The sequence below is a fragment of the Bos grunniens genome, chromosome 3 (genome assembly GCF_055505025.1).
Source record: "Bos grunniens cultivar Pamir isolate PY7600 chromosome 3, Bosgru_T2T1.0, whole genome shotgun sequence".
Classification (NCBI taxonomy): domain Eukaryota; kingdom Metazoa; phylum Chordata; class Mammalia; order Artiodactyla; family Bovidae; genus Bos; species Bos grunniens.
This window is the reverse complement of record NC_141167.1, coordinates 113,367,299-113,423,807: the sequence shown is the minus strand read 5'-3', so window position 1 is coordinate 113,423,807 and position 56,509 is coordinate 113,367,299. Positions and strand designations below refer to the sequence as shown.

Below are 56,509 nucleotides of genomic sequence, written 5' to 3'. Positions count from 1 at the left end.
TGTCTGTTGAATGAACTCAGGCATGCAGGCATGCCTGCAGTGATGCCAGTAGAACAATACACATGCTGAGGAGGCCACCTTGACTTGAATTATTCCCATTCTTAGGGCCCAGAATGTGGGTGGGAGGAGGGTAGGTAGTGAGGCATGAGGAGAATGGGGATTCAATGAGGGAGAGAGAACAGAACTCAAGAGACCACACACTTGTTTGCAAAGTCTTCTCCAAAAAATATTCCCTTCTGGCCCCAACCCTGGAATTTGCCTGTTGCAAGCTTCATCCCAGAAGAGTGCAGGCAAGGCCTAAGAATGAGGGCGTGTTCCCCAAGAGCATGGCCCATGTGAAATATACAGGACTGAGGACACAGCGGGCAGAGGGACTTGGAGACAGATGCTTGTTGGAGGAGGAGGACACAGATCCCTACCTCCAGCAGAGGCCTGAAGTGACTTCCTGGCCCAGGTGCTCCCTTTCAGGCCCAGTGGTAGCCTTAGTCCTCCTTCCAAGGCCACCTCTGGTGTTTACTAGGACCTCAACATACCCATGAAAAAATATTTGGCACAGCCTGGCCTTGACAGCCCTGGTAAGTCCAGCGGGAGCCCAGTGCTCCATATGACTGGAACTGCAGGTGAGTGATGGAGGGCCCTAGACATCTTGACCGGCCACGCCATGGATGTACTGTGAATGGAAAAGGTGAAAGAGATATAGGGACTGGGTGCCCACCTTGTGATCATACTGCTTTCCCACCACTGTGCCTCAGTTTCTCCTGGGGTTTCCTGGACCAGGGGGGTGAATCCGTGGGAAGGAAAGGAGCTCCTCTGAAATCGTGCGATAGGATCCGAAGTGTGATAATTATAATTATAACACAGGGTGCTCCTCCCTCTTATTCCCCCCGGCTTTACCCCACCCCTGCCACTGTGGATCTCAAAGCTACATCGGGGTGGGGTTGCTCCCCTGGCACAGGTGAGTCCTGAAGAGGGGAAGGGGTTCACTCTGGCAGAGGTGGAGAGAAACAGGAGCTTTGGCATTCAGCCTGGTCCTCGTGGGAAATAGTGCTCTAAGAAGAGGTCACTGCCATGAACATTGTGAGATTTGGGATCTAGAGCCCCTGGAGTCATGGTCCAGAGTTGGGCTCATGGTCCAGAGGCAGGGTTAAAGTCTGGGTCGCTGACCAGGTCCGGGAGAGTCAGGATTTCCACTCCGTACCTGACCACCTTTTCTATCCATAATGTCATGCCTTCAACAAAAGTGCATCCAGTCCCCGTTAAGTGCTGTGGACTGTGCTAGCATGGATGATTGAGCCAAGATTACAAAACAAGCCTGACTTTCCAGGAGTTCACAGACTACAGTTCTCATCCCGTCCCTCATTTAACACATTTGCTGAATCCTTGGCACACAGCAGGCTTCAATCGATGCTTCTTGAATTGAAGCTTACAATTTAGTTAAGGAGATAAGATGTGCACAAATTATGAGTACGCAAGCTATAATAAAGGGACTAGCAGAGGCTGAGGAAGAACAGAAGGGAGAAAGATTAATTTTAGGTGGGAGGAACTGAGAAGGCTTCATGGAAAATGTGGCATCTGAGGTCAGCTTTGAAAGATGAGTAAGATTTTGACAGATGGAATCAGGAGTGTGTATGTATGTGTGTGTGTAAAATATTCTACATGAAATGACCCCCACCCCTGCACCATGCTGTCCTTGACTCCTCCTGCCTGCCCCTCTCCAGACAAAAGGACCCTGCTGCAAGATTTTAACCTGTATACATTTCCTCCTCTCTCCTGTCTACCTGTATATATATATATATATATATATATATTTTAGCTCCAGTACGTCAATGATCTTGCGCCTCCCCTTCCCTTAGTTTTCAGGGAGTTGAGTTTGCCCCATTCTCTGGCTATCCCAGATAGGTCAGTAAGGTTTCGTGTAACTTGGCAGTAACATTACAGGCAACATGGAAACAGATGGTCTGACCAGTAACAGTATACTTATAGGAATACAAGGACAGAGTATTTGAAATCGATTGTCCTTGCAAAGCCCAGAAATGTGGCTTTGTTCAGTAACCATGGGGTAAATGGTTAAAGCGACCCCAGAGGTGGTGGAAAGGAGCCCCTTTCCGCTCAGGTGGTGCTGGTGCAGTGTGGGGACTCCTGACCAGTAGTGAGAAGGTGTTGACGCTGATGGAGAGTCCTGCTAGGGAGGCCAGCAATCTGTGGGGTTAATGCTTTGGTCAATCCCTTGGCTTCTCTTATGTCGGTGGGGAGGCTTTGGGGAGGCGATCACTTAAGTTCCTTTTGAGGGGTCTCTGGGGCTTCCCCGGTGGCTCAGACGGTAAAAACTGCCTGCAAGGCAGAAGACCTGGGTTTCATCCCTGAGTTGGGAAGATCCCCTGAAGAAGGGAATGGCTACCAGTATTCTTGCCTTTTATCTAATTCCCTACCTCAAAGGTAGAGATGTCTCATACTACCTAAGCTGTGTCCTCCAGCAAGCCCCTTCCCCACTCTGGGCCTCTGTTTTCTCATCTAGTGGATGAAGTATTTGGGCAGTACTGTCCTCTATTCTGGTCTTCTCCGATTCTGGCTCGAAAGCTGAGCCCCTCTGGGAAGTTGGGGAACTCAGCAAAACCCAAGGGAAGGCAGCAAGACTGGCCGGGGTGCAGGACTACTGGCTTGCTTTCCACCCACAAGGGCCTTGCCCTGGTTCCTCCTGGCCAGGTGCCTCCCTCTTTGAGCCACCCTGGGCCTTTCCTACCCCTCCCCCCACCTGGCCCCTCCCGTCACAGCCCCTTCCACACACTACCAGGTAAAGCCTGCAGCTGATGATGGGATCCCACACCCCCCCAGGTCTTTCCCTTATTCCCTCCCTCTGTGGCGCCCATTAGCCAGCCCGAGCCGTGGGGGCGGCGGCTGCCTAGTCTCCGTGCCAGGCCCAGCCCCCGGAGACGCACCTGTTCTGACCTGCTGAGCAGGTTCCCAAGTTTCTGCCTTCGTTGTTGGCCACGGCGTGGGAAGCAGCTCTGGGGGAGCTCGGAGCTCCCGATTACGGCTTCTTGGGGGTAGCTACAGCTGAGTGGGTGCAAGGGGGCTGGGACCCCTAGCGGAGACCCCAGGGGGCAGGCAGGTGCGTCCCTGCCGGAGGACTCTGTAACTGCCTACCGTCTGGGTCGGTCCCTATCCAGCTCTCGAGCGGCTCCCAGGGAGACCTCGGTGGAACTTCAGAAACACTGGGCAGCTCTGCCTCCCGACCAATGCCTCTGTCCCTGGGAGCCGAGATGTGGGGTCCTGCGGCCTGGCTGCTGCTGCTGCTGCTCCTGGCGTCATTTACAGGTAGGACTTGCTTCAGGACCCTTGTTCCTGAGCCCAAGCCGACCAGGCACACACACACACACACATCCACACGCATGTACACGCGTGCACACATACACATTCCCTTCCTGTACTCTGAGCTGAGGAATCGGCCTCCCTCTTGCCTCTCCAGCTGCTACCAGGGCCCTCAGGAGAGCCACTGGAGCTCTTCTGTTTCATGTCCCTTTCCAGCCCCAGGCCAGGTCTCTGGGTCTGGGCTCCCTGACCACCTTAGCCAAAAGGCTGGAGCTGCCTCTGAGGGAAGAGATGTGGTAATCCAGTACAGGTGGCCAGGGAGGTGGAACTGGTGGGGACCCTTTTGCCCCAGGGTTTCGTAGAGATTCCCTCACCTACCCCCTGGGCTTCAGAATTGCTGACTGGGGCTGCAGCTGACTCAGGGCTGAGCTGGTTTCCCCAGTCATCAGGGTGTAGGATGCCTGATGTCCAGAGAATGGACAGGGTCTTTCTCTCCCCTCCTCTCTCCATGATGGCCCAGAACACCAGTTCTGTGGCACCTGTTGGGGGACTGTCGGGGAGCTGGAAGCTCTTTTCACTCTGGCCCCCCGTCTCTGAGCACACTATGAGGGGTGCTATTCCAAAGTAAGACGGCTACTTCCATGAGTGGAAGTGGGGCACCTTCTAGAGAGGGCATGGTCCCCTTTTCTTTATCCCTCGTCCTATTTTCTCAACTAGATGTCTTGGATCACTCCCGTCTAGCACTATGTACAGAAGATTAGAAATTATAGGAACTTATAATCTTCAGAGTGGGGGAGAGAGTGTGTGTGTGTGTGTCTGTAAGTGTGTGTATGCACAATGAAACCAGGGTAGGATACCTTAGGCTGTTCCCAAGGTAATGGACAACTGAGAAATCTTCCTGCTTAGAAAGACAGGGCCTCACCTACATACAACAGTTTGATTCCAAGTCCCAGGAGCAGTGGTGACGGAGCTGCAGTTGTCCAGCAGTGATTCTCCCTAACCTCCATCCCCACCTAAAGCTGTCAGGAGAAGAGTCAGACCTAGATGTGTGGATGGGTGGGGGCGGCTCTTGCTCTGATTTTCTAACAGAGGGGTCGTTGGCCCAGCCTCCAGCTGCAGGATACTGAGTTCTAAGCTCTGCCATCTCTCCCTCCCCTCCCCCCGCATCTTAATTCCCATCTTCCAGACAACTCTTCTCACTTGCTTAGGCCAACAGGGTGGGGCCTGGTTGCTGGGGCCAGGGCACTCAGCAGTCACTTTCCTGTAGGATCTACCCACACCTAAAGGATCTACCCACATCTAGAGAGTGGAGCCATGATGTCTCAGGACTCGGAAGGGATCAAAGAGAGCCAACTCCCTCAGGGAAGTTTCCAGGGAGAACTGAAAGAAATAGAAAGGCCAGCGAGATCTCAAGATTCCTCAGTGTTAGAAGCATAATGGGGGTTAGCGTCTTGGTCTTCCAACCCCTAAGTCATCGGAGCATAGCACCTCTGAGTGCTCACTAGGGAGAGCCAGGGCACTGGATGCTGGACACGTAACGCTTAGCAAGACATAGTCCCTGCCTTCTTTTTCCAGGACACAAAGCTGTTCTTTCTCAGAGAAGCCCATGGCAGGGACAGGAGACCCCTTATAGTTAGGGCATCACCCCAACCTTGTCTGGTGCCTGATGGACGGGTGCCGTGGCCAGGGAGGCAGCCTGGCTCCAGGGAAGCTGGCACCCAGGGAGCCACACTCAGCTGCTGTGACCTGCAGAGAGTGCTCTGCGGGCCAGAAGTCAGACCCCGGGTTCCCAGCCTGAGGAACAGGTGGGCCTACCTAACTGCCACCCCCATTCTGGCTCCCCTGTGGGCATCTCCTCAACGGCCCCCAGGAAACTGGAGTGTTCTTGTCTCTGAGAAAGCCTTGGACAGGAACCTTGGGAAGTCAGGAGTTTTGGGTTCTGAGCCCATTTCTGCAGTTAATTTGTTACACGACCTTGGGCCACTAAGAATCTAGACTTCAGGAGACCAAGAGGTAGGACCAGATGATCTATAAGGGCCTTCCAGCTCTGAGAGCCTGTGGCTGCGTGAACGTCCAGGCCCTGACTGAAGGAGGATGCTGGGTGCTGGTAGAGGCAGTCCATCTGGCTATGGTGACAGAAGGGGGAAAGGTCCTGACCCCCTTTCTCAGCGGGGACCGGGGGTAGCTTTACCCTAGATACTGCCTTCTGCCCTGCACTGCTGCAGATCTGTGTCCCACCAAGTCCTGGGTCATTAGTGCTCTGAGCCCCAGGGCCCTGCCCCACCCCTGTTAGGGAGAGGAGCCCAGGCTGGGGAGGCACCCCAACAACCACAGCTCTTTGTCTCTCCTTAATGGGATGAATTTCCGGGTGAGGTCTCCTCCCTTCTCCTTCCCATCTCCTGCCCTGGGGCTGAGGGACCCAAATCTGTAGATACCCTGCCAGTAGGGTCCTAGTTCCTAATCTTTGCGTCCAACTGAGCCCTACAGGACCCCAGAGAACACAGGGTTCTCTGAATTCTGAAGTCTGGCCTCTGAGGGTTAGGATCAGCTTTCTGTCTGAAGTTAGTTTTCTAGAAAGGGAGGGACCCCATCCCTTTCTCTACTCCTATTTACAGAGGTGGGGGCAGGCCCTTTTCTGAAGGACCTACCCAAACCCCAGGGGAAGCCCAGAAAGGGAGGCAAGCATCCCTGCCCAAGGTGGGGAGCGCTAGGAGGATCCCAGGGAAGCCCTGTGGCCCCCAGTGACCTTAGTCCAACGCCAGTGTTTCAGGGAGCTGGGCCAAGGGGACCCCAGCCACAGAGATGGTAGTAAGAGATTCATAGTAGAGTCCACGGTCCCAGCCTCTAGACCTCAGCCTCGGGATCCTGGGGCCCTCCAAGCAGGATGAAGGGAGGTCAGCCACGGTGGGAGCAAGCCTAGTGAAGAGAGAATGCCTGGGCCTTCTGGACTCCCAAACTTGCCCTTCTGCTGACCAAAGTCTAGGCAGACAGAAGGGATGGGGTGGGGTGGGGAGCTGAGTCAGGAGGGAAGGGAGGAGAGAAGCCTAGGGGCTGAATCTGGGAACAGAATCTAAACTGAGAAGGTCAAGTTCAGAACTGGGGTCCAGCCACAGAGCTGGAGGAGGAGGGCTGTGCCTGAGGGGGAGGGGACAAGACCACTTTTTCACTGGACAGGGAGCCTCAGGCTTCAGATGCTTTCCCCACAGTTCTCAGGCCACCCCCCACACACACCCCCTTGCCTTTAAAACTGGTTGGCTGTCCTGAGAGCTGGATTGAGGCTGTGATTTGGGGTGGGGCAGAGCTGGCCACACTTGCAGGGGTGGGGGAGGGGTGGCTGGCTGGCAGGATTGGGGAGGGGGTTAGGATCCCAGGGGTTTGGGAGAAGTTGAATTCTGGGTCTCCCACCCACAGTGTGGCTGTTGTGGTGACTCAGCCAGGCTCAGACTCTGGCTCCGGGGGGTTTAGGGGACTTATCTGTGCTGGGAGCCGTGTCTGGGCCGGAGCCGGGGCTGCCTCAAGGCCCATCCTCCCCCATTGTTCTCACCTCCCTTTGTGATTGGTGTGGCCCCCCTCCCCAGACACTAATCTGTGGTGGGCGCTTTGCCCGGGTTGGGAAGCTCTCACTAAGCTGAGGGGCTTAGGACAATGGAGGGTAAGCAAGGGAGGTGGAGGAAGGCAGAGAGAGAATCTGCTGGTTTTCAAAGTTCCAAGGCCAAGGTTATGGGGCAGAGGGAAGGATGGAAGGAAAAAAAGTTGGGTTGTTTATATGAACGGTCCTGAATAAGGGGCTTCAGGGGTCCCTTCCCAGGTCCTTTCTTACCCCAAACTCACCCACACATTCCAGCTCTTTCTTGGGGAGGCTGCTGTTGTGGGGTGAGGAGAGGCAAGAGTTAACAAAGGAGAATGAGACCCTAGACAGCCCAGCCCGCTCCCCCTAGCCCCAGGTAGGATCCCCCTCCTCCTTCCCAGCAAACCTCCACCAGACAACCCTCACCCCAGGCCTGCAGCGAGAGCTGGTTTTTCTGGTGGCGGCAGCAGCAGAGACCTGACAGAGATTCCCAGGGAGAGGCCTCCTTGAGGGGCCAGAGGTACTGGGGGGGCCTGGGGCGTGACTGGAGGGGCTGAGAAAGGTGGGGGTCCTTCCAGTAGGAACCTGAGGAGCAAGGGTAGAGAGCTTTTGTTTTGTTCTGTGGGGTAGTCCTTGATGACAATTTCCCATCACCCCAGAGGGACAGTGACCTCATCTCTGGGTCCCTCTGCCTGAGATGAATCTGCCTCAAGTCTGGGGTGAGGAGGGGAGGGGTGCCTGGGCGACACTCCAGTGGGTGCAGAGACAAAGGCCCCGAGCCACACACCACTGACCAAAGGCAGCTGAGACAGACAACTATGCGGAAGCTAAGAGAAACCAACATGAAAATATTTACTATGTGTGCGCATTACAGACATGCCTTTTCAAGCCTTGCTCTGATTCTGACAAGCACACATGCACTCCTGAAGAGAAAAAGTGGACACATATATGTGGGAAACACCCCCAAGTTCATGAGAAGAGGCAGCCTCTCCTGCATGTGAACCAGAACTGAGACTCACCAGGCCCTCACCCAAAGACGGACACCAGACACATAGAGCTCACACTGCCTCCCTTCCTCCTCCTCCTAGACCCACCTCCAGGACCCCACTGTGTGCCCCTAGATGCCCCCAGATCTAGATGCCCCTAGATGCAGCGTGGATGCTGACGGAGAAAGCCTCTGCAGAAAGGAAGCCACCTGCCGGAGAGATGCAGGAGAGCTGCCACTGCCAGCCTCAGTCTCCCCTCCGGAGATCAGAGGCCAGGCCTCACGCAGAGAGGAGAGCTGGGGCACAGGGTAGGGAGAAGGCAGCCAGCCCAGGCCGGGAACGGAGGGCCTGTCTGGGAGCAGGTGGGGTACACAGAGGGCAGGGCCCCAAAGAGGCCCGTGGGGGCCTGGCCAGGGGTGGGGGAGGACCAGGGCAGGGATCCCGTCCGGCCAGTCGGGCCTGTTCTCTGCCTTGCGCAAGGTGGTGGCTGGTGGCGGCTGTGGCTAGGCTGGCTGTGCAGCAGCGGCTGAATCACCAAGGCTCCTGACCAGCGTCCTGGTGCTCCCAGGAGGAGGGGAGGGGAGGGTCAGAGGGAGGGGCACTCAGCCAGCAGAGTCCACCAGCCTCAGCAAACAGTCTGCAGCAGAAGGGTCCGTGGGCTTGGCCTGGCCACTACATGCCCGCAGGGTGACCTCACCAGGCAGGCGGTGTGTCTCCTTTGCTCTGGTGACATCATCATGCTGACGCCGGGCGGGCACTGGGTGGGGGAGAGAAGGAGGAGGCAGTGCTGGTCTGCCCTACCCTGGGAGTCTCAGCTTCTGGGTCTGCCTACTGGGCCCAAGTTCTCTTGTCCTTCTCTTGCAGCCTGTGTGTGTGTGTGTGTGTGTGTGTGTAAGTGAAGGAGGGTGTTGCTCAAGCTGAGATGCTCCCAGTAAATAGTGAATTTAGGACAATGGAGAGATGTGGGAGAGACCCAGAAGGGACTTTCCAGTTTTACTGGGTTCCTCATCCTGCAAAGTTTGGGTTTATCACTTGGTATCATGGGGATCATGGAGCCACAGGTAGGGATGTGGAGGATCGGACTCAGACATGTGCTAGGGACTCGATGCATGTTGTACGCTAAGAAGGTATTTTTGGTGGGGAAATGTGATTAGCAGTGCGGAGGGGCTAGTTGCTTGACAAGTATAGGAATGAGGATGCCATCTGACATTGTTCCAGAAGTAGGCTTTGGAAGGGTTTGAGTGTCTCCTAGTGGAGCAGGGCTTGGATTCCCTGTGACCTGCATGGACATTGGGATTAGAAGCAGGGGAAGTACCAGGAAGTCCCAATCTCAAGCCCACCTTCAGCCCTTCCTTGGCAGCCCTGCTCCCTCTGGTGCCAGGAGGAGGTGCCTGGGAGGGGTGACAGGTGGTTAGCTGGACTCCTTGGCTGGGCTGGGTGGGACCAACATCAGCTTGGGCAGGTCAGGGCCCTGGTATCTGGCCCTTCAGGTCTGTCCCGTCCCATTCGGGCCCTCCCAGCTCCCAACAGCACCCTCCCTCCCTCTTCCCGTTTGCAGGGCCGTGGGACCCTTCCTCTGTCCCATGCTCTGCCTCACTGGGACCCTCTGGCCACTCTAGTGGGGCTTCATTTTCTCCCCCCATGTCTGATTCCCTCCACCCTCTACTTTCACCCTAGGTCCAGTCTGGAGGTACTCCCTTTGGCAGAGAACCCAGCTAGCTAGCCTATTGTGTCTCCACCCTAAGGTTGCCATGCTAAACCCCTCCCTGCCCAACCCAACCAAAGACTGCACATTCCTCCTCATTCTACCCTTTCCTTCTTCCGCCTGTCTCTCACATTCATTCATTCATCCACTCATCCACTCATTCAGTCAGTCAATAAATAATAATTGAGTACCAGTTATATGCCAGGAATGCAGACCACTGAGCACTGAATCAGAAGCCATGTTTGCATATGTGATGTGAGATCCAGTTTATACCCTTGAGGTTCTCAGTCTGGTGGAAGAGGCAGACGAGAAAACAGCAAATACAATCTGTGGTATCAACAAATGCAGTCAGTCTGTAATGGGTCAACGCAGGATGCTAGAGAGAGAACGGAGGAAGGGCAATCACCCGGCCTCAGGTGGGGGTGGGGGAAGGGAGGACTCCGGGAGGAAGTGATGTCTAAGCAGAGTCTTTAAGGATGAGTAGGAGTCACCCAGACGGTGATGAGTAGGAGCTACCAGACATAGGGAGGAGGGCGTTCCAGGCAGGATCACAGCATGAGCAAGGTGAAGGCCAGCAGGCTGTGTGAAGTGCTGGCCAGAGGTAGGAGCTTTGAACTTTGGGGAATTACTGGACATGGATCCCCAGGCAAGGCGCTCTCACCATTCCAGAGAGCCTTCATTCTGCCCGCAGCCCTCTGCCCCCAGCCCTGTTTCATGCACTTTATTCCACAACTTCAAATCTCCTTCTTCCCAGCCTCGAGCTTCTCTGGCCCTACCTCCCTCATAAGTTACTCATTCTAGAAACCTAGGAGTTGTCTTTTGAGCCTTTCCTCTTTCTGGTCAGTGAGCAAGCCCTGCTGAGCTTCTCCTGGAACTGTCCCCTCCTCTTGGCAGCACCGTGCAGGATGCCAGCAGGGTCCTAATGTGTCTCCTGCCCTCAGTCTCTCTTTCCAGTCGGGGGGCACACGACCACTGGCTTAATGCTCTAGTGACTCCATATTTCCCCTGGCCAAATCTGAATTCCTTTGCCTGGTGTGGAAGGTCCTGGTTGATTTTGCTGTGACCAGATGTCCCACTCCCACTCAACACACACGCCTTGCCTTAGTGTGTCCTCTCCTCTTGGCTTCCTGAACCAGCCAGACTCTCCACCTCCCTGGGGTTTGCCCACCTTGGGCCCTTACCTGGGATCCCTTTCCAGTTCTCACCCCTCCTGATTCTACCCACCTCATGCATGAGGCCCTCCTACCTGAATCAGGACCACTGTGACTAGCCTATCCCATAACTAACCTGCAACACACCACTAACCACTAAATAAGAAACCATCACACATATTTCCATAGATGTTTCCATACATATCTCTTCCCCAGAAGGACTCAGATTCTTTAAGTGCAGGACATGCATCTTTCTTTGCTGATAAGGCTACATGATAGATCTCCCTGAGGGCTTCATACTGTTCCTTATCAATGCACATAACACTCACCTTTCAACCCTGGTCCCCACCTCCAGTCCTCTGCTTCTGGTTCATGGTCCTAACCCTGTTATGTATCTGTCCTGACCTCTTCCCTCTGGGCCTCTGACCCTGGGCCTTTCTACCTTCAATGACTTGCTCATTCCTGTCTCTGAGTCTTGGTTCATGCCATTCCTCCCACATAGCATACCTTCTTCTCTCTGGGAACCCAGGTCTTTCATCCTCTTATCTTCAAACCATGAAAAGAATGTTCCAAAGTGCCTGTTGGGATGGACCCTTCCTACACCACGTGCCTCATCCCAGACACCAACTCTTCTCGACCCTTGCCTTGGCTCCTGGTCACTTTCTGAAAGCATTCTCTTCCCCTCTCTTGGTAGGTTAAGCCTTCTGTGAAAGTCTGTCCATGGCTTCCAGGTCTTTGTGGCATAAAATGCATTTCCCTGAGCTCCCAGAGGGCAGAGGCTGGGTCTCTTCTCCTGTTGTAGCTGCCCACCTTACAACTGCTCAGGATAGGATCCAGGGCTGAGAGAGGGTGTGACTCTTCCATATACCATCTGTGTGGCCTTAGGCAAGTCACTTCCTCTCTCTGGGTCTCAGTTTCCTCATCTGTTAAAGGGCGATAATAACACCTACCTCTTGGGAATGGTTTGTGGATCTAATGAGGTAATGGACTAAACGCGCTTTGCAAGCATAAAATGCTCCAGGAGTTCTGGGCTGCTTTTGCTGACATTATCATTATGAATAAGTGTTCCCCAGCTCTGGCAGCGCCCCTAATCCTGGCTGCTTCTGTCTGCCCTCTGCAGGTCAGCGCCTTGCTGGTGAGCTGGAGACCTCGGACCTGGTGACTGTGGTGTTGGGCCAGGATGCCAAGCTGCCCTGCTTCTACCGAGGGGATCCGGGCGAGCAGGTGGAGCAGGTGGCATGGGCTCGCGTGGATGCGGGCGAGGGCGGCGGGGAACTGGCACTGCTGAACTCCAAATACGGGCTGCACGTGAGCTCAGCCTACGAGGGCCGCGTGGAACAGCCGCCGCCCCCACGGAACCCCCTGGATGGTGCGGTACTGCTGCGCAATGCGGTGCAGGCTGACGAAGGCGAGTACGAGTGTCGCGTCAGCACCTTCCCTGCTGGAAGCTTCCAGGCGCGGCTGCGGCTCCGCGTTTTGGGTAAGTGAGGCCAGTTGCCAGAGACGCCAGAACCTCAGGCCCTGGGTATTGGAGGGCAGAGCCAGAGGCAGGGGGATGCAGAGATGAATGGGGTGGGGTCGAAACAGGAAGAGGGGGGTCCTGTGGGACTGAGAGAGCTTCATTTAGCCCATCCACCCCCACCCCAATCCAGAGATTGTTTTCAGGTGACCCCAAAAGCTTGATATGGCTTGATCAGCCTTGGGGAAGAATCCATTTATTAGGCTGGTCTTCCTTCTATGGACCTGAAATCTCCCTCTTGGTTACTCTCACCCTCTGCAGTGAGATGATACAGCCTTCTCTCTTCTGCACAACAAACAGCCTCTCCACTAGATGTGGAGCTCTGTCATGCCTCACTCAAATCTCTTCTTCAAGCTAAATTTACTAGTTTCTGCAACAGTTCTACCAGACACACTCATTCAGAGCCTCCCTCATCCTCCTGGGCTCCATTTAAAATACTGGGCCTAGACATGGACACACAGGCCCAGCTCTGCCCACAGTGGCTGTGCATGACCAGTGGGGCTCATGCCTTCCCTGATCCTGACCTTCAGGGATCCACAATTGCCTTGTAAACCACCTCTTGGCACTGTGGACTCTCATCGTCAACGGATGCCCTGGACTTATGGTCAAGTCAAGTCTTTTCCATTCTGGGCTTGAACTGTTAATGTTATGAAGATAAAAATAAAGACCTTCATAGCTTTCCTTTATCCACATGAAATTTAGTAATACCAGCCATAGTAAAAAAACCTGAGTGTGAATCTTGGCTTCACCACCCCATAGCTAATGATCTGGACTGAATCATTTAACCTCCCTGAGCTTCAGTTTCTTCAGCTATGAAATAAGGATAATAATACATACTTCATGTTTGTTGACAGGATTAAAAGAAATAACGTTTGTAAAGTGTTGCGCACAGTACTGGGCACATAGTCAGTGCTTTAAAAATAGTGGCTATTACTATTATTATAATATAGATGTTATCTTGTTAGTTTTTAAATTACCTCATTATTTTTATTAAAAAAATGACCCATACTCATTGTAAATAATTCAAACAGTGGAGAAAGGTACAAAGTCAGTTGAAATTCTACCACTCATTTGACATCTCTGTTGATAATATAAAAGAAGAAAAAACTAGACTGAACTGGGATGGGGTGGGGCCTCCTAACCGGGGTTGTGAAGATGATGATCTCCGCCTCCTCTTATCTGCAGTGCCTCCCTTGCCCTCGCTGAATCCTGGTCCGCCTCTAGAAGAGGGCCAGGGCCTGACACTGGCAGCCTCCTGCACGGCAGAGGGCAGCCCGGCCCCCAGCGTTACCTGGGACACAGAAGTCAAGGGCACAGCATCCCACCGCTCCTTCACACACTCCCGCTCAGCTGCCGTCACTTCAGAATTCCATCTGGTGCCCAGCCGCAGCATGAATGGACAGCCACTTACCTGCGTGGTATCCCACCCTGGCCTGCTCCAGGACCAACGGATCACCCACATCCTCCAAGTGGCCTGTGAGTACTTGGGTAGGGCACCCCCATGGGCTCCAGGAAGATGGGTGAGATCCTGAGAGACCCTGAGGCCCGCCAGTCTGGCCAGCCTGGATCCTACAGGGCATGCTGTGTGGCCAAGAGAGCACCAGTCCAAGGTGTAACACCTGGAGCCCATCCCAGATGACCTTGGCAAATCACTCCCTGACCTTCAGAGTCCTCCTGCTTACAAAGGAGCTTGCCCTGTTTTACAGGTTTCGGGGAGGTCAGATATAAATATGGAATTGAAAGAATTTTGTGAAATAGTTTAGGATTTGAAGACAGATGGACTTGGAATGCACCCTAGTTCTGCTATTTACCAGCTGTTACTCAGTCAAGATTCATTTTCTTCGTTAGCAGAAGGAGAGTAATTATACCAACTTTACAGGGTCCTGATGGGAATTAGAAACCACAAATGCAAAGCCTCTCACACGGCGCTTAGTGTATGGATGGTGCCAGGTCAATGGCAGATGTTGTTTTCCTGGCATTAGACTTCACGCCTCTGTGAGGGATGGTACTGGTTTCTACTCATACTAACATAGCATTTGGCACAAAGTAGGTCCTCAACATATGTTTGTTAAAGAAATGAACGAGCCGGAAATTCCCTGGTGGCCCAGTGGTTAGGACTGCACTATTTCCTTGCCGAGGACCTGGGTTTGATCCTTGATCTGGGAAAGTAAGATCCCACAAGCTGTGCTGCACAGTCAGGGAAAATAAAAAAGAAATGAAGGAACTAGGAGGATGGTTAAACCTTTGAAGAATCAGGGAGGGGTTTTGCTGAGCACCTGTTCTGTGACTGGCACTATGCTAGGGCCCACAGGGGATTCAAAAGGTGTTGCCACGCTGCTATGCAGAGGAACGTATAGGCTCGCTGCACAGGTAAACCAGCGTGGACTCTCTGAACTCAGGGGACAGAGCTGTCAGCAGAGTGGGGCTGGGCTAGGTTGGGCCACAGATGGGAAGGACAGGAAAGGGCAGGGAGAGGCCATTCCAGGCAGGGTGAGGCCCGGGGCCGGGGGTCTTCGAGGAAGAGCATCACTCCCATTCTCTCTCCTCCCACCTTTCATTCCAGTCCTTGCGGAAGCCTCTGTGAGGGGCCTTGAAGACCGAAAGCTGTGGCAGGTTGGCAGAGAAGGGGCTATGCTCAAGTGCTTGAGTGAAGGGCAGCCCCCACCCTCGTACAACTGGACACGGTAAGGGCCAAGCTTGAGACTGGGATCCTTCCCTCGGGAACAACACGTACTCATCACAAACTGGGGCAATATACTCTGAGACCCAAATAAATTGGGTCACATGTTCAGACCAATACAAGAATACGCATGGTCACCAAACATTATTATTGGCTTACACCAGGGAGTGTGGGATACATGGCGATGCGTAGGGAGTTAGCTAATAAGTGCTTGGCTTTTTCCCTTAACTTTAAAATTATGGAATATAATACAGTATTTAAATGTTAACACTTTTTATGTAAGTGCCTCAAGTGGATAAGACAAAAAGATACAGCTGACTGTGACTGTTGTTAAAGCACCACTTTTATAACCGCTGTCACATTGCCAGCACCTTAGAAGCACCCTCCCATCTCTGCTAGTTCCCTGGCTTTTTTCCAGGGTCTGAGATGTCCAGAGAATCAGGGAGAGGGTCAGGGGAACATGTGTGTGAGCCCATGACAGGCATGCTCTCACATATGAGCGGATGAGCCATGTATGTGGCCTTGTGCCTGGGGCTCTGTTCATGTACCCTACCATGCGATGTCAGGGGTATGGGGGCATGCAGTCACATTTTTCCAAGTGCATCTGAGCCCAAATAGGAATGGAAAGTCCTGTCGTACGGACTTTATGCCATGTGGACCTGGTGCTCAGTGCTGAGTGACGTGATGCCCACAGGAGCATGTGAGATGGTGTGCGTGTGGATCTTCCCCGAGTGCGTGTGGGGGTGCCCAGGTCAGGCTGGGCGGCAGGGAGAAGGGGCCTCTGCCTAGACCTGCCTAGAGGAGGGAGGGGCACCGTGGGAACAGCCGGTGGCTCTGGGTGACGTCATGGGGGAGGGAGGTGGAGAGCTGCCTGGGCACGTTGGATGTGGCAGCCTCAGCCCGCCCATCAGCTTCCCTGTCCTCCAGGCTGGACGGGCCTCTGCCCAGTGGGGTACGAGCAGAAGGAGACACCCTGGGCTTCCCCACACTGACCCCTGAGCACAGTGGCACATACGTCTGCCGTGTCAGCAATGCACTCTCCTCAAGGGATTCTCAGGTGGTGGTGGATGTTCTTGGTAAGCACGGGGGCAAAGGCTGGGACCTGGGCCAGGGGCCTGGTGGGGTCAACGGGAAGCAAGACAGAGTGAACTGGGAGAGTGTTTATTTGGAGGGGTCGGGACTGTGTGTATTTCTCAGAGGTCAGGCTGAGGGGGTGGTCTGGGATGTGTCTCGAGCGGACAGGGTGGGGCGGGCCGGAGATCTGGACGTCTGCCTTAGAGCGCGGCCTGCCCCCAGCAGACCCCGAGGACGCCCCCGGGAAGCAGGTGGACCTCGTGTCGGCCTCCGTGGTGGTGGTGGGCGTGATCGCCGCGCTCTTGTTCTGCCTTCTCGTGGTGGTCGTGGTGCTCATGTCCCGATACCATCGGCGCAAGGCCCAGCAGATGACCCAGAAATAGTGAGTACTGGCCCCTCCCGGGCGGGTGAGGTCAGCGGGGAGCAGAGAGGAGACAAGCAGGAGGTGGGCCAGGACTGAGGAGCGAGAGGAGGAGCTTGTGGACCAGAGGTAGGCAGAGTCTCCTGGGAGGTGAGAAAGACCTGGGGGCCTGGACCGCAGCTGGGTGAGGGGAGCCACGCTGCCCGAGTGAGGGCAGATCCACATGCGAGGGTGTCACACGCACGGGCACATACACGGCACCAGGCACACACACTCTGCAGCCACACCGCCACCTGCAGCCACGCGCTCACACTTGCAGGGACGGCCCAGTGCCCACACCCTCCAGCCCCAGCTCATAGAGGCGCCGCCAGCCTAGGTTGGCCTTGGGAGGCTACCACTACCCTCAGCTCCTGACGAGGGGGTGTCTTCCCAGTGAGGAGGAGCTGACCCTGACCAGGGAGAACTCCATCCGGAGGCTGCATTCCCATCACTCGGATCCCAGAAACCAGGTGTGTGCGCCAGGGTCGCGGGTGTTCATGGGGCTGGGGCCCCTCTGCAGGTCAGAAGCGTAGGAGGGTTGCACTGGGGGGAAGTGGCGGGGTGGGCAGCGCTTCTTTGGGTCTGCTGGCTCACTTAGAAAGCCCTCTTCATCACTGGCCTCGAGGTCGCTCTGGGAAGCCATGGTTAGCACTGGTGTCAGGGTGGGCTCAAGGTCAGGGTGGGGGAATGAGGATGTCTGTGGGGCGGGGGAAGGTGACTAGGGAGGCGCCTGAGCCCCGTCCTGACTCCTCCCCGTGTCCGGGCCCTGCAGCCGGAGGAGAGTGTAGGGCTGAGAGCCGAGGGCCACCCCGATAGTCTCAAGGACAACAGTAGCTGCTCTGTGATGGTGAGGCCCCCGGCCCCACCGGTGTCCCCAGCACTCTGCTCAGGCCCCTCTCCCGGCCCCCGATGTGGTGCGTCAGCAGCCCCTCCACCAGCCCCCTTGCTGAGACTCATGCTGCCCGCCTGCCTCCCCCCACACCCCCAGCTATGCCCTTACGCCTTCGTTCTCTAGTTGCCCCTTCCCCACACCTAACATTCACTCCTGTCCATCGCTGAGCCGCTGAGCAACCGTAACCCCTGCTTGTGCCTGACCTCTGGCCCCACTGTGCCCCAGCCAGCCCCCTTACGCGTGGCCGCCCGGCCCAGGCTCCTGACTCGCCCCCTGCCCTTGGTCTCCAGAGTGAAGAGCCGGAGGGCCGCAGTTACTCCACGCTGACCACAGTGAGGGAGATTGAAACGCAGACCGAGCTGCCGTCTCCGGGCCCTGGGCGGGCAGAGGAGGAGGAGGATCGGGATGAAGGCATCAAGCAGGCCATGAACCATTTTGTTCAGGAGAACGGGACCCTGCGGGCCAAGCCCACGGGCAATGGCATCTACATCAACGGGCGGGGGCATCTGGTCTGACCCAGGCTTGCCTCCGTCCCCTAAGCCTGGCTCCCTCTGCTGACAGGGAAGCCTTCAGCTCATCCCCAGGGGGGCCTCCCTACACACTCTTTTCTTGAGGAAGATGCTCCCCATCCCACTGACTGCTTGATCTCCAGTCCTTCCAGTCCTTCCGTTGGAAAATGGAAGGGCTCTGCTGGTTGAGTCCCTCCCACAGTGTGTGCAGGTCGCTGTGTGTGCATGTGTCCTTGTTTGAGTGTGTGCTGCGTGTGTGTGCAGGGGTGACTGTGCCCGTGGTGTGCGTCATGCTGTCACAAGTGAGCTGTGGTACGTGTGTCACCCAGTTCGGTGGCAATATGGGGGGTACGTCACGGGGATGGGCTTGTGTGTCGTGCGGCCGTGGGACCTTTGCCTGTAAAATGCAGGTGTTTTCCTCAGACCCCAGAGCAGTATTAATGATGCAGATGTTCGAGGCGGGAGGTGGAGACTTTGGCCAGATCCAGGTGTGCGGGCATAGCTGGAGCTGGAATCTGGCCTCCTGAGTTGGGGAGCAGGGCTCCCACCACTTGGGACCCGCTGGGGCAAGTGTGAAGCTGTGGCCGGGGTTCGCCGGAAGCTCAAACTGCCCTCTGGTGGTCTCTAGCCCTGTTGCATGTACATATTTTCTGTAAATAAGCCTGCACAGGGGAGCTTCTTTAAGGAATATTGCCCCAAACTCATTAAGAGAAAAGACTTTTTAAAAAACTTTGGACTCATCTGGATGTTTATCGTTACAAGGATTGCTTAAAGAGTCATCAGCCTACATAGGAATCCAGGAAAGCTAGGCCTTGCTCGGCCTGACCCCGGGAGGTTAATTCCTATGGTTCAAGGTGCTCCTTCTGAGTCATCTTAGTCTGGACAGCCTTCTGGGAAGGAGACTAAGATCTGATGGAGTTTGGAGGCGCGTGTGCCCCACAGTTACTGGTAACGGGAGGACAAGTAAGGTCCTTGGCCCTAGCGGTTCCTCGGCTCTTCCTCTAGGCTCATGGTTTCTTAGTTGCGTGCACAGGTGTTTGTGGTCCCGTGGTGAGGGGGTCACTAGGACTTGGTGACAAGGGCTCCTGGTTTAGTCATGGTGTAGGGGACAGAGAATAGTGATAATAGAACCAGGGAGGGTGGGAGTTCAAGTGAGGTGAAGGAGCTACTGGCAGCAAGAATATCCCCTTTTCCCCAGGGGTCTCCGGGTCACTAACTTGGGGCTCTTCCAGCAGTTTCGCTGGGTGGGGGCTGGGATTAGATGAGGTCCTTTTTTGCCTGCCTGATCCAAATACATTCAACCAGGATACCTAGATTTAGTGCCAAACCCTGTTCAGCCTGAACTCTGCTGGATTTCTGACCAAAGGAGGGTCTCTCATCCCCTGCTCTCCAGCCACCCAGGACTTTGCATGTGGAACCTGAAGATAATGGAATTCTAGTATGTACATTTTGTGTAAATATGTGCATAGTTGTACATAAATGATATTCTGTTTTTAAATAAACAGATAAAACCTGTTCTTTCTGGTTCCTGTCTTGCTCCCTGAATGGTGTAAATCCTGAATACTGAATACTCTTCTGTCTCAGCACATCTTCCCTGTGCTTGCAAGTTGGGGAGGAGCTAGGATGCCTGCAACTGGGAGGGACAGGGGGAGAGGAATGGTCTTCACCAGACCTTGAGCCATCTCTGAGAGTCCCCAGGTAGGACAGTGGAAAGGAAGACCCCTTCCAGGACAGGCAGTAATTCACTTGGGCAGTATTTTATATCTTATCTTTTACTGGAATCTTACTACAACAGGCCTGGAAAGTAAAAAGCAGTTTAAAATGTTTATGGTCAAAGAACCCAAAACTCGGATGGGTTCCACAGGATATTAGAGTTGGAAGGATTTAAAGGTCATCTTAGTCTACTCTTCATTTTTTCATATGTGTGGAAACTGAGGCCTAGCTCGAATGACACTGCAGGCCTGTAAGAGTCGGAGGCTGGGCCTCCTGCCTCCTTGGTGTGTCCTGCACAGTCCTGCGTTGCTCTGCTCCCAGGCAGTTTTGGGGTATCAACCTCAGACCCCAGGATTCTTGTCTCTAAGAGTGCCAGTCACCTGCTTGTGCCCCAGGCGCTACCACCCCACCGAAGGGCTCTGACATCACCTCCTCTTGACCAATGAGCAGAGGCCCAGCAATGGGTGAGGATGTGAATGTCAGCTACCTCCCCCACCCCAGCCCTGTGGTTGCAAAGATGCTCTAACAGGAAGCGGGTTTAAGGAGCTGCACGGCTTCCTGCCGCCCCAGGGCTAAGCAGGGCGAGAAGGGCGAGTGCCAGTCCCGGCCACGAGACACAGCTTCTTGCCGGGGTCCTAGCAGCTTCCTCTTCCACAGCTACTTCCGTGTGGCCGGGGCCCCAGAGGCAGGAGCTGCTGCCCGTTGCCCAGGCCACTCTCCACCCCCAGTTCTGAGCCCTGCCCCCCTGGGGCCAGGCCAAACCCAGAGGCTGGCTTGGGATCCCATGGGGGACTAGTAGGGCAAAGGTCTTGGGGGACCGAGGTGGCTGGGCCAGGGCCCTGGGGCTCCGGCCATGAAGTCTCGGCAGAAAGGAAAGAAGAAGGGCAGCTCAAAGGAGCGGGTGTTTGGGTGTGACTTGCAGGAGCACCTGCAGCACTCAGGCCAGGAGGGTAAGGAGGCTAGCCCGGAGCTGCTGTTGGGTGGATGGAGAGGCATGGGGCTTCTCCAGCCTGATCGAATTTGAGGGTACAGAAGCAGTTTTTCTGGGAGCTCGTGGAGAAGGGGCAGAGGCGTGGGGTCACCCCAGGAGGCTGATGCGTAGGCAGGGCAGGAAATGTGGCTTGGTGAAGAAGGCCGAGGAGCTCTTCCGTGGGACCGCCTGGGGTGAAGAGCCTGGGGATGAGAATGAGGACACTTGACAGGAGAGGATGGAAAGACTGGAAACCCGGGAGAGGGAGAAGAAGTAGCAGTGAGAAGATGACAGCTATGGGACAGGAGAGGAAGGCTGAGGGGACAGGGTCAGGAAATGAGTGGCTGAGGAGCATGGACAGTCCTTGGGTCTGAATGAAAGAAGGCGTAGAAGGGCCCCTGGAGAGGGTGAGGTGGTACATGGGAAGGACGGGGATTTCCTGGTTGGAGGAGAAGAGGTTACGGGGCTCTGGTCTCTTTGCAGCCTTCCTGGGCCACAGGTGAAGATGTGGGGTAGGGGTGGTCCCCTCCCCCAGTCTCTGTGATTCTCTGGTTCTCCCTGTGCAAAGGAGAAGCAGGTTCAAGGTGGAGGGTAAGGCGAGAAGCTGCTAAAATGGGGAACACCAGAAGAGTAAGAGGGATGGCCTGAGCCTGGTTTGAAGGTGGGGGTGGAGGGTACAAAGGAAGGTGGGTGTGAGGACTGCCTGTGGACAGCACCTTCCCTGGATTGCCTCGGAGGGGCTTGGGAACCAGCAGGACCAGAACAACACTGGCCCCCGACTATGCTTGGTGTGGAGTAGACACTCAGAAACATTTCTTGATTTGACTTGGAATTGAATGCATATATTCTGACTTGCCCAGCCCAGCTTGTTTTTTGGTACTTTGAGCTCCTCCCAAAGAAGGACACGATTTCTATTGCCTCCCCCCCCAACCCCACCCCAATCTGTCATTTCCTCTTTGTCCTCTTCTCTGCTCTGGGCTGTGGTGCCTGCAGTGGAGGCAGGGTGACGGTGGGTCCCAGCTCATTTCCTGCTCTTAGGCCCGCCCCTGTGTCTCCAGATGCCTCCTTCCCCTTTTCTCCTCCCCCAGAGGCCCCCATCCCCACAGGCCTCGCTTAAGGGAAAACCCGGGCCCCAAGGAAGGGTGTACAACAGCTGAAGTGGTTTCTCTGCACCTTTCTCTTCTCTTGGGGCAGAGCCCAGCAGCCAGCGCAGGGCTGACAAGAGGAATCACAATCTTGAGAAAGATGGCTCTTGGCCGAGGGCCACATGCTGTAGCTGGGGCTGATGTTCTTCTAGTTCTCTGCAAACCCTCGGTTCAGCCTCCTCATCCTGGCACTGTCCTTCCCTGTACCCCCATGTTGAAGCCAACCTCATGTTGAAACGCTGACCCCACAGCCAACCCAGATCCCACTCCTGTAACCTTCCTGGCCTCAGATGGTGCAGGGCATGTTCTCTGGAAGGGACAGACAGGTTGCTGGGTCCAGATCCTAATGAATCCCAAAGAGAGAGAGAGAGAAGCACCTCCTGCCCTTCACCAAAGCCATGTCTGAATCCAAGGGTAGAGGAGAATCTTAGGCAGCAGGGCAGCAGCAGCAGCCTTCTCCCCTTCCCCCAGCTCCTCCTAGCACAGACAGGTGGAAAGTTGAAGGATAGAGAGAAGCCATAACCGCTTCTCTCTTTAAGCTAAGACCCAGCAAAAGTGAAAGTCCAGGCCCATGGAAAGCTGTGTTTCTGGTTAATTTATCCTGATTCTCTTGGGTTCCCAAATCCTTGCTGCTGTGCTCCATTTCAGCAACCTCTCCCAGCTCTTTGCCTCAGGTAGGTCTCTTCCTTCCTAAGCCCTTATGTGTGCTGAGTTCTTCCTTTTCCTAAACTTTAACTCTTTGAGACCTTGCTCAGGTTTCTGATTCTCCGGGTTTCTAAGCTTCAGGCCGTCCTCCCTGACCCACCCTTTGACTCTCTTTGACTCTACCACCCCAACTCTGAGTCTTTTATCTCTGACCCTATTTCTCTTATCTCTGTCTCCTTGACTCCTCCATCACTCTGATCCTATTATCTCTTCCCCCATCTCCTTGACCCATTTCCTCTATGGCTTTGACTCCTTAGGCTCTCGATGTCTTCTTTCAAGGCCTCCTCTGGAGGTTCAAAAATCAACAGAGAAGGATGGGGAAGACCTGACTTCGTTGCAGTTCATGTGAAAAGAGCTTGGGATTTAGGTGACAGCAATTATGAGTTAACAGAGTGATGGCTAAAAGAGCTGGGGTAGCATTAGAGTAGAGCAACAGCTTGAATGAGGAGCATTCAATGCTGGGAACCTGAGGTTGGGAGACCCTGGCAAATGGGCCCAGATCCTGAAGCGATGGATGTCGAACTGTAGGGCCAGGACTAAGATGAGGCAAGAGAAGTGACGAGGGCACAATTTAAGGAAGCTCTCACGCTCAGGGCCAGGCAAGTGCCCTAGGTGCCTCTTTCTTAAGGAGGCATTCACTCTCAAGATCATTTATGTGCACAGCTGGCTCTGGCATGACCCTAAGAGTGAGTGCTTCCTTAAATTTTGCAGCCTTCAAAAAAACTGTGCAGCCTTGGTGCTTTCCTTCTCCTACCCAAGTCCTCATTCTGGGGTGCACGAGGGTAAAGGGTGTGGACACCAGGTCATACAAGAAGGGTTTAAAATAGTGTTTGATGGATTTATTATTTTCTTCAGTGTGTATTTCTAACTTACTTAATTCCACAATGAGCTTGGGATGGATGACTTCCAAAACGCCAAATAAAAAGAATAAATGACTGAAGGAATTAAGGTGAAGGAAAAACAAGTAGGGTGAGCTCAGTGCCCAGAAATGCATTTCAAGTAGTTCCATATGGTTCCAAGATATGGGCTTCCTGACAGTTAAAGAAGTAAACATAATCAGATATAAAATTCATAAAGCCCACCTGAAAAATATAGGTGGCTTAGGAGAAGCACATCTTTTTCTGATGCACACAAGACAGGGTTTTCTCTGCTGCATCTCAGTTAATTGGACCCAGTGTTTTGTCTTAGGCAATATTCTCTATTAAATCTCCAATTCATTGACTAATTCGTTGAGTAATTTAATAAACATCTGTTGAGCACCTGCTCTGTTTCAACACTGTGCTAGATGCTGGGGAGGATGTCACTATTTGTCAGAAGGTATAGACACAAAATATACTAATCATAACAAAGTACAATAAGCACTATAGTACAGATATAAACAAAGGACCGTGGGAACTATAATACAGGTATCAGCAAAGAGTTTAGAACTGGAAGTGATGTCTGAGGTGTGTTTTGAGGAATGCATAGGGATTCACCGGGCAGAGACAGAGAGGAAGGCATTCCAAGCAAGGGAAAACATGAGTGATGGTACCAAGCCTTGTTCAAGGAACAGCAAAGGGCTGGACCATAGGATTTACTGGGCGGGGCGGCATGCGGAGACGGGGCTGGCTGGAACTGGTAAGGCTGGATGGCAGTTGGATCTGGTTTGTGAAGGGTCTTATGCAGTATACCTGTTGAGAAGATTTTATTTTATTCTGTGTTTGTAAGCTAAGCATTGAAGATTGGGGTGGAGCAGAGTCTATATGTAGCAAAGGATTTCAAGCATGGAAGTGCTTTAGAGAAATACCTTTGTGGACTTGTGGAGATGAGATTCAACGCATGGTTTTTGAGGTTTTCCCATGATTGAGACACCATGACAGATAAGATGAGGAAAAGCAAGATGGATCACACTTAGATCTTGTCCTTAAGGGGCTTACAGTCCAGTAACTGGGGAAGGCTCTAAGGCAGGGGGAAATAACACAGTTTTTTGCATTCTTGGATTTGAATTCTGGCTCTATCAGGTTGATATTGTGCACTCATTACTTCTTTGATCCTCTGTTTTCATGTCTAATGCACAGTGCTTGGCACATAGGTGCTTTTCTCCTGAATGGACCAGTTTGAAGGTCTGTTACAATTTTGTGTACCTTCTTATGATAGATCTAACATCCATGCACTCACTAACCAGAGAAGGTGCTTCACAATAATGCCCACCAGCTCTGTTCCATCCTGGTTGGAAGAATTAATGTTCCTTTCACTTCTGTAGAGTGTTAGTAAATGCACTTTGAAGACCAGTTTTTTACCTCTTCCAACTGCATTGCTGTCCCTCTAAAATTTTTGTAGTACCAACTAGTAATTACAGAGAGAGAAATTTCAGGTCAACAAAGGCAGAACTTTCTAATGGGAATGGGCAGTCTGGGGAGGCAGTGATCTCACCCTCACTAGGGGAATTTATGCCAAGACTCTAGAACCAATGGGCAGAGAGATTATAACAGGTTGGCAGGCTGGAGCTGATATCCTGCAAGAATCTTTCTGACAAGTGTTTATTCCATGTTTGACTTCCCTGATGTGTCCATTTCTCAGACGCTCTGGGGTCTCTGGTCTCCCAGATCTTCTGACTTTTCTCTGCGCCTTCTGTGTCCCCCAGTGCCCCAGGTGCTAAGGAGCTGTGCAGAGTTTGTGGAGGAGTATGGAGTGGTGGACGGGATCTACCGCCTCTCAGGGGTCTCTTCCAACATCCAGAAGCTCCGGTGAGTCAGGCAGTGAGGGGAGGGCTCTGTGGCCATGAGGCCAGGAAGCCAGAGGGGTGAGGGGAATTGGGGAGAAGGAAACACAGGTGATAGGTACTGTCCAAGGGCGGAGCTCTAGTCTCCTCAGGACAGGCTGACACCATGCCCCACACTTTCCACAGGCTAGCCTGCACAGACGCATGACTGTGCATACACACATGCACACATACACACACTCCTCCGCTCCCATGTGTACCCACCCAGCTTTACAGACAGATTTAGATATAATTCACCGGCCATAAAATTCCCCATTTGAAACTGTAAAATTCCATGGTTTTTAGTATATTTACAAGGCTGTGCAACCTCCACCACTAATTCCAGAGCATCAACTCCAAAGAAACCCTCTACCCACGGTCACTCCACATTTCCCTCCCCGCCCAGCCCCGAGTCTACTTTCAGTCTATGGAGTTGCCTATTCCAGACATTTCACATAAATGGGATCACATAATTGTAACTTTCTATGGCTGGCTTTTTTTCACTTAGCATGTTTTCAGGGTTCATACATGTTGTTGCATGCACCAGTACTTCATTTCTTTTTATGGCTGAAAAATATTCCGTTGTGGGGTGTTATCACATCTGGTTTACCCATTTATCAGTTGATGGCTATTTGGGTTGTTCCTACCTTTTGGCTGTTAGGAGTAACGCTGCTATAAACATTTTGTGTACGAGTATTTGTGTGGACATATGATTTCGATTCTCTTGAGTATATTCCTAAAAGTGGAATTGCTGGGTCGTATGGTAACTCTATGGTTTGGGACTTCCCTGGTGGCTCAGACTGTAAAGAGTCTGCCTACAATGCGGGAGACCCAGGTTCGATTCCTGGGTCGGGAAGATCCCCTGGAGAAGGAAATGGCAACCCACTCCAGTATTCTTGCCTGGAAAATCCCATGGACGGAGGAGCCTGGTTGGCTACTGTCCATGGGGTTGCAAAGAATCAGGGACTTCACTATCACTATGGTAACTCTATGTTGAACTTTTAAAGAAACTGTCACACAATTTCCCACAGCAGTTGTGTCATTTTCCATCCCTACCAGCAATGTATGAGGGTTCCAATTTCCCCACATCCCTGTCAATGTTTGTTACTGTGTGTCTTTTTGATTATAGCCACCATAATGGTGTGAAGTGATATTTCATCTGTATTTGCATTTTCCTAATAGCTAATGATGTCAAATACTTTCTGTGTGCTTATTAGTCATTTGTATATCTTCTTTGGAGAAATGTCTATTCATCAACTTTGTTCATTAAAAAAATTAGGTTATTTGTCTGTTTTGAGTTGTAGGAGTTCTTTATATTCATAACATATATTCTGAATATTAGATACTGACTAAATCTATGACTTGCAAATATGTTCTCCCTTTCTGTGGGTTTTCTTCATTTTCTTGATAGTGTCCTTTCTCACACAATGGTTTGTAACTTTGATGTTAAATTTATGTATTTTTTTCCTTGGTTGCTTGTGCTTTTTGTGTCATATCCAAGAAACTGTTGCCTAGTCCAAGGTCATGAAGATTTACACTTACGTTTCCTTCTAAGACTTAGTCGCATCCATCTTTGCATGTAGCCAGGAACACACATTTTAGGCTCATTCCTCCACTTCTACTGACTCCTACATACCCCTATGCTGCCGCTGACACCTCTACATCCTGACATGTATCCTGTTCATGCATAGGTCCACTCATCCACCTCACATCAACTGCATGTTGACAAGAACAATGCCTTAAGCTTGCTGCCTCACGCATACACACGTCCCAGCCTCTTCCTTCCAAGTTTCATACATACTGGCCCTCGACCCTGCCTGGAGCCCATCTCTACAGCTCCCGCTCTCCACACGTTGCCCCAGACCCCCGCCACTCCTGACTACTCTGCACCTCCCCAGGCAGGAATTTGAGGCTGAACGGAAGCCAGACCTGCGGCGAGATGTTTACCTTCAGGACATTCACTGTGTCTCCTCCCTGTGCAAGGCCTACTTCAGAGAGCTGCCGGACCCACTGCTCACTTATCGGCTCTATGACAAGTTTGCTGTGAGTTGAGTGGAAGGGGAGTGGGAGAGAAGGCTGAGGGTGGCCGCTCTGATGCGACATCCCAGATGATTCTAATGCCAGACAGAGTCCTAGGGACCCCGCGTGATGGAGACCACATGGAAACGACAAGACCCTTCCCTACAAGTCTCCTGGTCCTGCCATCTCCGCCCTCCCCCGCCCCTCTTTTCCCCAAGGCCTGCAAACTGCACCCAGTGCAGGGGGAGACAGGGGCGGGGAGGCCGGGGGGCGGGGGTGGGTGGGAGCAGACACTGGAAAGCCCTTGGAAATCACCTAGACCAGAGCTTCCCTACATTTCAGAGAATGAGAACACTTTCAGGAAGCCAGATGTTTTTCAAATGTGCCCTTCTGTGAACTGTGATTTGTGTGTTGAACATCTCTTGAATACATGACAGGATTTCCCTGGTGGGCCAGTGGCTAAGGCTCCCGGTCCCAGTGCAGGGGGCCAGGGTTCAATCCCTGGTCAAGGGACTGGATCCCACACGCCACAACTAAGACCCGGCACAGCCAAATGCATAAATAATGTTTTAAAGGGAAAGAAAATACATGGCAGAAGCGCCATCTTGAACTGAGTAACATTTTTACTTATATTTTTTAAAGTATTTATTTATTTATTGGTTGCACCTTCTAGCTTATGGGATTTTAGCTTCCTGACCAGTGACTGAAACAGGGCCCTCGACTGTGAGAGCTTCTTAACCACTAAGACGGGAGACCCCCAGGGAACTGCCTTGAGTAACACTTTTAAATTAAGTTGCGTTTTATTGAGCATGACATCATTTACAGATCCTAAACAGCCAGGGCATGCCATTCAGCCCAAATAGACCAGGCTGGGTGGGCATAGGTCTTCCCGGACACCCTGAAATAAACCACAGTCCCTGGCGCACCCACAGGATGAAACCCCGAGTGTTTTCCAGTACCAGAGCACAGTTGATGAGGATGCTCAGGCAGAGAGGTGGCAGGAGCTGCTCAGGGTCACAAAGCCCTAAGTGGCATGGCCAAGAGGCAGCGGCAGGTCTCTGTGGGACCCAAGTTCTGTCTGCTACTTCAGTGTGCTACGAAGATCCAGGGTTGGGGGATGGTGTGGGGTTGAGCACAGACTGTTTCTGAGAGTTTGGCTCAGAGCTCTGGGGAGGACGCTGGTGCAGCACTGCATCACCGACTCCTGCCCCTTGCTCCCAACCAGGAGGCTGTGGCAGTACAACTGGAACCTGAGCGCTTGGTCAAGATCCTAGAGGTGCTTCAAGAACTTCCGGTCCCCAATTACAGGTGTGTGGGGCTCCCCCCGCTAAGCCCGGGCTCGCGCTTTACCTGGGGCCTTGACTCCTCGCTTCTCTTTCGGCCCCCACCCTGTGTGAGCTCGGCCCCTTGACACCCCCTTTCTGCAGGACCCTGGAGTTCCTCATGAGGCACCTGGTGCACATGGCCTCATTCAGCGCCCAGACCAACATGCACGCGCGCAACCTGGCCATCGTGTGGGCCCCCAACCTGCTGAGGTGGGTGCATGTGTGGTGTCCTGGCCGGGCCTAGCCCCTGGGGAGCTGCTTGAGGACGGAGTGTGGCTGTGTGGTACTGGAGAGGGCTCTCACCCAGTGAGAACAGGAAGGCTCAGGGTTACACGGTGTGGCTCACCTATGCGAGCCCTTTCTCTGAGCTTGAGTAAAGTCCCTAAGGACGGGGCCTTTGTGTTTTCTTTTATTTTTGGCTACACTGAGTAGCACATAGGCTCTTTGTTCCCTGTCCAGGGATCAAATCTGTGCCCTCTGCAGTGGAAGGGTAGAATCCTAACCACAGGAGCACCAGGGAATTTCTGGGCCTTTATGTTTTCTTATACTGTGGTCATTTAGCTCAGGGACTGGAGCAGGACAGGAGATGGGGGCGGTGCAGAGTGTGGGAGCTGGGGGGCTGTGGGGGGTTGGGGGGAGGTAGGGGTGGGATGGGCCTTGTCAAATGTTTGTTGAGCAAATATCTTGGAGAAGTAGCCTGCACGTCACTCCCTGTGGTGCATACACAGGCACCCTGGTGGGCAGAGGAGGTAGAGACTAATATCCTGAGGAGGGTGTCCAAGAAGGCTTCCTGGAGGAAGTGGCCCTTTGAGACTTGAATCATGCATGTTGATTAAAAGATGGAATGGGTTTAATGGCATTCAGAGGAAAGGGTATAAGGTATTTTTAGGGAGAATTTGAATGGGGAGATGCGGTGGGGCTGCGGGGCATAATCCACACCTCCACAGGTCTAAGGACATAGAGGCCTCAGGCTTCAATGGGACAGCAGCCTTCATGGAGGTGCGTGTGCAGTCCATCGTCGTTGAGTTCATCCTCACGCATGTGGACCAGCTTTTTGGGGGTGCTGCTCTCTCTGGTCAGTGTCCTTCCCACCCCCCACATCACCACTCTCTGCCTGGGGAGTCACATCAGAGTTAGAGAAGGCCCCCAAGATCATCCAGTTCAGTCTCCCCGCTGTGCAGATGACAGGACTGAGTCTCCTAAGTTCTTATGGTCTTGTGGAGAAGACCCTGCAGAAGAATGGTACAGTCAGGACTTGAGCGGGCCTCTTCCACTCTCAGTCTAGGGCATAGCTTGACCTCTTAATCAACACCCATCCCAGTTCTCGAGGCTAGTGACTGATCATTCCCACCCCCAGTCCACTGGGTGAATGTCCTGGGATCTCCTGACCTCTATGTCCCTGAGGACTTCCTCTTGAGCACAGAGGATTGACCTCCAGGTATATCCCCTACCTTGGTAGTTAGTGAGTGGGAGGATGCAGTTAGGGGGTGGGTACCCGAAGTCCTCTTTCTGTTCCGGGCTGGCCAATTCCTCTTTCTTTTCCTAGGTAGTGAAGTGGAAAGTGGATGGCGGTCACTTCCAGGGGTCCGGGTGTCAGGCAGCCCTGAGGACCTTATGCCACGGTCCCTGCCCTACAATCTGCCTAGCATCCTGCAGGCTGGTGACGGACCCCCCCAGATGCGGCCCTACCACACCATCATAGAGATTGCAGAGCACAAGTAAGGCCTTCTTCCTGGGCCCTTCTCCCCTGCACTGGCCGTCAGGCTCCAACTGCAGTGATTTCTCCATTCCCTCCAGGAGGAAGGGGTCTCTGAAGGTCAGGAAGTGGAGATCCATCTTCAACCTGGGTCGCTCTGGCCATGAGACCAAACGCAAACTTCCACGGGGGGCTGAGGACAGGGGTAAGTCTGCAGAGATTTGGGGGAGTTCTGCTGAGGTGCACTAGGTCCTGGCTCTATGGACATCCCTGTCTTGCAGAGGACAAATCTGATAAGGGGACTCTGCGGCCAGCCAAGAGCATGGACTCGCTGAGTGCTGTGGCTGGGGTTAGTGATGGTGAGTATAGGTGTGCACTCGTGTATGTGGGGTGGGGTAAGGGTAGGGATGGCCAGTGACTCCCATCTCCAGGGAGGGGAGGGCGTTCCTAAATATGTGTTGGTGGGGTGACCTCCGCTCAGCTTGTTGTGAAGGGTTGGCAGTGGTGGCTAAGGGAAGCTGGGCCTGGTGCCTTCCAGGCTATAGACAAAACAGAGGGCACTCTCCAGAGCCTTTCTGAGGTGTGTCCAGGCCCCTTGTGGCTGAGGTTATGGTCTACCTTTCTCTCCTCCACAGAACCAGAGGGGCTGGTCGGATCCAACAGTCCTCGGCCAGGCCCACTGCTGACGGAAAGCCTGGAGAATGATTCCGTGGAAGTGGCAGAGTGTGAGCAGGAGCCCGACCCAGAGGCGCTGGGTGGCACGAGCTCTGAGCCTGGCACACCACGACCTGGGCGGTCAGCAGTCCGTGTTGGGGGCAGCAGCCACGCAGAGCGCCGTGCAGGTGTCCATATCTCAGAGCCCTACGATGTCAACCTCCCAGCACACATCAGCAATATGCTCAACATATCCGCAAACAACATCTCTATCTCCTTGGCGGGACTTGCCCGTGGTCTTGAACGCCCTGCCCTACAGCCCCGGCCAAGCCCTGCCTCTGGCCCCGGTCCTGGCCCCGGCCTTGGCCCTGGCCCCCCAGGTGAGGACCCAAGGATTGCCAAGGACTGGGAGAAGGGACTAGAACACTAGGCTGAGGCTCTGAAGCTTGGAATCTGCCCTGGACTGTGGTGGTTATCTTTAGCTGCCTTTCCAAATTCAAGATTGAGGGAATCCAGTAATATTATTAGGTTATATGAGCTTCACATAGAAAGGCTCTCCGGCAGCCTTAGATCACTGATACACCCAAGAATGGGGATTTGTGTCAGATATACACAGTAGGGATTACTAAGTACAAAGTAGGAAGATATAATAGTTGGCTATCCAGGTAGCTCAGTGGTAAAGAATCTGCCTGACAATGCAGGAGAGGCAAGAGACCTGGGTTCGATCCCTGGGTTGGGAAGATCCTCTGGAGAAGGAAATGACAACCCACTCCAGTATTCTTGTTCGGAAAATTCCATGGGCAGAGGAGCCTGGAAGGCTACCGTCCATTGGGTTGCACAGAGTTGGACATGACTGAGCACAGACACATTAACAGGTGACACGGGTTCAATCCCTGCTCCAGAAAGATTCCACATGCTCAGGGAAACTAAGCCTGTGCATCACAAAAATAATAAGAACAACATGAATAAGAATAGCTAACAGTAGTTGAGAGCTTATGATATGCTTTAAGGACTTTGAAGGCATTAGCTCGTTTCATTTTCTCATAGTGTTGACTCAGGTATTGTTATTGTCCTTACATTACAGCAGTGGAAACTGAGACTTATGTTAAGCAATTTGGTAGGAGGTGGCACAGCTGGAATCTGATCTGTGCTCTGACTCCAGTTCCTAAGTGTCAATAGTGAGAAGTACTGAGGCAGCCCTGGGTAGTGGGTAAGGATAACGACTGCAGAGTAAAGCAGACTGGGATTCAAATTTGGGCTGTGCCACTTGTTTGTGGCACTTGGATACATTTCTCTGAGTCTCAACTTCCTCATATATATAATGGGGATATATACCTGACATTATAAACTTGTCTTGTGGAGAAAATAAAGCAATGCATTATAAAACATCCAGCATAGTGCTTGGCGCCTGGCAGGAGCTCTAAAAGGTGGCTATAAGCCAATAGTTAGGGATACTGGTCAGAGAGGATTAGCCACAGGAAGCATCTATGCTGGGAATGTTGGGCCCATACTGTAAGCAGTGCTAGGAAGACTGACCTTGGAAAGGGTCAGAGCTGGTCTTGACCTTAGTATTCCTGGGATTCTCTCTCTCCCAACAGATGAGAAGTTGGAGGCAAGTCCAGCCCCAGGTCCCTCGGCTGACTCGGGCCCAGTGGACGTGGCCCCTGCCCTGGAGGACTGCCTGTCCCAGGAGGTGCAGGATTCCTTCTCCTTCCTAGAGGACTCAAGCAGCTCAGAACCTGAGTGGGTGGGGGTGGAGGACGGGGAGGTGGCCAAGGCGGGACCAGCAGGAACAGCCTTCTCCCCTGGGGAGGAAGACCCTGGGATGGGCTACCTGGAGGAGCTCCTGGGAGCTGGGCCTCAGGTAAGGAGGCGCTGTGCTGGGTTTGGGGGTGTTAAGGAACCCAGAGGGTGGACAGGACCACCGAGTCCTAAGCCATGATGCTGTATTTACAGGTGGAGGAGTTCTCTGTGGAGCCACCCCTAGATGACCTGTCCCTGGATGAGGCACAGTTTGTCCTGGCTCCCAGCTGCTGTTCCCTGGACTCTCCTGGCCCCAGGCCTGAAACAGAGGAGGAAAGTGGGGAGGAAGTCTTCCTGAGTGCCTATGATGACCTAAGTCCCCTTCTGGAGCCCAAACTCCCAAGTTGGGAGGGTCCAGGCAGTGAAGAGGAAAAGGTGGCAGGGTCCGGAAGACAGGAGGCTTCAGGACAGGCTGAGGGCGAGCAAGCCTTGTGTGAGGGTGGAGAGAACGAGGTGGAGCCTGGAAGCAGATGGGACACCGGCAAGGAGGCTGAGGGGAGGCCAGAGAGTGGTGTGGAGGGCAGAGAGGCCACTGAGGAAGGAGCAGAGGCTGAGGGGAGCCAGAAGGTGACTGACAGTTTGAAAGAAGGATGTGAGGAAGAGACAGAGGAGACAGAGGCCACGGCAGAGGAGTCCAAAGGTCAGCAGGAGGGTGAGAGAACAGAGGAAGCGAAGGGTGTGGGAGAAACTGGAGGAGAGCAGGCTAAAGACAAGGGGAAGGAAGGAAAGACGGAGAGACAGGAAGGTGCTGAGGAAGGAGACGAAGCCCAGGTAGCAGCTGGAAAGGACTCAGAGCATGAGGCCCACGAAAACCAAATTGCTGAAGAGAGCTGGGAGGTTGTACACAAACAAGAGGGTGAAGGAGGCAGAGAAGATGAGGTCAAAGGACAAAGGGGAGATGAGGGTCAAGAGGCAGGAGAAGACCAAGGAGATGGCGAAGATAGCAGGATCCCAGAAGCAGCAGCTGAAGGAGGAGCAGGGGAGATCAGCAAGGAACGGGAGTGTGGACATGGAGAAGCTGAGGGAGACCAGAGAGCTGGAGGTGAACATGTAGAAGAGGGTTCCCTTCCTGAAGGGTCACGGGTAGAGTGCCTGGAGGTTGACAGTGCCAAAGAGGGAAACTCCCAGTCCTCTGAGACAGAACAGGCAGCCCCACAGCCACCTCGGCCGGAGGAGATGGATCCTGAGGGGCAGCCCAATCCCCTTGGCTCAGCTGGCGGTGTGGGCATGCGCCTGGCTTCCACCCTCGTTCAGGTCCAACAGGTCCGCTCTGTGCCTGTGGTGCCCCCCAAACCACAGTTTGCCAAGATGCCCAGTGCAATGTGTGGCAAGATCCATGTGGCACCAGCAAACCCATGCCCAAAGCCTGGCCGGCTCGATGGGGACAGGGCCTGGGGCTCCCGAGCCTCCCGCTCCTCTTGGAGGAATGGGGGTAGTCTTTCCTTTGATGCTGCTGTGGCCCTGGCCCGGGACCGCCAGAGGACTGAAGCTCAGGCAGTTCGGCGGACCCAGACTTGTACTGGTGCTGGGGACTACAGCCTCATCCCCAAAACCTCCCCCTACAGCTTGATCCCTGCCTACGTTCCCCGGCCCCTTAGCTGCCTGGAGATCCCAGCTGAGGGCACAGAAGGGTCTGGACCCCGGAGTCGGTTTAGCCTGCCCCCCAGAGAACCCCAACCTCCTGATCCCCTTATGTCCCCCCAGCGCCGATCATACGGATTCGAAACACAGGCTAACTCTGGGAAAGGTGAGGGACTGTAATTAGGACAAGAGCACTGGGCATAAGGGACAGTAGCTGTCTCCAGGGTCTTGGACTGTTTCATCTGCAGCTTGAGCAGCTGTAGTGTCCAACTCTATAGGTTTTGGCCCTCCAGCTTCTCTTTTTGACTGTGGGAAGCACTGTCCTGATCTGTTTACCTGGGCTTGTCTCAGACACAAAGCACTTATCCCTTAGGAGATTCCTGAGAGTCACCAAGATCCTGTCCCCAGAGAGAGGGTCACTGGCCAAAGGGAACAAAGGGTAGGTGGAAAACTTAACTGTTTCTCAAAGTGAAGAATGAAGGGGGAACTCCAGCCAAGGTCCTGCCTTCCTCTGAGGCAATAAACTCTTCATGCAAGTCCAGAGTAGAAGCGGGGTCAGGGCCAGGTTGGAGCCCATTACACACAAACACTTTTAGAGGTTATCTACCCTTGTTCTGCTCTTGGTCCCTTGGATACCTCCTGCTCCTATTAACTCCAGATTAGGAGAAAAATGTCCAGGAAACTCTTTGAATACACAATATTTGTTGGTGGGACTAGTTCCCTTCCCAGCTCCCCAACCCTCTGCCTCCTTGGATCTCTAGGAACCGAGGTCTTATATAGATCTCTCTGGCCTCTTCTTTCTCCTTTGGAATAACTTCCTATTTTAGGGAAGAGGGATGGCGTCACTCAGGCACTGGGATTGCTTCTCTGCACAGGTTGGGGCCACAGGTCCCAAGGGGCAATATCTCAGAATAAATGCTGTATTTTTACACATAAATAGTGTGGTTTCTTTTTCCTCTCACTAAAGTTTTGAATGATAGATACCATATCTTCCAAAGTGGTGCTAGTAGTAAAGAACCCACCTGCCAATGCAGGATACGTAAGAGATGGGGGTTCCATCCCTGGGTTGGAAGATCCCCTGCAGGAGGAAATGGCAAACCACTCCAGTATTTCTGCCTGGCGAATCTAACAGACTAAGGAGCCTGGCAGGCTACAGTCCACAGGGTCATAAAGTCAGACACGACTGAGGTGACTTGGCACGCATAGTTATATTTTCATGTTTGGTCAAACGTTGCATTCTTCTGTCTGGGTGTTCTTCCTCAATTGTCGTGGTGGAGACCTACAGCTAGAAACGAGAGCTGGTTTCATGGTGGTCAGGAAATGAAGAAGGGAAACTTTTTTTTACATAATGCTCTTTATACGCCAGTAATGCTAGGTATCCTAAATGCATAGAATCTATGCTCTTAATTTTTAGTCCACCTAATAATTCTATAAGGTTGGTACTGGTATCTCCATTAAAATAAAAAAGTTTTATTTGGCTGGACTGGGTCTTAATTGAAGCATGTGGGATTTTCCATCTTAGTTGCAGCATGTGGGCTTTTGTTGTTGTTGTTGCTGCCTGCGAACGCATCCTTGTGGCATGTGGGATCTAGTTCCCTGACCAAGGATGGAACCTGGCTTCCCCTGCATTAGGGGCACAAAGTCTTAGCCACTGGACCACCAGGGAAGTCTCTAGTATCTCATTTTGCAGGCGAGGAAACAAAAGTTAATTAGGTCAAAATGTTTGCCAAAGGTCTCAGAACTAACAAGTGGCAGAGGTAGGTCTGAGACCCAAAATTGTCTGGCTCAGGGTCTGAACTCATTCCCTTACACCACACTACTTCAAATCCATTAAGGGTAGGTCCTGACTGAAAAGAATGGGAATTAAGATACCTTTCACAGAAACTGAGACTCACAAAAACTAGACACCTTCGGGGTCTTCGAGTGACTACGAAGGCTAATGTTGCTGTTTAGTCACTAAGTCCTGTCAACTCTTTGCGACCCCACGGAATGTAACCGGCCAGGCTCCTCTGTCCATGGGATTTCCCAAGCAAGAACACTGGAGTGGGTTGCCATTTCCTTCTCCAGGCGATCTCAACCATGGGATGGAACTTTCGTCTCCTGCACTGGTAGGATTCATTACCACTGAGCCACCAGGGAAGCCCGGCTAACACTAATACACATGAGCATATCCAGATTTATATATGCCCAGATATGTCCTAATAGCCAATAGGAAACTTCAAATAGGTGGCCTGATTCAAGATGCGCCCCCGCCCAATAGCTCTTTTTAAAGACGGCACCTCTGCCTCCATCTGATGTGCCTCTTGATTTAAGCTCACTTCTGGAACTAAAAAGGCCCTGGCCAGCAGAAAAATGGTAGCACCAAGTTAATCGTCTGTCTCCCGTTCTTGCCTAAAGCCACTTGGACTTCAGTGTCCTTCTCCCAGGACCCCAAAGGGTTGTTTCTTCCTAGTAGCAGAACCACACTATACAAGCCCGCATCCAAACCCGCAGCAACATGGAGGGAACGGAAGTCGGGCGGCTCGGAGGCAGAGATGGCTGGGTGGGTCAAGACAGACACTTCCGCCCCTCACCAACATGGCGGCGGGCCGGGAGTGCGCATGATCAGCTGTCCCTGGAGATACCCGAGTCCGGAGAGGGAGAACACGGTCGGGGGAGATCGGCGGCTGCGGCGGCTTTGGCCGGTGAGTGCAGGACATAGCGGGAGTCTGGAGACTGGGTGAGCCGGCACCGCATAGCAGCTTTGATTTTGTTTCCGTTTTTTAGGTTCAGGAACTCCTGGGGCGGAAGTCTTTGTTTTGAGGGAGGGGGCCGTGCCCGGTTCTTTATCTCCTACCCCCTTTGTGGGCCGGACTCACTCCCCGCCCCCGGGCGCGCACGTCCCCGCCCTCCTGCGCTGCCAGCCGCGGGCCGCTGGGCCGGAGACCGCAGGGCTAGCTGAGCCCCCGGCGTCCTTCCCTACCTCTGAGGAGCAGCGCGGGCTGGGGGTGAGCCCGGCCGGGCTAGCCGGGTCACCGCGCGGGCCCCTGGGCTCGCGCCTGGCCGTAGCTCAGCTGCTGAGCGCCTGCTGGTTGGTGGGCCCGCAGGGAGACGCCGCATTCTCAGGCGAGGTCTAGGTGCTTGACTTCTTTGCGGACTTGGTTTTTCCCTTTGTGTCCAGACTTAGCTAAGCTCTTTCAGGGCCCTCCTTCCCTGAGCGTGCACGCCACAACATCCTAGCCCACTTTCCGTGTCGCGTACCCCTAAAGCTCAGGAAATGCTTCCGGATGTCCAACTAAGATTCGAATAAGTAGCCTGACCCCGTTGCTGATTGTCCTCAGAGGCTGCTCCTGGCTGACAGCTGTGGGCCATAGAGACGCCTCTTGTACCCTGCCCTCTGATTGCTTCCTTCTGCTGTCAGTGCTGCAAGCTTCAGAGGGGCATTTCCTCCGCAGGTTTGAGGATGGAGCGGTAGGTGGTCTTGAAACGCTGGTCCTACTTCCCCCTTAGGGACTGGGATCTTCTTGCTGCGCTACTTCCTCTGGACGGTTTCACTTTCAGTTCCTTTTTTTGGGGTTAACGCTTTGGATACAAGCTTTCCATGACTCATCCGCTGAAGATAAAGGTTTGGGGGACCTTATGGGTAGAGAATTTACAAGAACCTTACCCCTTTCCTGTCGAGATTATTTTATTGCTTTACACAGTATAGCTGTTTCCTTCTGGAGGCGCCTTCCTTTGTTTTTCCTGCCCACCTCCCGCCGCCCTCCAGCCGTCTCCCCCCACCCCTAGCCCGTCCCCCTCAAAAACCCCCCACCCCCGTTAGGGCCTTAAGGCAGGCACCTTGTTGATGCGTTCCTCCCCCATTGTCTCCTCTTTCCGAACCCTGGAGTTTTCTCCGTTCTTGCTGGGTTCAGTTGATTTGGAGTTGTCATGGCAACATTTTAGCAACTATGTTGTTCCACAGGAAGGCTTGGTGAATAAAATAGGAGGGGCTTGAAGACGATATACTAGGGCTTTAAGGTCTTTTTAATGAATGACATATATTTGGACTTCCCCAAACAACAGCCGGATCAGTAGAATGGGGCCCAAGGGCCAAGTCTGGCATTTATGGTTCTGGAGGTTTTCTTTTCCTAGATCTGAGGACAGAAATTTCTTGGTGTTCAGTATGTGTGCCTGAGAAACTGGAATAAGCATCAGGGTCTATGGTCCTGTATTTTTTGATAGCTGTGGTCTAAACATGGCCCTTCCTAATCCCTATATCATGGCAGATCATAATAGCTTTAATAATCATCCATCCAGAAATATGTTGTTTTTCAGTCTTTCGTATAATTATCCCCTCTCCACCAGAAGATGGAGTGTGAATTGGAGAGGTGAGGAACATTATTTGTAGAATTGCTTTTTCAGTCATTGTAGGCAGCCTTCAGCATCCGAATGGAGAAAGCTGGTTGTCCCCTGCAGAAGATTGGTTATGTTCCTGGATGTGTCTTCATGGAGCCTAGGTTCTAGAAATAAGAGAGCTTTCAGTTTCCTAGACTCACTAGACTCCCTGATTTCTACCAGGACTTAGCACTCAGGCCTGTGAGGCAGGAGATACGAAGATTTCCAAAGGACCACTTCCTCGGATGTGCCCCCTCACAGAGAGATGAAGGGGTGAGTGAAGAAGAGGTAGGGCCTGGAATGGGAGATGGGAGGCCTGGGAGAATGCAGAATGGCTAGGAGCACTGGCTCTGGAGGTCAGGCAGACCTCCGTTTAGGTCCCAGCTATATCACCTAGCTATGTGATCTGGTTTTCTGTTTATAAAACGCAAGTAGTGCTACCTACTCATAAGTGCTGTTCTTAGTACTAAATAAGATATTGCCTGTTAAATGCTGGCTCAGTGCTAAGTAAGTACCAGCTCTGGTTATTCTAAACTCCTCTAGCATCTGTTGGGAATGCCAATGAGTTTGGGAGCCATATGTTACTGGGCCAGTAACATTCACTTTTTCATTCACTTTTTCCCTTATTCTTCCTCTTATCCCTTCACGAACAGGCAGCAGAAAACAGCAGAAACCGAAGAGGGGACAGTGCAGATTCAGGAAGGTTAGTGGGAGAAACAGAACTGAGCTGAGGCCACCAGCCCATCCTGGTCTCGCCCCACAACCCCCGGGCCTATCACCTTCTCCTTTCAAACGACACGCAAGCGCAACAGAGGGAGAAAAGCAGTAACTCACAGACTTTCTGCTTTTAATTCAGGTGCAGTGGCAACTGGGGAGGACCCCACCAGTGTGGCTATAGCTAGCATCCAGTCAGCTGCCACTTTCCCTGACCCCAACGTCAAGTACGTCTTCCGAACTGAAAATGGGGGCCAGGTAAGGGAGGGGGCCAGGTGGCTGCAGGTGTTACCTGGGGTTGGGATTGAGGGAGGTGACTGAACCTGTCATGGGGAGACTTGGTTTGGAGGATGAGGTGAAGATGTGGACTAATTGGAGGGTGGGGGTTGGGGGGTGGAATATGAGGTTTACAGTAGAGATTGGTATGGGGTGGGGGCCATGCTGAAACCACTGTATGGGGAAAGGATGGGGAATGGCTAAATATACGTCTCTGAAGGATTCTTTTTGGGGGGTCCTATCCAAGAGAAGCTTTATGAGGGGCTCTGGAGTCCCCAGCACTTACTCTCTCTTCCCCTCCTTCTTCCTCCCTGAATCTAGGTGATGTACAGGGTGATCCAGGTGTCTGAAGGGCAGCTGGATGGCCAGACTGAGGGGACTGGTGCCATCAGTGGCTACCCTGCCACTCAATCCATGACCCAGGTACAGGGGTATGGGCTGCAGAGGGGACTTGAGCTCTGAGTAGTAAGATGAAGAAGGGAGCTAATAGGATGGGCGTAGCTGGGATGGTGAGACATCTGGGGCTGCCTTGACCCATAGCACTAGACTCTTCTCTGGATGTTTCTCCCTGTCTCCTCACAAGAGATAGAGCTGCAGAGTAGTTCATGGGAAGTGTCTGACTGTCACTTGTCTCTGTCCTCTTGCTCCCCTTCCCAGGCCGTGATCCAGGGTGCGTTCACGAGTGATGATGCGGTTGACACAGAGGGGACAGCTGCTGAGACGCACTATACTTACTTCCCCAGCACTGCAGTGGGAGATGGGGCAGGGGGTACCACATCGGGGAGTACAGCAGCTGTTGTTACTACCCAGGGCTCAGAGGCACTACTGGGGCAGGCGACCCCTCCTGGCACTGGTGAGATATTATGTGAGGATGCTGGCTGGAGGGGCTAGGATAGGCTGTGGGACATGGCTGGTGGGCAGTGGGCCTTTACTCTTGATCCCTTAATGATCACTAAGACCTGGGCAGGCAGTGAGTCTGGGGCTGCCCTTCCAGCAGGAGGCAGTGTGTCTTGTTTTAGAGGAGGAGCCCTTGTCCTTAGAGCTTGGTGAGGGTCCTAGTCCCGTGTCCTGACGGAACCTCCCCTGCATCTTCACAGGTCAGTTCTTTGTGATGATGTCACCACAAGAAGTGTTGCAGGGAGGAAGCCAGCGCTCTATTGCCCCCAGGACCCACCCTTATTCCCCGTGAGTGACACTTGTTTCTTTTCAGTTACCAGGAATAGTTTTGATCCTTTCCAAAGATTTGGTGCGGTTGGTTCCTCACCCCAAACTCCAATCTCAGTTTTTGATCTTGCCTCTCACTCTGGGCACCCTGTGCTCTATTGTTAGGAAGTCAGAAGCTCCCCGGACAACTCGGGATGAGAAACGCAGGGCTCAGCATAATGAAGGTAGGCACGATCTGCATGTGAAGCTTGGCGCTGCCTGCTGGGATTGGGGACCTCTTTGATGTTGAAGGGAGAGGTTAGGTGATTTTACCCTGGGGCCTTTGGTAATTTCTCTCCGAGTCACCTTGTCCTCTACTTGCCCCACAGTGGAGCGCCGCCGCCGAGACAAGATTAACAACTGGATCGTACAGCTGTCCAAGATCATCCCAGACTGCTCCATGGAGAGCACCAAGTCCGGCCAGGTCATGGAAAGACCCTGGTAGTGGCAGGATGCCTGAATTCTGTCTCCTGGTGTTGCTTCCAGAAATGGTAGACAGTGGGCACACATGGCGGTAGCTCTTTCCTGTCTGTCTCTGAGGTTCCTGAATCCCTGGGAGAATTTATTCCACCACCCTTTAAGGGAAAACAAGGTCCAGAGGGTGAACATGCTTTTGGAAAGCAAGCCAGGTATTTTTATATCCTAGTCCTTATTGTGTTGGCTTTTTCTTAACAGAGTAAAGGTGGAATTCTATCCAAAGCCTGTGATTATATCCAGGAACTTCGGCAGAGTAACCACCGGTTGTCTGAAGAACTGCAGGGGCTTGACCAACTACAGCTGGACAATGATGTGCTTCGACAGCAGGTCAGACCCTTCCCCACCCCCCGCCGCCCCCCCTCAGTACAGCTGTCCTCGACTCCCTAGCCACCAACCGATCTCGGGACTCCCTATTTTGTTTTCCATAGAGAGAGCTTTATCTTTACCTCGTCACTGGTGGGTGTCTGCGTAAGTTCAGAGACTTTTCTACCTATTTCCCTTACTGCTCTTTCCTATGTCCAGGTAGAAGATCTTAAGAACAAGAATCTGCTGCTACGAGCTCAGCTGCGGCACCATGGAGTAGAGGTTGTCATCAAGAGTGACAGCAACTAACTCTGGGGACTCAGGGGCTCTAAGCTCTACAGCCCCTTTCCGAGAACTTCAGATAGCCCAGGAGCCACAGGCTAATAACCCCATGCCCCTTTCCTTCACTGCCCACATTTGGCATGGGACTGGGGGGAGTTCAGAAGGCGTATCTTTGAATTAAGGCCCTGTGATCTAGCAGCCTGCAGTGGTGTGAAACACACACGTGGGTGTGCACCGACAGTCTCGCCCAACCAACCCTCCCATGCAGCCCCTGGGCCCTTGTGCTCCTCTTGCACAATGCATGTGCTGTCTCCATGCTGGACACTGGACACACTAAATTGGGGGGCTTGCCCTGTGCTTGCTTAAAGTGCCAGCAGAGGGTCTGCTGACAAGCAGTGTTCTGGCTTGCCCCAGGACTGGCGCTTCCACTGGTTCTTCCTTTCCCTGGAGCTCAGATGTGCTCCTCAGGACTCTGGGGAACAGGCTTTAGCAGGAAGTGGGGATCGGAGGCTTAGCAGTGGCTGCTGCCCCAGGAAGAGGAGATTGGCCAGCAAGCAGTTGAGGCCTATGCAGATCTCTGGCACCAGGGAGAACAGGAGGCAGGGCCCACTGGGGGGCCTTACCCCATTGTGGGGACGGTTTTGTTTTTTTTTCCTTTTCTTTTTTTTTTTAAGATAAACTGTTCAGAGCCATGACTGTCTCTGGGTCTTCCTCCCTTTGTGGGCTCCACGCTGGGAGGGAGGGAACACACTGCTTTGACCAGTAAGGGTTGGGTCAAGGTTGGGTGGGGTATCGGAGCTCCTATAGTTACGACAATGAGTCCTATTGGGCCAGGCCAGTGCACGCCCGCAATCGCGAGGATTTCTATAGCGAGTGTGTTAGGAGTACCGGGAACAGGTGCCGCGGGGGTTGTGCGGGAGGCGGTGCCTTTGCTTCCGGTTCCGGTCGGGCTCAGCTCAGCTGCAGCTTCGGAAGGGCGGGGGAGATGCTGCCCATTCCCAGGGGGCGGGCTGGGGCCGAGTTCCTGAAACTCACATTTGCGGTGCGCACCATGGCTGGAGGTACCTGTAGGGGAGACCTGGGATCCGGTCTAGGCCAACTTGTGGCCTTAGGAGCTCTCGGAACGCCCCCGGTGGAGGTGTACGCGGAGGGAGGCGCGAAGGGGAGTGGCGGAGGGGTCCTCACGCATCCCCCGCCAGGTTGGGGCGCTGCCAGGTGAGGGGGGCCCGGCGGCAGGCGAGCGGGCGGCAGTCCTGCTTCCCTCAAGGCTCGCGTGCCCCTTCCTCAGAGCCTACGGTCTCGCTCCCTGAACTCCGTTCGCTCCTGGCCTCCGGCGGGGCCCGGCTCTTTGACGTGAGATCCCGGGAGGAGGCGGCGGCTGGAACCATCCCTGGGGCTCTCAACATCCCGGGTACGGGATTGAGGCGGGGGCGGGGGGAAGCCCTGGTGGTGGATTGCAGACAGTTTAGGAGGGTCTTATCCAATAGGACCTCATTTAGGATGATGTGAGAAGGCACTAGTTACAGGGGTCCGGTATTCCTGTGGCTCCCGCCCCCCAAACTTCCCTTAAGAAGGGTTGATGGGAGGCGGATCCTGGCAGCGGAACTGGCCCTTCCAGTTTGAGGGGGTAACAGGCAATGAGGAAGGGGCAGGCCAGATTCACACGCTTGAGCTCCCCAAAGCTGGATGCCTGAGTTTGCCCGCGTCTCCTCACAAACTAGGGAAGTGGCTTCCATTCAGAGGTGGTTTGGCTGACCTGTGCAGGTAGGACGTATCCTGTCCTCGAAGTGGGTGGGGGCGGGGGGAGGAGTTCTCACCATGTGTTGTTTTGGGGCCCCTTGAAGATGTGTTCGACCACAGGACCGGTCCTTCCAGACCCAACCACTGAACCTGAGATTGCCCAACTGCCGGCTTTCCATTGTGTCCTCTTGACTCCTCCTCCCAGTGTCAGAGTTGGAAAGCGCCCTGCAGATGGAGCCAGCTGCTTTCAAGGCTTTGTACTCCGCTGAGAAGCCAAAGCTGGAAGAGAATCTCATTTTCTTCTGTCAGATGGGCAAGCGGGGCTTGCAGGCCACGCAGTTGGCCCAGAGACTCGGATACAAAGAGTATGGGCTTGGTAACTGGGGCGGGGGCGGGGGTTGGTGGTGACTGGGGACTGCCTCCTGGGCTCTGTCCTTCCCTCACCCCTATTTTTCTTCACAGGGCTCGGAACTATGAAGGGGCCTATAGAGAATGGCTCCAGAAAGAAGGTTAGGTAGAATGTGGCATACTGAATGCTCCCTCCCTGCTGCCAGTGGCCGCCTTAACTAAGAGTGATGAAGGAGCTGACTTGTTGGGTTGAGCAACTTCTTACAGCGCTGTGCATGAAAAGCAGCAAATAAAGAGCATTTAATCAAAGTATTGGACACACTTAATTTGTCAGGTGAACTGAAAACAGTTCTAATCATAACCTAGACTTCAGTTCAGCCTAGGTCCTCCTTCCAGCATTCATCTGCCCCCCAACCAAAACCAAAACACCCAGAAGTTTGCTGAAAGACTATAATCCAGAATCACCTGGTAGCTTAAAAACAAAACAAAACTTGAGCCTCATCTCAGATTTGGTGGGACCTGGTTTTACAAGGCCCTCAAGTAATTCTAATATGCGGTCAGGAGCCAGAACTAGACCAGAGGTCAGTAAACTATGGCCGTACTTGGTCTTGCTACCATGACCATTTGTTTACGATTGTCTGTGACTACTTCTGTGCCAAAATGGGAGAACAGTGGCAACAGAATTCTTTGAAGTATCTAGTCCTTTATAGAAGGTTTGTGTACCCTTGCTCTAGGTCTTCAGGTCCCCAGCCCCAACCTCACTTCCCTCAGACTTTGTCACTGGGTTGAGGAAATGAAATGGTTCTCCCGGGCAGTTGGGTGAAGGAATGGATGCCACCCCTAATCCCAAGCACAGATCACAGGTCTGAGGAGTTCCTCCTTTGCCACCAGAAAGAGGTCTGAGTTTTTACCAGCACAGTTCCTTGATCCCACAGTAGATTTAACAAAATTTAATTGGTTTAAAAGAAAAACAGAAACAGCACAAAATGGGACACTTTACAGTAGGTAATTTCCTTGTCATGGTTCATGGTTTAATGCATATCCTTCCAGACCTATTAAATATTTCAATGTCAGAGTTGTTTTTTTTTTTTTAATTTATTTGGCTGTACTGAATCTTTATTGAGGCACGCAGGATCTTTAATTGAAGCATGCAAACTCTTAATTGGTACATGTGGGATCTAGTTCCCTAACCAAGGATCAAACCCAAACCCCCTGCATTGGGAGCCAGGAGTCATAGCCACTGAATCACCAGGGAAGTCCCTCAGTTCTGATGTGTTAAGTCTGATTATAAAAAATTTTTACTTCTTAATTTGTGGAAGAGACGGTTGAGTCAGAGATGGGCCCAGTTTTCTGATTTTTCAAGTTTCTGAAGAAATTCCTTGGAGGCATTTCCTGTTTTCCTTGCCTTTCCCTCACCTTTTCCTCTTCTCCTCCTGCTTTTGGGACTGTACCCAGCCCTTATACATCTTTCACCTCACAGTCTACACTGCACACTGTATAAAACCTTCCATTCATCTGAGCTCTCCACCTCCTTTCACAAACCTATTTCATTCTCTCCCTGGATAGTCACAATACTGAGTTTAGCTGGATATTGTTGGGTTTGGAGATAAACTTGAAGTGTGTGAAAGAGTCTAGTCTAGGGTCTGGCAAATAATAGATGTCAGTTACTCTTTCCTCAAATGCCAAAATTCCTTTGGTTCTCAGACTGGTTGGGAAATTTTTCCTGGGCTTTAATTTCCCTCTTTTAAAAAAATTTTGTTTATTTATTTTTGGCTGTGCTGGGTCTTCATTGCTTTCCAGGGGCTTTCTTTAGTTGCAGTGAGCAGGGGCTACTCTTTTTTGCGGTGTTTGGGCTTTTCTTGGTGGTGGCTTCTCTTGTTGCAGAGCACCGGCTCTAGAGTGCTCGAGTTTCAGTAGTTGTATCATGTGGGCTCAGTTGCTCTTTGGCATGTGGGATCTTTCCAGCATGCACGTGTGCTAAGTTGCCTGTCATGTCCGACTCTGTGACCCCATGGGCTGTGGCCCACCAGGCTCTTCTGTCCATGGGGATTCTCCAGGCAAGAATACTGGGGTGGATTGCTGTGCCTTCTTCAAGGGGATCTTCCCAACCCAGGGATAGACTCTGCGTCTCATATCTCCTGCATTGGCAGGTGGGTTCTTTACCACTAGTGTCACCTGGGAAGCCTGGGATCTTCCTGGATCAAACCCGTGTCCCCTGCATTGGCAGGCAGACTCTCAACCGCTAGACTACCAGGGAAGTCCCAAATTTCCCTTGTTGAGTCTCAACTGTTCTAGTCTTCCTTTATCCCTCCTCAAATTTTATAATTTGGTTATAGCATTTCTCTTTTAGAGAAGCATAATTTACTTACAATAAAATGCTTTTATTTTTTTGGCATGGCATGTGGACTTTTAGCTTCCCAACTAGGGATCCAAACTGTGCTCTCTGCAGTGGAAGCATGGAGTCCCAGCCACTGGATTGCCCTGGGATTCCCTAAAATGCAGTGTTCTTAAGTGTTCACCTCACTGAGTTTTGACAGTTATACACTTACTTGAAGCAAGCATCCTAACCAAGATATAAAACCCTGAAATCTCCAAAATTTCCCTGGGACCAGTCAGTTCCATCCTTAACCTCTTTTTAGGCAACCATTTTCTATCTTCTGCCACCTAAACTAGTTTTCTAGCTTCCTTCCTGGCCTGCCAACCTACAATACTTGCTTTCTTCAGTTCAGCTGATGAGGGTTAGAGAGAATCCTGGAAGTAAACTGAGCTGACCCACTACCTGACCATGCCCTCTGGCTTGATCATTGTTAAGAAAACATTCCTCTTTCCCCATCATTAACTGTGTGGGTAGTAACCTTGTTGGGCTGTGCCAACCTTGCCCTCTCCTCATAGCTAACTATGTCAGCAGGTGAGGCTGAGGAGCTGTGTGTGCCGGCTGTATTCCCTTGCCTTCTCTCCCCATGCTACATCAGACTCCTCTCTCTCATCATACTTTATCTACCTTAGGTTTGTGTTGAGTGTGTCATCATATCTGTTGCATTACATTTTGCTTGTTTCTCTCTCAATTGATTATGAATTCCTCAAAGGTAGGAACTGGCTTTCATTTCCTTATCTCCACTGCATGGGACTCAAGTTCTCAGTGGGTGTCTGTTGAGCTTTACTAGCCTCCCAACTTTCAGAATCTCCTAATTTAAGTCTTTCTGAAATGTTGCTGCCTGAACAACCTTAAAATAACATTTTAATCTTATCAGTCAGAGTTGATCATTTACAATAGGTCCTTGTTGCCTAGTGGCTCAAGCATGTGTCTTGACCTGGCATTCCGAGCTGTCAGGATCTGGCAGCACCCTGACTTTTCAAACACATCTTTCAGTGCCAGCTCCCATCAGGCTAGTTTATTTAGTGGCCTAAGTAGATCCTCCTCCCTTCTGACCCTGGCCTTTACTCACCATTAACCCTGTTTGGGAAGCTTCCAGCATCTTCTGTGCCACTCTGAATTTCACAAAAATTAGAAGAATGTGTTTGGCAGGATGCTTGCTATCTTCATCCAGAGGGCTTTTAAACTGAAGGAAAAGGAAGAAAAATAACCCGATAAAATTATGTAACTGATTCATGACGGTCAGAGGGACCAGAAGAATGGAGGAGGAGGTACACGCTTCCATGTAGCAGTTACCACACTGTGTTCTAATCTATGTGGTTCTTCCCCTTGGACCTAGCTCTTTTTTTTTTTTTTTAATGTATTTACTTTTGGCCTTGCTGGGCCTTTGTTGCTGCGAGCAGGCTTTTTCTAGTTGGGGTGAGCAGAGGCTACTCTTGTTGCGGTTCACGGGCTTCTCATTGCAGTGGCTTCTCTTGCTGCAGAGCACGGTCTTTAGGGCTCACAAGTTCAGTAGTTGTGGTGCACAGGCCTAGTTGCCCTGAGGCATGTGGAATCTTCCTGGGCCAGAGATGGAGGCTGTGTCCCTTGCTTTGACAGGTGGACACCTAACCACTGGACCACCAGGGAAGTCCTAGAATGAGCTTTTTAAGGGGAGGGACTGTTTATTTCATTTCTGTACGGCCAATAATGAAACCAGAACTGCATAAAGGAGGTACTCAATAGATGCTGAATTTTTTACTGAGGTGTTTAATAATCCAGGGAGGGAAATGCAAGGGGAGAAAGTTGGGAATAATACTCACACATGGTATTAAAGCATGTTATGTAAAGGACCAAGGCTATGAATCAGAGTTCTAAGTTCCAGTTCTGACTCAGCACTACTTAGTGGTCACTGCGAGTTACTTTCCAGTTCTCACTTTCCTCATCTATAAAAGGGGGGTTAAAAGACTCATCTGTTTGGGTGGTTCTGAAAGTTTACTGGAATAGCATATGTAAACATATGAAAAGTGCCTGCCATTCAAAATGTGTAGATTTAGAGATTGTATGTGTGAGTAAACACAAGAAGGTAAATAAAATAGCATAGATACAACTGAAACTTGATGGAAGGGAATTTATGACTGACAGTGAAAAATTGTTTTTGTTTTTTAATGTATTTGATGCAAGAGTCAGATAACATAAATGTGCAGCTTGATGACTTTTTACATACTCATTTAACCACTGCTTCTGCTCAGAAAACATATACTGAGATTTGAATCATTTAAACCGTGTTGAAACTTGCTTTATAGCCAAGTGTGGGGCTGATTTTTGCATATGTTCCATGAACACTTGAAAAGATATATTTTACAGTTTTGGGGTGCAGTGTTCTATATATTAATATATCAGTCCCAATTTATTAATTATTTTCTTCAAATCTATAGCTCTGCTGATTTTTCTTTTTTTGCCTGCTTATTCTATTAGCATACTGACAAAGATATGTTTAAATCTTTCATCGTGATTTGGATTTGTCTTTTCTCTCTTTTTTCTGACATTTTTATGTATATATTTGGAGATGATGTTATTAGATGTTCCAGATTTAGAATTTCTATGCTTCCTCCAGAATGGATCCTTTTCTTATTACATCCTTCTCTATCTCTGATGATGCTTTCTACCTTAAGGTCTATTTTATCTGCTGTTACTACAACTACACAAGCTTTGTTTCAGTTAATGTTTACATGGTAATAATAGGCCATGTTTCCTGGAATTCATATTAACCAAAGAAGAAAACACTAAGAACAACTAGACACAAGAAATGGACTATAGGAAAGCAAATTTTTTAAGTTAAAAGAAAAATATCAGTTAAATAGCTGAAGACTCAAAGGAGCGTAGGAGTCAGGAAAGCTGAGAGTCTAAAGAACCTAGACTTGATAGTATTTCCCAGTGGGAAGTCCTTCCAGCTCATTCATTCCCTTAGTTTTTCCAGTCCTAATCATATTCCTCAACCTGTGAAGTCCTCCAATTAATAGACCTTACCTCAGTTTCACTATTATTTTCCTCATGCCCTTATTTTCCTCCTAATCCAGTGGACCCGCTGTGTGTCTATTATTATCATCATTATTCTGCATAATTGGGACTAAACTTACAAAGAAAATTCAAAACATATTGAAGAAAATGAAAACCTTAAAAGAAGACCTGTATGAAAGAAAAAACAGAAGATTCTTAGATAGGAAAACTCAATTCCATAAATGTATCAGTTTAGCTGAAATTAAGAATTGCCAGAAAAAAAAAAAGAACATGAGTGGGAGCAAGTTTTACCAGCTATTACAATATATAATAAGGTGGTTATTTGCAAAGAGATGGGTTCCAAACTGCACAATCTATACCAAGAAAAGTTTCAAATTGATCAAAAATTTAAAGTAAAAATGGAAACTATCAAGAAGACTTAGTTCATCATCTAAAAGTGGGGAATCTCAATGTCCATTGCAACACTTGACAATAGTCAGGACGTGGAAGTAACCTAATGTCCATCAACAGAGGAAGGGATAAAGATGTGGCAAATATATACAATGGAATATTACTCAGCCATAAAAAAAGGATGAAATTGTGCCATTTGTGGAGATGTGGATGGACCTAGAGACTGTAATACAGAGCGAATTAAGGCAGAAAGAGAAAAAAAATCATAAAATATCACTTATATGTGGAACCTAGAAAAATGGTACAGATGAACTCAGAAAATAGAGACACAGGTGTAGAGAACAAATGTATGGATACCAAAGGGAGAGAGGGAGGTGGGATGAACTGGGAGATCAGGACTGACACGTATACACTGCTATGTATAAAACAGATAACTAATGAGAACCTACTTATAGCACAGGGAACACTGTTCAGTGCTCTCTGGTGACCTAAATGGGAAGGAAATCTAAAAAAGAGAGGATATAGGTATATAGATAGCTGATTCACTTTGTTGCACAGCAGAAACTAATACAACATTGTAAAACAACTCTATTCCAAAAAAAATTAATTAAAAAAAAAGTGATGGGAATGTAGTGTACCTCGTGGTGACTTAGTTAATAACTAATACTGTACTGTGTATGTGAGAGTTGCTGAGAGAATACATAGTAAAGGTTTTCATTATAAGAAAACAAAAATTGCATAAATAAAAGCAAGGAAGATCTCTGAGTCAGAATTTAGAACCCATGAAAGAAAAGACTGATAAAATAAAAAAACAAGCAAGCTTATGGGTGGCAAAAACAAATAGGGACTTCCCCACTAGTCGACCGTAGGGGGCGCAGTTTCTGTCCCTGGTCTGGTAACAGATCCTGCCTGCTGTGTGTCAAAGCCAAAAAAGAAAAACAAAATGCAAAACAAAAGGAAAAAAGCCCCCCAAACAAACAAACATCACAGAAGCCAAAAGACAAAGTAAAGGGAAAATTGAAGTCATAGCATACACAAAGGGCTAATTCCTGGACTGTATAAAGAGCCCTTAGAAGTGTAAAGTGTTAGTCACTCAGTTGTGTCTGATTCTTTGCGACCCCATGGACTGGAGCCTGCCAAACTCCTCTTTCCATGGGATTCTCCAGGCAAGAATACTGGAGTGGGTTGCTATTTCCTTCTCCAGGGGATCTTCCTAAGCCAGGGATCAAAGTCGGGTCTCCTGCATTACAGCAGATTCTTCACTGTCTGAGCCATCAGGGAAGCTTACAAACAGAATATTATACAACTTTAAAAAAGAATGAGGAAACTATTTGAGAACTGCATTCTCCAAGACATTTTCAGGTAAAAAAATGTATGCTACCTTTTGTGTAAAAAAGAAAAAAAGCAAAATAATAGAGTAAAAGTAAAATAATATACATATATGTTTATATTTGCTTATATTAGCAAAAACAAAAACCCAAAAAACTCTCTGGGAAAACACAGAAGTAAACTGCCATTCCCTTAAATACCACTTTAACATCCTTGATGTTTTCTCCGTCCATTTGTTTAGGAAAGTCCCAACTATGGTCACATCCAACTACCCACTTACTGTTTTTCCATAGTCAAAGAGCTGGAGTAAAAGTCACATCAGCTTGACTGGTCTTGCTTCAAATTTATGTCTAAAATATCTTGAAGGCACTTGTTACTGCTCACCAGTCCTAATACACTTCCCTAGTACGTACAGTTTCTGTCTCTACTTCTCCCCACTCTTCAGTCTCCTAAACTTTCCTTTTTCCTCTGTACTTTTGGCTAACGACTTTACCTCATACTCCAGAGAACAAAAGTTAGACTGAATTTGTATCATCTTCCCGCCACAAATGTTCCAATGGCACCATACACTTCCTGCTAGTCACAGTGGTTATCTCTGCTCTCTTTTGAGCCTCAGCTTGTGCATTCCATCTCCTCTCTCCTCAAGAGCATAGTACTGCAACTACCCCCCTTTCATACAGCATTTCTTTCTACTGGACCATTGCCATTAGCAAACAGTGCTTTCCATGTAAACAAAATACCTACTCTGCCTTCATCCAGCACCCTTCCAGCTGCCGCTTCTTTTTTCCGCTGCCCTTCTCAGCAACATCTCTCTTGAACTGTCTGTGGTCATACTCCATATTTTCTCAGTTTACATTCTCTCCTCAGCCTACTCCATACAGGTTTTATTGCCTATTCCACTACTCTATTGAAACGTCTTTCAAGGTGACCCGGGAACGATATACAGGAATTAGAGTAGATATAGGTTGCCCTGGGAAGAGGCTTCCTTGGTAACTCAGTTGGAAAAGAATCCACTTGCTATGCAGGAGACCTGGGTTCCATCCCTGGGTTGGGAAGATGCCCTGGAAAAAGAAATGACAACCCACTCCGGTATTCTTGCCTGGGAAATCCCATGGACAGAGGAGCCTGGGGGGCTACAGTCCCTGGGGTTGAAAGAGTTGGACAAGACTAAACCACCACCACCACCCTGGGAAGCCGGCACAGCTTTGTGTGACTCTCAGGTGGAAGCAGTTCCCAGAGAGGCCCACAGCTGGGGAAATCATCCTTCATTTCCGAAGGGGAGTCTGAATAGCACATCACAGCATCACTACAGCATGTTTGTATGTATAGAAAACCCTACATTCCAAAAAGGACAGAAGGGGAAGGAAATCTCAGGGCAAAGAGAAAACTGAATAACATAGATGAAGTCAGGATAAAGTCAGAAGAAATGAGGAATGCATGTCAATATTTGAATTTGGATTGCAAACTTGGGCTTGCTCTTTCTAGAGATTAAAGCAAAATGACTAACAAGATCAATTATAAAATGTAAGATATCTATACAATCAATATGTGACAGAAGCACAGCATTTTTCAACAGGAACCTTTGGAAATATCAATAGCTTGAGTGCTGTCAGTGTACTCTGCCAGCTTGGAAAGAGGTCACTTAAGGATTCTGTTTTCAACTCTTGTCTTTGGCCATATTTAAAAAAAAAACTTTTTGAACTGGGTCAGAGACAGCATGCTTATGAAACTGGCATATAATGTAGATTCAGGTTCAACTGCTAATATACTGGGTGACAAAATCAAAATTTATATTTAATATTTCCTTCTAGAATTTTCCACTTTGCAAACAAACTCACCAATCTGAAGTTTACAAAATCTATTTTTCTTAAAAGACTACAGAAAACATGTTAATGATAAAAAACTTTAAAATTTATTATTTATTTCATCACTTTATGGGAAAAAGAACCTGGTGAATATCAAATTATTTGGGACTACTCTGGTGGTAACACTGAAGAAGCTGAAGTTGAATGGTTCTATGAAGACCTACAAGACCTTCTAGAACTAACACCCGAAAAAGATGTCATTTTTATTATAGGGGACTGGAATGCAAAAGTACGAAGTCAAGAAACACCTGGAGTAACAGGCAGATTTGGCCTTGGAGTACAGAATGAAGCAGGGCAAAGGCTAATTTGCCAACAGAATGCACTGGACATAGCAAACACTCTTTTCCAACAACACAAGAGAAGACTCTACACATGGACATCACCAGATGGGCAACACCGAAATCAGATTGATTATATTCTTTGCAGCCAAAGATGGAGAAGCTCTATACAGTCAGCAAAAACAAGGTTGGGAGCTGACTGTGGCTCAGATCATGAGCTCCTTATTGCTAAATTCAGACTTCCAGATGTTCAAGCTGGTTTTAGAAAAGGCAGAGGAACCAGAGATCAAATTGCCAACATCCGCTGGATCATGGAAAAAGCAAGAGAGTTCCAGAAAAACATCTATTTCTGCTTTATTGACTATGCCAAAGCTTTTGACTGTGTGGATCACAATAAACTGTGGAAAATTCTGAAAGAGATGGGAATACCAGACCACCTGACCTGCCTTTTGAGAAACCTGTATGCAGGTCAGGAAGCAATAGTTAGAACTGGACATGGGACAACAGACTGGTTCCAAATTGGGAAAGGAGTACGTCAAGGCTATATATTGTCACCCTGCCTATTTAACTTACATGCAGAGTACATCATGAGAAACGCTGGGCTGGAAGAAGCAAAAGCTGGAATCAAGATTGCCGGGAGAAATATCAATAACCTCAGATATGCAGATGACACGGCAGAAAGTGAAGAAGAACTAAAGAGCCTCTTGATAAAAGTGAAAGAGGAGAGTGAAAAAGTTGGCTTAAAACTCAACATTCAGAAAATTAAGATCATGGCATCCGGTCCCATCACTTCATGGCAAGTAGATGGGGAAACAGTGGAAACAGTGGCTGAGTTTATTTTTCTGGGCTCCAAAATCACTGCAGATGGTGATTGGAGCCATGAAATTAAGAGACGCTTACTCCTTGGAAGGAAAGTTAAGACCAAGCTAGATGGCATATTCAAAAGCAGAGACATTACTTTGCCAACAAAGGTCCATCTAGTCAAGGCTATGGTTTTTCCAATGGTCATGTATGGATGTAAGAGTTGGACTTTCTTTATAAAGAAAGCTGAGCACTGAAGAATCGATGCTTTTGAACTGTGGTGTTGGAGAAGACTCTTGAGAGTCCCTTGGACTGCAAGGAGATCCAACCAGTCCATCCTAAAGGAGTTCAGTCCTGGGTGTTCATTGGAAGGACTGATGCTGAAGTTGAAACTCCAGTACTTTCGCCACCTGTTGCGAAGAGTTGACTCATTTGAAACGACCCTGATACTGAGAAAGATTGACGGCAGGAGGAGAAGGGGACGACAGAGGATGAGACGGTTGGATGGCATCACTGACTCAATGGACATGGGTTTGGGGGGACTCCGGGAGTTGGTGATGGACAGGGAAGCCTGGTGTGCTGCAGTCCATGGGGTCACAAAGAGTCGAACACGACAGAGCAACTGAACTGAACTGAACTGGTGGTCAGTGGATGAGAATTCGCCTGCCAATTTAGGGGACATGGTTTCCATCCCTGTCTGGGAAGATCCCACGTACTGCAGAGCGACTTAAGCCCATGCACCACTACTACTGAGCCCGAGTGTAGAACCCAAGAGACACAACTACTGAGTCCGTGTGCCACCACTACTAGAGCCTGAGCTCCAGGACGAGAGAACCCAGCGCAGTGAGAAGGCTGCGCACTGAGGCTGGAGAGTACCCCATGGTTGCCACAACTAGAGAAATCCTGTGAGCAGCAGCAAAGACTCACCACAGCCAGAAATAAATACAGAATTAAAACAATTATTTGGACATTCCAAATTTACTTGTATGCTTTGTGGTGGTGTAGTTGCTGTCGTGTCCAACTCCTTCGACCCCATGGACTGTAGCCTTCCAGCTTCCTCTGTTTGTGGGATTTCCTAAGCATAAATACTGGAGTGGGTTGCCATATTCTTCTCCAGGGGATCTTCCTGTCCCAGGGATAGAACCCACGTCTCCTACATTGCAGGCAGTCTCCTGCCTTTCAGGTGAATTCTTTACTACTGGGCCACTAGGAGAGCCCCTTTATGCTTTGTAAATATACACATAAAGGTTTTATATAGAAATAATTGGAATGCACATTATTTGTATTTACTTTAGTCATTAACATAATTACATGTATACTTTTCTGTATATTAGTTCATTTTCAAAACAAAAAAACATAAAATTGAGTAGGGATAAATGCAAATCTACTTTGGTTACAATTGCACAGGGGGACTTCCCTGGTGGTCCAGCGGCAGGACTTCGAGCTCCCAGGTCAGGGGACTAGATTCATCCCTGGTTAGGGAACTAGATCCCACATGCGGCAAGTAAGACCTGATGTAACCAAATAAACGAATTTAAATATTTTTTAAAAATTGTATACGGACTTCTCTGGTGGTCCAGTGCTTCAGACTCTGAGCTCCCAATGTGCTGGGCACAGGTTTGATCCCTGGCTGGGGAACTAAGATCCCTGCATGCTGTACAGGGTGGCCAAAATCCCGCAACTGTATAAAGATAGTATGTGAGAGATCTGGTTTAATAGTAGTTCAAGCACAAATAAAAAGCTGGGACTTCCCTGGTGGTCCAGTGGCTAAGGCTTCTTGCTTCCAATGCAGGAGGCCTGGGTTCGATCCCTGGTCAGGGAACTCGATCCCACATGCTGCAACTAAGACCTGGTACAGTCAAATAAATAAATTAAAATAAATATTATTAAAAAATAAGAGGCTTGTGGGTTTTAGTTTGCTGTAAATTGACTATACTTAGTATTTATAATAACATCAATATTACTTGTTAATCACTCAGTTCAGTTCAGTTCAGTTGCTCAGTCGTGTCCGACTCTTTGCGACCCCATGAATTGCAGCACGCCAGGCCTCCCTGTCCATCACCAACTCCCGGAGTTCACTCAAACTCATGTCCATTGAGTTGGTGATGCCATCCAGCCATCCCATCCTCTGTTGTCCCCTTTTCCTCCTGCCCCCAATCCCTCCCAGCATCAGTCTTTTCCAATGAGTCAACTCTTCGCATGAGGTGGCCAAAGTACTGGAGTGTCAGCTTTAGCATCATTGCTTCCAAAGAACACCCAGGACTGTTCTCCTTTAGAATGTACTGGTTGGATCTCCTTGCAGTCGATGGGACTCTCAAGAGTCTTCTCCAACACCACAGTTCAAAAGCATCAATTCTTCGGTGCTCAGCTTTCTTCACAGTCCAACTCTCACATCCATACATGACCACTGGAAAAACCGTAGCCTTGACTAGATGTACCTTTGTTGGCAAAGTAATGTCTCTGCTTTTCAATATGCTATCTAGGTTGGTCATAACTTTCCTTCCAAGGAGTAAGCATCTTTTAATTTCCTGGCTACAATCACCATCCGCAGTGATTTTGGAGCCTCCCAAAATAAAGTCTGACACTATTTCCACTGTTTCCCCATCTATTTCCCATGAAGTGATCGGAC

At 50.8% G+C, this 56,509-nt stretch overlaps 4 protein-coding genes and 1 long non-coding RNA gene across 39 annotated transcripts; 4 read left to right on the top strand and 1 right to left on the bottom strand.

Moving 5' to 3' along the window:
* Positions 1 to 2,971: 2,971 nt before the first annotated feature.
* NECTIN4 (nectin cell adhesion molecule 4) lies at positions 2,972 to 19,310 on the top strand. 9 transcript variants are annotated; one of them, XR_015161267.1, is made up of 9 exons: positions 2,972 to 3,315; positions 11,840 to 12,199; positions 13,424 to 13,714; positions 14,802 to 14,922; positions 15,846 to 15,994; positions 16,218 to 16,374; positions 16,673 to 16,862; positions 17,165 to 17,239; positions 17,575 to 19,310. XR_015161267.1 is itself a non-coding variant. In XM_086393657.1 (9 exons), the coding sequence occupies exons 1-9, from the start codon at positions 3,237 to 3,239 to the stop codon at positions 17,797 to 17,799; spliced, it is 1,533 nt and encodes a 510-aa protein (XP_086249783.1). In that variant the 5' UTR covers positions 2,972 to 3,236; the 3' UTR covers positions 17,800 to 19,310. The 9 variants fall into 9 exon arrangements, 6 of the variants coding, with proteins under 6 accessions (XP_086249783.1, XP_086249787.1, XP_086249782.1 ...); XR_015161266.1 differs by having other exon boundaries at positions 16,215 to 16,374; XM_086393657.1 differs by having other exon boundaries at positions 16,787 to 16,862.
* On the top strand, positions 19,101 to 35,081 carry ARHGAP30 (Rho GTPase activating protein 30). Of its 5 annotated transcripts, none has more exons than XM_086393647.1 (12): positions 19,101 to 19,231; positions 24,950 to 25,052; positions 26,965 to 27,109; positions 28,311 to 28,393; positions 28,513 to 28,620; positions 29,358 to 29,485; positions 29,957 to 30,128; positions 30,208 to 30,311; positions 30,388 to 30,465; positions 30,742 to 31,140; positions 32,359 to 32,624; positions 32,717 to 35,081. In XM_086393647.1, coding segments are annotated over exons 1-12 (3,195 nt in total). In that variant the 5' UTR covers positions 19,101 to 19,230; the 3' UTR covers positions 34,325 to 35,081. The 5 variants fall into 5 exon arrangements, with proteins under 5 accessions (XP_086249773.1, XP_086249771.1, XP_086249774.1 ...); XM_086393645.1 differs by lacking the exon at positions 19,101 to 19,231 and adding an exon at positions 20,012 to 20,456; XM_086393648.1 differs by lacking the exon at positions 19,101 to 19,231 and adding an exon at positions 20,013 to 20,456 and having other exon boundaries at positions 32,359 to 32,453.
* On the bottom strand, positions 29,239 to 29,957 carry LOC147376887 (uncharacterized). Its single transcript, XR_015161272.1, has 2 exons — positions 29,862 to 29,957; positions 29,239 to 29,639 (listed from the first exon to the last, which is right to left on the bottom strand). It is a non-coding gene; the product is annotated as an uncharacterized LOC147376887 (long non-coding RNA).
* A 1,689-nt stretch (positions 35,082 to 36,770) lies between the features above and the next one.
* On the top strand, positions 36,771 to 42,447 carry USF1 (upstream transcription factor 1). 18 transcript variants are annotated; one of them, XM_086393716.1, is made up of 11 exons: positions 36,771 to 36,828; positions 38,684 to 38,773; positions 39,154 to 39,203; positions 39,357 to 39,441; positions 39,812 to 39,913; positions 40,148 to 40,160; positions 40,588 to 40,675; positions 40,820 to 40,878; positions 41,023 to 41,117; positions 41,369 to 41,497; positions 41,693 to 42,447. In XM_086393716.1, exons 5-11 carry the CDS (start codon positions 39,815 to 39,817, stop codon positions 41,780 to 41,782), a joined length of 573 nt encoding a protein of 190 aa, XP_086249842.1. In that variant the 5' UTR covers positions 36,771 to 36,828; positions 38,684 to 38,773; positions 39,154 to 39,203; positions 39,357 to 39,441; positions 39,812 to 39,814; the 3' UTR covers positions 41,783 to 42,447. The 18 variants fall into 18 exon arrangements, with proteins under 18 accessions (XP_086249842.1, XP_086249832.1, XP_086249840.1 ...); XM_086393706.1 differs by having other exon boundaries at positions 40,148 to 40,343; XM_086393714.1 differs by having other exon boundaries at positions 39,357 to 39,472.
* A 121-nt stretch (positions 42,448 to 42,568) lies between these two features.
* Positions 42,569 to 44,152, top strand: TSTD1 (thiosulfate sulfurtransferase like domain containing 1). Of its 6 annotated transcripts, none has more exons than XM_086393730.1 (4): positions 42,569 to 42,816; positions 43,044 to 43,166; positions 43,701 to 43,871; positions 43,958 to 44,152. In XM_086393730.1, exons 1-4 carry the CDS (start codon positions 42,741 to 42,743, stop codon positions 44,011 to 44,013), a joined length of 426 nt encoding a protein of 141 aa, XP_086249856.1. In that variant the 5' UTR covers positions 42,569 to 42,740; the 3' UTR covers positions 44,014 to 44,152. The 6 variants fall into 6 exon arrangements, 4 of the variants coding, with proteins under 4 accessions (XP_086249856.1, XP_086249853.1, XP_086249854.1 ...); XM_086393727.1 differs by having other exon boundaries at positions 42,626 to 42,816; positions 43,701 to 43,860; XR_015161270.1 differs by having other exon boundaries at positions 42,644 to 42,816; positions 43,600 to 43,860.
* The last annotated feature ends 12,357 nt before the right edge of the window (positions 44,153 to 56,509 follow it).

Bases quoted from the DNA above. Each gene is read 5' to 3' on its own strand.
- NECTIN4 (XM_086393656.1), top strand. From the start codon at position 3,237: ATGCCTCTGTCCCTGGGAGCCGAGATGTGGGGTCCTGCGGCCTGGCTG. The intron at 3,316-11,839 runs GTAGGACTTGCT...TGCCCTCTGCAG, and splicing joins GCTCCTGGCGTCATTTACAG to GTCAGCGCCTTGCTGGTGAG. The intron at 16,863-17,164 runs GTGTGTGCGCCA...CGGGCCCTGCAG, and splicing joins ACTCGGATCCCAGAAACCAG to CCGGAGGAGAGTGTAGGGCT.
- ARHGAP30 (XM_086393645.1), top strand. From the start codon at position 20,360: ATGAAGTCTCGGCAGAAAGGAAAGAAGAAGGGCAGCTCAAAGGAGCGG. The intron at 20,457-24,949 runs GTAAGGAGGCTA...TGTGTCCCCCAG, and splicing joins GCAGCACTCAGGCCAGGAGG to TGCCCCAGGTGCTAAGGAGC. The intron at 30,312-30,387 runs GTAAGTCTGCAG...CCTGTCTTGCAG, and splicing joins ACGGGGGGCTGAGGACAGGG to AGGACAAATCTGATAAGGGG.
- USF1 (XM_086393697.1), top strand. The intron at 39,204-39,356 runs GTTAGTGGGAGA...CTTTTAATTCAG, and splicing joins GACAGTGCAGATTCAGGAAG to GTGCAGTGGCAACTGGGGAG. The intron at 40,344-40,587 runs GTGAGATATTAT...GCATCTTCACAG, and splicing joins GGCGACCCCTCCTGGCACTG to GTCAGTTCTTTGTGATGATG.
- TSTD1 (XM_086393730.1), top strand. From the start codon at position 42,741: ATGCTGCCCATTCCCAGGGGGCGGGCTGGGGCCGAGTTCCTGAAACTC. The intron at 42,817-43,043 runs GTACCTGTAGGG...CCCCTTCCTCAG, and splicing joins GGTGCGCACCATGGCTGGAG to AGCCTACGGTCTCGCTCCCT. The intron at 43,167-43,700 runs GTACGGGATTGA...TCCTCCTCCCAG, and splicing joins TGGGGCTCTCAACATCCCGG to TGTCAGAGTTGGAAAGCGCC.